Here is a 57,686-nt window from a genome sequence, read left to right as displayed (position 1 = left end):
CTTACGTCTACTTTGGAGCCCACAGAGCTTCAATCTATCCCTCAGACCTGGCATAATCTTTGTCACTCGCACTCGCCTCTGGATCCTCCACACCAGTGCTTCCCAAACTTATGGATGCGAAGGCCCCTTTCGAAAAATTAAAATATTTCACCGCCCCCATAGGAAAAAAAAAAAAATCGTAACACAGGCATATATTATTATAATAGTTATTGTGTTTATATTCAATACAAACATACACAGCGAATATTAAAAAATCAAATGCAAATATTATATTTTCAGCATCTTACATACACATTTGACATGGCTTATCTTATATTTCAAAATATATATAAATATATTTAGCAATGAAAGTTATATGAATAAGCATATATTTACTAATATTCATTAAGCGCCTAAATACGCAGGAAGCAAAATTTCTGAACAAACACAACAATGTGTGATTTTTTCGATTAATATATTAAAATAATAACAAAAAAGAAATAATAAAAATTAAATACGTTTCTTTTAAAATATATAAAAAAATATCTACTTAGTCTTAAAGCATTTTAAATTTGTTTTCATCATTTCACGGCCAACAAGGGGGCCGCCGCGCACAATTTGCGAAGCGCGGCTCTACACCACACCTTCTTCACAGGAACTACCTCTTTTTTGTCACATATCATGCTCCATGACAACCAACATAAGTATATTAGCATAGACTGTGGAATTAAGTTATACGACGAGGTTTATCATGATATTTCGTTCTCCAGACTAATTCAAAGCGGCAGAACAAAGGCATGCAGTTATCTGAATACATCCTTGTCCCAAAGTTGATTAACCACGCTACCGGCCAAGACGTCTATAGACGTTCAAATTATCATGGATGCGAAGTGCATATTAAAATTGTAATACCATTGATATTACATTGAAATATATGATGGATACGAAGCTTATTCGGATGCGTATTTGATACATAATGGCCGGTAAGGTGGTTAAAATTGTTTTAAATGATTTAAGGGAAAAAAAAGGAGAAAATTCCTACTTTTCTGTTTCGATTGATGTGTCCAATAGAGGGGACGAAAAAAAAATCCCTCTGGTAATAATTTACCTCATACTTGAAGAAAGAAGTGATAACAAAATGTGGATTTTTATGAAGCACATTATGAATCCTCGTAAGTCATTTATAACAATATTATTGGTCGCCTACATGAGCTGAATATCATTGCCAATGCATTGAATCTGCATTGAATGACAACAATGCGAACGTAAATTTCGATGGGCATTATTCAGCCTTCAAAAAAAAGTAAAGGATTAGAGATTGAGGGAAGAGAACTCCTTTATTATAAGGCTAACTGCAATTGTCATGTTATCCATACGTTATCTGCAAAACATGGATGGACGTTGTGGAAACATCGGTCAATACGATTTAGGAGAAGCTGGACTTCAGAATTTGCAAGACGTACCACAAAATTCTAATGGATATCTCCTTAAGGGGAATCGTTAATACGGAGTTTGCTCTGCACTTTAGTTACTGTTAATTTACAAAATTTGGGTGTATGAAACAAAGAAAAAAATGTGGAAGAGCTGTGTTAATACAAGCAGATCATAAGGTGACTGTCCGAACGAGACAAGCAAAAACGGTATCTGCACTGTCTCATCAATTGAATTGATGCTCCTAATGGCACATAGTGGAGTCTACCTTGTTAATGTTATGGCAAATTGTCAACAGATTATTGATTTTTTTTAATGTGTGGATAACTTATTAAGTATTTTTGATAACAAAGAATTAAGAAGATATTTCCATTAAATAAAAAATTAAAATAAAATGATGAACCTGGTGGACGAAAGAAAATAAATACAGTCGAACTTTGTTGTAAAGAGTAAAAAAAAAAAGAAGAAAAGAAAAAAAATAAAGCCATAATGAATTTAATTTCACATATTCTTGTACAATTGTTCACCTTTAAAGTGAAAATACTTCACCAATATTCCCAACAAAACATTCTTAACTGCTGAGTAGTTCTTGAGAAACCCAATTCTTGGATTAGACACAAATGAAAGCAGTGACAGCTTTTATGGCCACCTGCATCGGATTACGGGCCATTTTGTAACCTAATCTTATCCTTGGGGACCAACCCCTCCCTATCTCTCTCCAGTGTCTAGCCTGCATTCCTTTTCCCATGCTTTACCCAAACTCTTCGAAGACTATAAAATCAATCAAAAACGAATCCTTCTCGGAAAACATGACTGCTCAAAGGAAGTGTGTCTCGTTCGCGAAAAAAGTCTAAATTATTCGTGAGTTAGAACGTCGGTTTTTAAAAATACTAATTGAAATCGTGTTTGTTATTAATTCGTATTGTTTTTAATTATGAATAAATAAATTTTGTTTAATATTAAGTGTATGGTTTTAAAATTATGGACAAATAAATTACGTTTAATATTAAGTGAATGGTAGTTTATACATGCATATGCATTCAAATAATATCCAGGTATTAATTATGTTATCTTTCCTCTCTATTACTTTTATTATTATTATTATTATTATTATTATTATTATTATTATTATTATTATTATTATTATTTATCGATTAAAAAAATAGGAAGTAGATTTAGCTCATTATCGATATAGTGAGTAATGGTTATAACGAACGAATATTGTCTGTCCATGGTAAATTCAGCTGTATCATGAAAATAATTACAAAATATAACACTAATACAAGTGTTGTATTTACAACCTCTTGTGGATGGAATTTAAAGAAAAAATAAATATCGTTATTTGGACCTGAGACTGGAAAACATGACAGGAAAAAAAAAAAAAAAATTCAAAAGCGCGAGCTTACAAATGTCGATTAAGCTTTGCTTCTAACTTATGTATAAGAAAAATGTTCTCCGGTAGCGATACAAACATATCACACCGCTAAAATAAAGAGCCAAAAAGCTTCAGTTCGGCGATGCAAAATTATATAAGCAAAGTGGATATTCAGTACCCAATATTCCAATATCCACTTTGCTTATATAATTTTGCATCTCCGAACTGAAGTCTATTGGCTCTTTATTTTAGTAATTTCGTTTGCTTACCGACCGAGAGTTCGCTTATAAAAATATATTTCTCTCACATTTGCTCTCTTAAGGTATCTGCCTGATCCCTGAAGAGAACCAACCAGTTAGAAACATATAGACGCTTCAGGGCAGGTCCGAGCCGTGCGGTTATTCAGATTGTGCGCTGCACAAGAGCGCTTGAAGATAGGGGCGCCATTTCACCATGGGAAATAATTTTAAAAAATATAAATTTTCTTATTCTTGAATTATATCGTTTGAAGTGAAACGTTATCATTATTACCACAGATTTTATTTCACAGAGTAAGCATCGACTCAGTGAAAATTTTAGAAATATTCTCGATTGTTTATTATATTTTTAATGGAAATTGTTAGTTTAAGACAGACCGTGAATTCATTCTTACGCTGGGCTTTGCCCAGTACCGTCGACAGGATGTAGCATACAGGCAGCCTGCCTCACGGTGCTGCTTAATAAGGGTGCTCGCTCAGCTGTATTACGGCAACAAGATATTTTACAAAAATACAGCGTTCAGTTAACAAATAAAAAGGCACCATTTCCCATTGACAGTTAAATATCTGCTTATTATATTTTATTAATAAAAAAATTACAGTCATACATACTAAAACTAAACATTTTCGAACCCACTTATTAGACACTTAAGGAAACAACCCATAAAGTATCATACGATGTGAATTTCATAAACTTTTATAGTCTATATATAAATATATATCTATTAAATTATATTATGCATGAATTCTCCTACTCAAATTGCGGGGGTTTCTATCTCCCCGAATTTCACATTTGAGCGATAATTCGCTCCCTGCAATAAACAATACACTATCCCCAACAGCCATTATACTGCAGAAACACTAAAACCAATTAGTTTTATCATGTCACTGGATAAGGTTCACAGACATCATTTGCAGACTAATATATATTTCTCAACAAATAGTGCAATTACAGAAAACTGGGAATATAAACACTAACTAATATAATGACATCTTCCCTCCAACGGAAACTGCTATATACAGCAGGTGCAACATATGGTTTTGCTTGACACTATCCCCACCCCCCGTCATGAACGTGTTAAAACTAAGAAATATATAGTGAATACATTTCAGATATTATGGAAGTCTGTTTAAGAGAATTAGCATTTCAATTCAATTGTCAGCTTGTTTTGTTTGGGTAGCTCGATCTTTTTTTAATACCGCACCAATCATATGCACTTCTTAATAGTGGCTTTTTCTCTATTATACTTTTTCTCTATTATACTACAATCGCGCACATCTTTCACTTCTCATTAGTAATTTGTTAAGGATTGTTCATTATGTATCTCAAGTCTTAAATTACTGGTAATTTTTGCTTGATATAATGGGAAAGAAGATGACTCTGTTTGGGTAGATAACTGATTGCACACAAGGAAACCGCTGTTGAGGACAGAAGAAGAAGAAGTGATGGAGAATAGAAGATTCTTGGTAAGTCATACCCATTTTCAGTTTTTTTTTCCTGAAAACTATAGTTTCCGAAAATCCCCACATATATCTCGCAGCACGATTTTTTAGCTTTAATTTTGAGAAAAAAAGTTCGAGTTATAGTCGAGTAAATACAGTAATTATTTTAGCTTTCAAATTGTTAAGTATGGCTCATTGGTTAAAGACTGGATTTATGAAACGCACAAAAGAGAGCAATACAGCAGATATAGAAATAGGCAATTTAATTATGACTTGTATCAGTGATGATAAATTATTTATATTAAGTAAAAATGATTAGTATCTTTATAAATTTTGTTCTATTAAAAATAAATCATGTTTTTCTTTGTTTAAATGTACATCTAAATTCAAATAAAACACAGTTACAATGAAATATATTTTTATTTATTCATTATTATTATTATTATTATTATTTTGATAAGGGTATTTGGTAATAATGAAAATTAAAGAAGGGTACACGGATATCTGAAGTTTCAGAAACACTGATCTATCCAAAAATATTTAGTCTGAAACATAGATGTACATTACGATGTTCGTTTTCTTAAATTCTGCTTCGAATTTGAATAGACGAAATAGCGTCTATCCAAACACGCACTTACATTTTTTTCGGAGTCATTTCAATTTTGAATATGAAACATATTGAGTGTATTGTGCATTCTGTGTTTAAGTGACTTTGGACAATTTGACTTTGAATTTAATTGTGTACTTATTTATAGATTTTTGATAGACAAATAAAATTTTAAAGATAATAGTTTATAAATTATAAACATATTAATCAGCTGAGAGATCTTAGCCAAAAATCCCGTATATATGCCGGATAGACTATCGGCGAATCAGGCTGACGTAGCTCGAATTAAATTAATAAACATAGGTTATTTATGAGCTATAAAACCCTTTAGATGAGCTTTGTTACTGCAATTGGCCCTTTCTTGATCATTTTTTGGTGTATGTTTGCATCATTTCATTTTGTGCGTTACACTAACAGTGTTACTGCAGTTGCCTTTTGTTTTATAAAATATATTTATGGTTGTTTAGTAAATTTATTGTGAATTTGAATTATTATTCACGTAAAGCAAGTACATGTATTATATTTTTGCTAAGTTTGAAAATCAGTTAAATTGTTTAATTTTAGTTATCTTATTTTGAAAACAAAAGATTTTTATGTTATGTTGGGTAGACGTCTAGAAAATAAATAATTTTCAATAAGATATTTATTTATATATTTGTTCTTGTTCTGATTGGAAGACATTGGGGTTGGGGTCCTTTTACTGATTTCTTTAATAAATAATTTAATATTCTAGAAATTTCTTAATTATTAAACAATTACCAGAATGTAAAAAATATTAAATAAATATCACTGAGAAATCAATCAGTGGCTAATATCTCTACATGTTAATTTTCAAAAAATACCTAAAATGTAAGCATATGAAAAATCAAATTCTGTAATTAAAAAAAAAAAAATAGTCAGTCTTGGGCCATTAACCTTAAAAATAATAGTCGGTTAAGGGGTTAAAAAATAAGTTGAAGGGAAAATTTCAGAAATTATTATTTATTTTGGTGGACAACTTTTAACGCTCTTCTTATTTTAAACTCTAACCAAGTGTGTTAACCCTTAGATGGCGGGAAAAAGCCAAAGAATTATCTGGTGCACAAAACAGGAAAAGACAATTGTAGCGAGTACAACTGGAACATAAACTGGCTGGATCGCTGAATAAATTTTTAACTTCAGGACCACATTAAAAACGATGAACAGGAAGTTCTGACGATGCAAGTACTCCGTGTAGCTCTATTCCAGAAAAAGAGAGGACACAAGGTAACTATAAAGAAACAAATGTTACATGCGAAAATGAAACTGGACTGTCTACAGAAGTTGCAGTAGAAGAAATATTGGATTCCGATTCAGCGAAACACGAAACTTCAAATTTTAATGTTAATGATCCAGGTACTTGGCCGAATCATATAACTACCAAAGTTAGTGATTGTTCAGTTGAGCATTGCCCGCGTCAAGTAGTTAATAAAGAATTTCTCAAAGATGAATCTGGCCGCAAGTTTTCCGATTCATACTATTATCGAACTTTAGCAAATGGAGAAAAACTTTTACGAAGTTATTTAGTTTATTCAGACTCGCGAAATTCCGTTTTATTGTAAAATATTTGGTAGTCAAAATTCCCAACTTACTAATGAATACGGTTGTAACGATTGGCAACATTTGAGTCATATACTAAAAATACACGAGACAAGTTCCGCGCACATTAAAAACTGTTCAAAATACACCGAACTTAAAATGTCGTTGATTAAGAAATGCACTATTGATTGCACACAACAAAGATTATACGAAACTGAGAAAAAAAATATTGGCAATCTGTTATAGAACGGTTAAGCTACATAATACAATATTTATCAAGACAGTGTATAGCTTTTAGAGGTTCTTCACAAAAACTTTTTGAAAATGATAACGGCAAATTTTTAAAGTTAGTAGAAACTGTCGCGCTATATTTGATTCGATAATGGCAGAACACTTGCATCGCATCCAAACATCACAAAAAAGGAACATTGCTCATTATTTAGGTGATAAAATACAAAATGAAATCATCCGTATAATTTCTGAAGCTATAAAACAAAAAATTTTAGAAATGGTTAAAGAAGCGAAACATTATTCATTAATTCTTGACACTACTCCGGATATAAGCCACACAGAACAATTATCTATTGTTATTAGATTTGTTAATCAAAATAAAGATACAAATATAGCAGAAATTCATGAACATTTTTCGGGTTTTCAATCTGTAGAAGATACCACTGGGAAAGGACTATTTCAATTTATAAAAAAATATTTAAAATTATTGAATATTAACATTTCGGATTTACGCGGCCAAGCTTATGATAACGGTTCAAATATGCGAGGCAAACACAATGGATTGCAGAAAAAAATCCTTGAAATAAATTCTGCTCATTCATTAAAACTGGTAGTTAATGATGCAGCTTGCAGCTAAGATATCCTGTGAAACTGTAAATTTTTTTGGGGGTAATACAGGAATTATATAATTATTTTTCAATATCTGTGAAACGTTGGGCTATATTAAAAAAACATATTCGTGTTTTAAATTTGAAACCACTTTCTGCTACTAGGTGGGAAAGTAGAGTAGAATCAATAAAGCCACTTAAAATCAAAAAGAGCCTGGTAAAATAATATCCTTGATTATAATATCAAGGATATTATTTTACCAGGCTCTTTTTGATATTATAGAAGATGAAACTAAAGATATCGATTCTAGAGTTCAGGCAGATAACTTAATTTCAAAGATTTATTTGCTCTCTTCATGTGTGGTACGAAATCTTAAGTCTCGTAAATGTTGCAAGTAAAATAATGCAGAAGTATGTAGAGCCCTACAAATGGTGGGCGAACTAACAATGATTATTATTATTATTATTATTTATACTTATCGAGTGCAGAAGTAGGCAGTCTGCGACTCCAAATACGGTATTACTATACAACTCCCATTTAGTATGTTGAGTAACCCGAAAGAAATTATGGTTGCCAGATTTTTTTAGTTTTTTTTATTTATATTATATATATATATTACCGCAGATAATAAAAACATTCCTAAGTTCTAGTAAATTTACGATTTTTGGTTTTGTGTTGCCCCAAAATGTGGATAGCTGACTAAAACTTCGTTCTTCGATAACTAAGTATTCGTTACACACGTTACATCGATCCATTCCATTAGCTCCGCTACGTACTCCGCTTCATTTCATCCGTCGTCTGTAGCTTCAATTTTTTTTTTTTTAACGGTGTTCTCACTCCCCCCCTCTCTCTCTCTCTGTTACTTTTGTTGATTAGCTTTATTTCACCCCCTCCCTAAATGTTAACACTCTCTAAAATCATAACATAACATAATTCACAGCACACCCCCATCGTGTTACCTCAATCCTTCCCCTTTTTCTTTCAATGACTTCCAGCACGAAAGATTGCAGAACTTTAGTAACGTTACCATTAATAAGTTAAGGATTTTCTATTTTTTTTACCTTGTGTTTTATATTTCCAATGTTAACATTGCATTTTTATTTTATTATAATTTTTTACCTTGCTTTTTTTTGTATTTTTTAAGTATTGTATTATTTAATAATAATTGTTTTTCTGCCCTTTCGTTAACTTATACTATTTCACTCTTCGTCTGCCATGATATTATATTCCTCCCAGTTTTCTAGGAAACGGTTCTTTACGTAAGGATAAATATTTATTAATATGTTCCTTCAATTCTTAAATTATTCTGGTTCTGAGTACTTTCTCATATGTCTGATTACATCAAAACCATAAGAACTGACTTACGCACGTAATACGTGGATGATATATTCCTGAAATTTAACGCACTTTGCTCCACTCGATTAAATGCTTGGCAACATTTATAGCACATTTTCATGTCTATCATTACCTGTATCACAACGATGTTAGTACTTCCGTTAAGTCGAATAGCTTTATTCCGTACTTATTTTCCGTAATCCTATCCTTATTATCCGTAATACCGTAATCCTGCACTATCTTTCTAAATGCTGAATTATATTATCGCATTCTAATTCCGTTAGAAATCAGTTGGTGAATAATTATTATTTTCTTTATTTTTTTTCTAGAACTTCAGTCATCTGCATTACCTCGTTTCTTAGTTTAAAATTTATGCACAGTTTCTGCTTTATATATATATATATATATTTTTTTTAATTTGATTATTATACGACTTACGGCTTACAACCTGTATAAATATTCGTGTGACGCAACGAAGACATACGTCTCATTGTACGAGTGGAAGCATATATCCTATAACATCAATAAAATATTAAAAAGCTATTATCATGTACTGTAAATCTTTCCCTGTCTTTGTTAGAGTTTAAATATAATTTAAAAATTATTATTGTAATACACTTACATTCGAATTTTAAACTTAAAATAATAATATCACCAGAGGCGATATTTAACTGTTTGCCTCAAGGCATGATCTAATCTGGCAACGATTAGATTGTGCCCAGAGGCACGCAGTTAAATATCGCCTCTGATGGATTAAAAGACAAAAATATAAGAAAATCTCGAATTGCTATTTTGTTTTTATTACAAGAGAAACATTAATGGAAATGATCACATAATAATAATATTAATTATATGTTTGCTCTACGGGGATATTGCACAATAAAAGTGTTCATAAGATCTTCTAAATTTAAATTCTAAGTTATGTCCGCCTCTATCGATAGAGTTGCTTGACCACCCAATCTTTCTTGGGTCATTGCTGTTCGCAAATAATTTTTAATCCGATTAAGCTTGGATAACGTCTTTTCGCACTTGCTGTGCTAACAGGAATTGCTAACAATATCCTTTAGGCAGTGGTTACGTTGGGATAAATTTCTACAAGATTTTGGTTACATGTATGATCAAATTTGGTGAGGACCACTTTTCTCTTCTATTATTTTTGAGAATTTTTAATTCTTCAAATAAATCTATTGCATCTACGTCAGATGCTTTGCCACTGCTCAAAGCAAATTCCAAGTCTTTTCAAATGCTTTAATATTTCGTCCGAACTCCAGTTATGTAATATCTTTATAAATAGATCATTGTGTGATCTCAGCTGTTCAAATCTATTTTGTAAGCTATTTATAGCTGTATCAATGAAGACGTTAAAACTAACTTCAAATAGTTTTTCTGGGGTCCCTTGTGGCACATCATGGCTCTCATAAGAAAACATTTTCTTCTTCTTGTTATTCTTACATGCGGAAATTCCGGTAGTACATCAAGTTTTTCTCCAATTTCAACTGCAGTTGTTTTCATGTGTTGAAGTCCCTTTTTCCTATAATCGGGTAACAATTTCAGAGTGGTGTCAAACTGTTGTATGGCATGGCCAATATTAAAATTTATACTTTGCAAAATTTTACTCGCTGGGTTTATTAATGAGAGAATGTCATACCAAATAATTTTGCTGCTAATAAATTTGAATGAAGTGACTTTTTCAACAAGGTCAACATTTCCTGTTGAACCTATCAATTGGGGATTTTCGTACATTTCCACGAGTGCATCACGAATTTCGCAGAATTGAAATCGAATTCGTTTAATTGCTCAATTCGAGCTTCCCATCGAGAATCAGACCCACCTTTTATTGTCATGTTCGTTAAGTGTTTCAAAAGGACAACCTCCCACCTGTTGGTCGATCCAGCAAAAAAGTTGAATAGTTATTGAATTATTCCAAAAAATTATACAGCATGAACTGAAATTTTAGCTGCATCATTAAAAAGAAGACTGAGGGAATGAGCACTACAGGGGGCGTAAAATGCTCGGAGATTTATATTTAAAATGCGAGGTTGTACACCTTCATGTTAGCGGCATTATTGTAATGCGCCGTGCATGTCTTCTGAATTGATATTCAATTGTTCTAATTCTTTTAAAATATTATCAGTCAACCCAAGTTCTGTTTTATCATTAAAAAAAAAAACCATGAATTTTTCACATATTTTCCCTGTTTTGAGCAAACGTATGTTAATAATGGAACATTATTAAGATACTAATGCTTTTCCATTAAACGAATAATCGAACAGTATTTGGCATTTTTAATATCACTTATATTTTGCTTCTTATTTTCTCTGTCGTAATTTGAATTAATTGATTTTGTATTTCAGAACCCAAATAATGAACTTGACAACGTTATAGAATATATTTATCCAGTACTGAACAATAAATTATATATATATATAAATTCTTGAAGTGGATGTCGACAGCTAATAGAGCGACTCCAGCAAAATAGGAAATTAAACAAGACTTATTTGTGTTAGGAATCCACTAAAGGTGTTCTCGCTGGAGAACAAGCAGAGCCATTTTCCGAGTTACTGAATAATATGGGAAAACATTGTAAAAATAAAAGAGTACCTACAGATTTCTGCTCAGGATATAGCCAATTCTTGCAAGTAATTTCCCCATAAGTGTGTATAAATTCACAGCAGAAAATAGGCAAGAATTAAAAAAAAAAATCCTACTATTTTATTGTTGATAGTGATACAAGAGTGTGCAGGGATTTGAAACTGGAAGTGACCACCGTCTAGTGTTGTGCAAAATACAGATTAGCATCAAACTGAAAATAAAAATGACAAATAAATTCTTAAAAGAAGTAACGCCGAAGAAAGAAATTAACCATTAGATATCCAGTAGCGAAATTTGAGGCGTGCATTCTGAGCTATCAATCACGTGATCGAGTTGCTCGCAAGAATAGAAAAAAATCAGAATTTCATGGGATACACGAAGTTAAACAGTCCATGAAAATACAGTTCCTGGCTAGTTCTCATATGTTATTCAGGAATATAGAGGAAAGAAAGCCAGGTGGGTGTTAAAACTAAACAGAAGTAGTGGGTAAAAATTTGGAATGCATATATAAATAAAAAGAACAATGTGTCGTAAAAAATACGGTCTTAGCTTTTTCCTTTCGTTCATTCCTTTCTGGTTTTAATCTTGTCATGTATTTTAACCTTCACTTTTAATTTTACAGTTATCGGTTTCAATTCCCTTGCAATTTATTGTTTTATGATTCTAAACAACTCATCTGTCGTGTATTATTTCAGTTTACGTTCCAAGTCCTAAATTTTCGAGTTGGGAAGATAAGAACAAGAAGTAAAGCTGGTCTACTCCAAGTTATGTCATAATATTTTTAATCATTAAATCACAGGAAAAGGAAGTGCGTTCAACACACACACACACGGGGATGCTCATTGAGAAAATGAACATTATAGGTATTATTTATGGGAAATTCCCATGTTACTCCTCTTAAAAGCTATTATTTTTACGGCTATTTTTGCCTGTTCTCGTTTAAGAGTGTCCCTTATTTTATATACATTGGCTTTTTACTCAAGAATTTTTAGGGTATTATCAGTGTATTTTAAAGGTAAATATATGCAGATTAATAGAGGAAGAAATTTTGCACATACGTTGTTCGGAAGTAAGGATATCTTCTTTCTCTATACTTCTGCTGTTTGCTGTTAAGAAAGGGGAAGGGGGGGGGTTCGGAAACGTGTGGCGAAAAGCGTATGTATTTAAAATAAAGGACACTCCTAAACGAAAACAGGCAAAAACAGCGTTAAAAATAATAAACATTATGTTGTATTGAGTTGAATTAATGTTGTAAAATTTCGGTTAAAAATGTTCCAATTTCTGCATAAATAAGTACATAAAAATCTTTTTTAATGATCTAAAACGATCATAAAAACCGATTTTTATTTATTTATTTATTTTTACTTATTTATTTATTGAATTCCTCTGACTGGCTGGCTTTTGTGAATTCTGAAAGAGGAAGAGAGAAATTGTAAACATGGTTAAGGCATGCGCACAGATACATGCAATGTAGGCGGAGTTATGAATAGCATAATAGATTGGTATTGGTTAATTGTATTGTCCACTTTTGTTTTACGATTTTACAGCAGACAAAGTAATAGATACCTTATTTCTTTTCTGAGGGCGACCATTTTTTTGTGCTGTGTAAATCATGACGTTGTTTTATGTATTCCCGCTTGATAAAGTGTTTTGAGTAACTTGCAGCGCCTGGTAAAATGCAAAAATTATGTAGTTAATTCTGATCTGGAGCATGTAATCAATAAGTTTAAATTCGTGTGATTTTTCAGAAGAAATAACTTTTATTTCGAAGGGCCCGAGTAATTGCCACCATGTAGAATGTCCGAAGGTTTGTCGTTTAGTTACATTCAAGCTCATTATTTTTTATTTTTAATTATTTATTATTTTTTAAGCTATTATTTTTTTTTTAAGTTTTATATTACAGTACAGTAGCATTTTTTCTATCAGTTAATTCATTTATTTACAGAATTAAATTGATGTACCATTAGAATCTGATTATTTTTGTCTTAAACACTAGTTATTGTTGCCTCTTGGGGGAAAATTCGCTAATCTGAACGAGTGTGGTTTTTATTAGTTCGGATTAGCGAGATACCACTGTACTGCCTTCATAATGCATAATGTACACCTTGCTTTTTTATGTATATCAAATCAAACCATCTTCCTGTATCTGTAATTATCTAACTGTTGACATCATTTAAATTTACACTATCACATGATTTTCTCTTTTACACCATCTGACAACCTCTGTTTAGCTTGAACCCATCTTGTTTCTCTTAACCTCTTCCAAAGTATGCTTACATAAATCTTACCTGGAAAATAGGGAATTTCCTATAATTTTCATTGTTTTATGTCCCTTATTATAGATGGGTATTGTGACGGTCTACGCTAGTCATCTGGAAATCAGGTCTGAATTATCCATGGTAATTGTTGCAAAACTAAGCTTCTAAAGTTGAATATTTTTTGTTAAATATAATTTCTCCAACTGCCTTTCCATGTGACTTTCTGCTTGGGCTTTTTGTTACCTCGAGTAACAATACTGTAATTTTTTATTACATTTAAGTATTTTCTAGTAAAACTACTACTACTGTGGTGTAGCTGTTTTAAGTCCCTTGAAGTGAGAAGCACTGTCATCTTAGTACAGTTTTTTTACACTGCAGAGGTCAAAGTTATAACAGCTTATGGCAAGACTTTACTTTTATACTCCTTCCTAGATTTGCATAATACATTTCATTTTGTTATGCCTTATTTTGTGAAGTCACAACAGCTAATGTTTCTGATATTAATGCGGCTGAATGAGCGTAAGTAACCTGGAGCACTAAAATATCCTTTTCATTTACACCTATTGCTGAGGTTAAAATCATAATTTTTAAATTCATCTTGTCCCTTTTTGCCCTTGCAGTATAACCATGGTTACCTCATTCAAAATCCATGGAGTGCAAAGACTCCTCGTGGGAGACTATCTATCCACATATCATCCCTTTCCTTAAAACTATTAACAGACAAAGCACCCGCAACTGACTCTGGCAACCCATTCTACTCATTCACAACTCTCCAAGCAAAAAATCTAGTCCTTACACCTGAATAAGCACACCTTTATTCAACTTCTAGAGATGACTTCTTGAAGTTGAATAAAGGTGGTTCCTCTAGCCAAGTACTGAAATTTTTTCCCTCAATCTATCCTATAAAACCCTTTAAACAATGTTTCTATCATATTCCCTCTTTTTCTCCTATGAGATCATTCCAAGGAGCTGGTATTGATTTGGACCAATATCAGCTTGGATTGCAAATATAAGACTAAAACTGAAACAGAAGTACAAAGGAAAGTTCCAGAAAGCTAGAGACATCTCAGAATTAAATGAAGACAGGCTAAGAACAGCATACTGGAAGCTAAGCTTAAGATTCCAAATGAAAAACAAAATATAAATACAAGAGCAGAACGACTGACTACAGTGCTAAAAAAAAAAACAGAGGAAGTAATTCCTGAAAGAGAGAAAATCAACAAGAAATGGATAACTCAGGAAAACCTTAAAATTGGTACAAGAGAAAAGAGAACTGAAACTTAAAAGAGATAATTCAGAGGCAGCAGATGAGTTATACCGTGAAAAATGCAATAAAATACGCAAAGCAGCAAGATCTGATAAAGCCAAATGGTTGGAGGACCAGTGCAAAGACATTGAACAGTACTATGGAGAACATAAAACTAGTGAGGTCTACAAACTTATAAGAAATGTTAATAGGAAGTAGCGAACAAGATCAGTAGCAATCAAAGATGAAAATGGTAAAGTATTGATGGACAAGACAGAAATTATACACAGATGGACAAGATATTGCAATGATAAAAATCAACTAAATGATACTGCAACAGAAGTAATCAAAGAACTAAAAGGAATCCCTCCACCAGCAGTGATTTTTGAAAATGACATCTTGGAAGGAGAGGTGAATAAGTCTATAAAACATCTCAAGAATAACAAGAGTTCTGGAAATGACAACATAATAGGCGAGATGCTAAAATATGCTGCCATTTGTGTTCCAATCTCTGTAAGTAGCCAGAGTATTAAAGTAATCTGGGATTGTTTTTGCTTTTGGACCTGTACATGTTCAAATTTCAAAGAATTGCAGATTGTTTCCTAAAATATAGGGTAGTAGGCTTGCAGATACATGTTCGGTTTTGCAGTATTTTTCAAATGGTGCTGATTGTATTGTTTGTAATGGAATTTGATAAATGACAACCAATTCTCCTTCTGGTAATTTAATTCAGTGTAGCCTCTGTGCACCTTCTTGAAGTTTCTATCATTTCAGAAATAGTCAAATCTTTTTTTTTTTTTCATTTGGGTTCTAGAAATCTGTGCAAGAAAAAATGCCAGTTTTCTGGATGGCAAGATTCTTCCCTGAATCTTTAAGGCGATCCCTCATTTGTTGTCTTTTCTGTTGTGCCCTTTCCAGTTGATACTTTTTTTGAGACATGCTGTTCCCATATTGCATGGATTTTGCTTTTGTCAGGTCCACGTTGCCACAGCAGCTCTCTAGATGCTGGCGCCAATAGCAGAAAGGCCTGTTACTTGCAACTTTATCATAATGCATATCTTCTATGCAATTGCTAATAATAAATTTAGTTTAATCCTTTATCCAAGTAGAAGCAAACAAAGTTTGCACCTGAAAATATCTTCAGGACTGAGGTAAGGTGGTTACATCCTTTGGCAATTTCTAGCAAAGGTGGACCAAGCTCCCATCTCTCCTTGTCTCAGCATCTCCCATAATGCAAAGCACATCTCCTTTCGGACATGTATACTGCTATGCACTAAGGGAAGGGCCACTACCCAGATCCACTGACGAGACAAGGAGCGATGGGAAACCTGTCTGGGTAGTGGCCCTTTCCTTAATGCATAGCAGTATACATGTCTGCAAGGAGATGTGCTTTGCATTATGGGAGATGCTGAGACATGAAGTGCTGAGAGCTTGGACCACCTTTGCTACAAGTTGCCAAGGATATTACCACCTTACCTCAGTCCTGAAGATATTTTCAGGTGGAAACTTTTGTTTGCTTACACTTAGATAAAGGATTAAACTCAATTTATTATAGTCTAACCAAGTGCAAAATGAACTTCCAATTACTAATAATGGAGCTGTTGATTCCCCCCCCTCCCCCCAAGGTAGAAGAAAACCACATTGCTGGTGAGTGGTATTTGGAGCAAGAAAACAGATGGATCTCTTTCCAAACTTAAAATATATGGAAATTTTCTTGCTGTCTCTGTATGTTTAAAAAAAAAAAATCCTAGAATGTGTGTGTGTGTGTGTGTGTGTGGTGGGGGGAGATGAATGATAATACCTGCTCACCTTGCATGAGCCTCTCCAAACTGTGAATAGCTTTTTACTGTGAAGCAGAGAGAGACTGAACGACCACATCCCAGTGTTGATAAGAGTTCATTCCTTGAATAAAAAGATTGATACCAATTTCCAAAATAAATCTTCAGATTGTGGTGACCAAAGGCATCGTGAAAACCATTAATATTAAGAGTGGTCATTTGGAAATGTAATTTGTTAGCAATATGTGATATTAAAAAAAAAAGAAAATAGTCTTTCCTTTAGCTAATAGAACAAGGATAGCAGATAATGAGAATGTCCTCTTCATTCATGCTATATATGAAGGTAGAATGGTATTTTTAAAGACATCTGGTCTGACTAATTCCCTTGTGGTGTGATTACCCCAAATCTGAAGGGCCTGAATGCATAGGTGTAATAATGGCTCACCTAGTTTATCTATAGCTGTTAGTTTTCTCTAAACTTGGTGATTCCTGGAAAGTTCTTAAGATTGCTGCACCTTTCCAAGCGTGTGGAACATGATCCTTCAAGGGAAGAGATTTGATGTGCTCTGAGGGAAAGTATGGTATTACTATCATTGCAGGACTAGCTACTATATCATTTCCAAATAGTGTTTTGGACACTTACAATTTTTGCTTGTTCTTTTGAACAATCCACTGATGAATTTATCACTTTTAGTAGCTTGCATTTCTTCAGGACTCATTTTGAATTTTGCTTCAAATAGCATAAGTGCTGTTGATCTTGCAGACCTGTTTTTTCCTAATTAAGTTTTTTTGTAAGCTTGTTTCTCTTCTGTTGCACATTTGGATTGTGCTTGTTCTGAAGCTGAAAATCCTTATTCCTTGGGAGAAAATATTGTAAGCTGCAGGATTTCAAAGTAGCTTAATTACATAACACCAATCTGTTCTATGCAGGCAGTTTGTTCTTAGCTTTCCACAAAGAGTTTCATTGTCAAAGGAGTGTCCTATCCATGTGAAGTTGAAGCATTTTATCTGAGCACAATTTGCCCTAAGGTGATTATAAAGTGCCACATCTTAAACATTGTCATTTGACTTGCCAACTATGAAGACAAAATTGGGAACATCCCAAAGAAGTTTAGTGGGGTTGTGGTTGGGACTTTGGGCCACCCAGTTTAGTTCTTCCATCTTTAAAGATCTGGACACAGAAACCAACTGGTCCAAACTAGGAAAACCAAATGCATACAATTATGTTACCACCACTAAATTTCAATTGATAGAGAAGACATTCTTATATTGTTCACCAGTCATCTGCTGGATCCAGACACACCCATTGGATTGCCAGATTGTATACTGCACTATTTCTGATGATGCTGGGAATTGGCAGGTGTATTCCAACACTTGAGCCACAGCACAACCATGAAACCCAAACAACTCTAGCAAATAGTTCTGTCACTGGCATCCATTCCATAGTTCATGCAAAAGTCTTCAGCAATGGTTGTTAAAGCTGACTGACAAGCTGTGACATCATTCTTGAGAGTTCAGGGTGGATTGTTTTGGTGATCCCATCATGTTTCCACTTCATGACCACACTGACAGTAGATTGGGGCACATGCAATATGGCAGAAATCTGACCAAATGACCAAGCTTATAGTGTGGACTCAACTTTTTGTCCACTTCTGATGGTAAAGAATGTCTACCCTTCATAATGTACTTATGCTTATATATCGTTGCTGACATGTATCTGCATCATATGGGTGAAGCAACATAGAGCTGTGGGGATCTCCAGACACTTTTGGCAGCATGGCAACATTCTTAGGAACTTTTTCTTTTCTCATTCTTCTGTAAAGGCACAGATGTGGACAAGCTTATTTTAAGCTTGTCAACATAATTCAGCATATTTATTTTGATGTTAATGATTCTACCTTCTTGGTCTCTTGGAGAATAAAAATTTTGCCTTATTTGTGTTAAACAGGATTCCTACTCTTTTTTGTGTCTTGGTCCTGAAAGAAACCTCAGGACCAAGAAAAGGTGGAAGAGGTTCTATTTGAACTTTTCCACCTCTTCAGTTTGTCTGCAATTTTTCCATTCTTAGTTTGTTTCTTGTAGGAATAGTATGTCCCAATTGTATCATGTGATTTATTCCTGCAGTCAATTCGGTTTGGTGCCTTTTGTTAAACATGTGGACGTTTAAGGATTTATTTTGATATTTTCTTGTCTATCATTGCCTTTCAGTGGATTGTGACTGATTCTTTTATTTGTTATTATTTATTTATTTTTCTTTTTTGTCCTTTTTCTGGGACTCTGAAGATTCCTAGTATGGCAATTATGTAGATCTGGGCCTTTTAGGACCCCATTTGCATTTGGTCTCCATGTTGCAGTCAGTGTCAGTGATTTGACTGAAACATTGTGTTTCCTACATTTGCTTTGAGGTTTAGTTTGTTGCTTTAATTTTCTAATGATTCTGGTGTATTTTCTAGCTGATCCAAACTTATGCAAGAGGAGACTTCTGTGTAAATATTTTTACTCTTCATAAAACCTGGGCCTGTGCCAGTTTTTTCAAGAATGTATGTGATGTAAATAAACGTCCTATACTATCAAATGCTTTTCCAAGTCAAAGTGCCAGTTGATATTCTTTGTGATATGGATGAGATCTCCAAGGAGAAAAAGATTATTATTTAAATTAAGGGGATATCCCTTTTAATTTAAATAATGTTTATATCACCAAAATGAAGCCTACTGGTCTTTATATTTAAGAAAAAGATTATACCTGCTATAACAGAAACATGCAAACTGTTAATGACATTCTGGATACCCAATTTGATACGATCACAAATAATTGTTGTAAATATCTTATGTTCTCTTATGTTATTGTTCCACTGAAGTTTGTTTCCTTAGCTGTATGCTTCAACATATTTTCAGGAACTATTTTTAATAATTCCTTTTGTGATACCTCAGTAACAGGAGTATCCTTGCTAGCATTATGGATTTGTTTCTTCTCTTCCATTTTTCCCAAAGATTTTCAGTAAAGTTTGCTTAGTTTTTTTTCTACTGTTGGCTTTCATGGTGGTGCATCCAGAACTAGAAGATCCTGCTTTTTTGTTGGCGGTGCCATTATATCTAGATCTTCATCTGCTGGGGTTGTAAGTAACTTAATTGCACCACCCATTCATTGAGCAAGAATTTTGTATGGGCAGATGTCTACTTTATTGTTTTCCTTCCACATTTTCCACAGAGTGTTGTAGACTGGTCAAGTGCATTGTTTAGATCTACATTTTATTCCCAAACACTGCACCAAGATATGAGCCACACCTAAAACATTGTCACCTGACTCCGTGATAATTTACGATGACTTGCTCATGGTAAATTATCACGTTTTGATGTTGCAGACAACACTCTCCACTTGGAAAACACCTTTATGTATAGAATCGTCATTGTTCTCTTTTGGTTCCCATTGGAATACTATGATGTATTCCAGTGGGAACCAATCAATTTTTACAATCCCAAGTGTGCTTCCAATCATAATCAGGATTATTTTTCTTCACAACAACAAGCTCTTCTGAAAATCTTACACCACCACTTGGTATTTGTCTCTGCCATAAGACATGAAAACTTTCTTAGGAATGGAGGAAAATAGGGAAAACCTAAGGCATAGTAATCTTCATAGGAATGCTTCCTTTCTGATTTGTCTGTAGAGACATAAGATGTTGATGACCTTAATGCTCGTATTTCTTATTTTGATGTTCATGGTGATAATTCTCCCTTCTTGGTCTTTTGGAGAATAAAATTTTCCCTTTGAAGTTTGGATTAAATAGTATTCCCCACTCATTTTTGTCTGTTGGTCCCAGAACTCCGAAAGATTCTATTTCAATTTATTATCTATGCAGTTTTACTGTACTTGATAGTATTACTTCTAGAAAAATGATTTCTCAATTGTAGCACATGTATTCCTGTAGCCAGTTCTGTTTGGTGATTTTGTTAAACTTATGGACATTTAAGGTTATCCGTTTTGCTAAAGGTTTTCTTCTCATACATTGCTGTTTGGTGGATTATGACTGGTTCTCTTTCTTATTTCATTGTCTTTGGTTTCCTTTCTCAGATTGAGGACTCCTGGTATAGCAATATGACCTGATCTGGGCCTTTCAGGATCCCATGTGCAGTTGGTCTCCATGTTGTGGTCAGTGTCAGCTATTTTGCTGAAAACTCCCCACCCACACACACACATTTACTTTGAAGCTTCCTTTTTTTTACTTTTGCTTTTAGTTTCTACTGATTTTGGTGTATTCACCAGCTGAATCTCTTATCAGCTGTTCTAGGAATGAGTATTTTTGATTGGAGTGTTTATCCATGCATTAACAGAAAATGTCATCCAGAATAAATATCATTTTCTATTCTTTCTTTGTATTCATCTGAGATATTTTAATGTGGTCAAGTTATTACTTTACTTTCTCCTGCCCTGTTCTTTATGTATTGGTATTTTTCTCTGCTATGGTAGTAGCTTGTAGCTGGGAAGCTCCCATTTTCTTTCTGCATTCTTCCCTCTTCTCTTTGGTTTTCTGGTGTTGTATTCTTTGGGGGAGGGGGCAGTGGTTTAAAATCTTCCATTCTGAGCAATGTATTATTGGATAAACATGGGACTTCCTGTGGTCAGGATTTCAACTGGTTGCAGAGGTAATCATTATTTGTTTGTGAGTGCCATATAGTGTCAGTTTCTGCATCTATTCTCAAGGGATAATATATGGTGGTATGCCTTTTAGCTGCTGTGGAGTCATGGCCATAATCTTTGATTGTGACAAAGTTGAGTACTTGATTTCGTTATCTTTAGTTTAATGTATACAACTTGGTCGATATTGTATTTTATCCTCATTCAATTCCTGGATATTTGGTAAACTAATCTGAATATACCTATTACTATGTGAAATTGATTCCATGTAGTTATTTAAGGTAAACCAAACTGAGGCTTCAGTTTCACTATGGTCATGTTTTGTTCATTATGTTTACTTATTCAAAGTTTAGATTAGTACATGCACTTTCTAACTAGCAGATTTACTGCTACAAATGTGAGATAGATAAGGAAAGGTGGTTGGAGGGATATTAGAGTAATTTATTCATGAGCAGTCTTAAAGAAGGCCTGTGATTAGTGGCATGCTGGATGGTTCTGTTCTTGGATAGCTACTGTATAATTTGTTCATTAATAATATAGGAAAAGATCTGAGAGGAACTGTTCAGTTATTTGCTGATGATACAAAGTTGGGTAGAGCAACAGTTAACACAGATGTCGATTTTGTATGATGATTTGAATAGATTGGCAGACTGGACAAAGGAGAATAGATGTCGGTTTAATGTGGCAAAGTGTAAGGCTATGGATTTTGGGGCAAAAAGATTACCAGCTGTATACCACATTGGAACTATACTCCAGGAAATTGACAAAGCCAGAAACTTGAGAGTGTTAGTGTATAGGGAGTTAAGGTAGGGTTCACAAAACAAAAGTGGCTAAACCAGCTCATCAGATCACTTGGTTACTGAAAAATACCTTGACAAGCAGGTTATTGTCCCTCTTTATCTAGCTTCGATAACCTACTACCATCTTGACTACTGCATGCAGATCTGATTTCCAGGGTTTCTTAGTGATGAAGAGGTGGAGAAGATCCCGAGGAGTGACTAAGATGGTAGTAGGTTTATGGAATCAACCGTACAAGAACATGTTGAAGATTTGTGTTTCTGTGGGTTACAGAAACTGGTTAATAGGCATAAAAGAGGTGATATGATTGACATACAAATTACTGAAGGGTTTTACAAGAAAGGAAATTTTCAGAACCAGGCTGCTGAGAGAACTGGGGCCATCCATAGAAACTGAGTAAGAGTACAGTTAACAAGGATGTTAGAATAGAGGTTTTTTGCTTTAGAATAGTGAATGAGCGGAATAGGTTGCCAGTCTGTTGTTGGTGCCATGTCTGTGAATAGGTTCAAAGCAAAGTATGATACTCTGCAAATGTTAGTTCTTGACATGATAATGTTTAAGTCCTCTCGTAATGAGTCGGACTCCTTGGAGGTGCCTGTAATAATAAATGGAGAATACTGTGGACCACAGGACCTGCCTCTCCCCTCCCTTCCAAGTCTTCCCTGGAAGTCAATATCATACAAGAGGCATAAGACTACTGACAGGCACAGGGCAGGTGACATGAAAGTATCTGTGAAACAGATAAAAGCCTGGGTTGGGCTCTGACTGCTGCATGATTGTCAGTGAACTCAGACTGAAATGAAATAAGGTGCCTTTTTATCTAGCCAAAAGGCTGAAGAGCAGGCAGGCTGCTGATTTGTAAAAGGTGTTGTAGGCATCAATGAGTCTTAATTGGGAAATGAATTTTATTGCTTTGCTCATTATAGGCCTAAAGTGTCAGATTTTGTAATGCTGAGTTTCCATATTATGGGTAGATATATAAGGAGGAATGAATGTTTAATTTGCCCACAGGCAATGTACTATAGTATGCGTATTATCTTTCATCTTGAGTGATCCATAAAAAAATGATTCTAACCTAATTTGGTAGCATTTACAGCAGTTAAGCTTTCCTTTTATGTCATTTTCAAAATGAGATAATTAATACCATTAGGATAATCTTGCTGGCGTGGTTGGCAGAGTGATTAGCATATCAACTCTCAGTTCTTCAAATTCTGTGTTGGCCATAGATGTTTGTAAAAGTCTTTAGTTGGGAGATGAATTTCATTGCCTGGTGTGATACTACTGTCCCACTTAATGGAAGTCTGAAGTGACTTGTAAAGTTCCATACATCGGGTTTCCAGAGCAGGATTACTGAACTATTTTAAAAAAATAGAATAAAAAATTTAAAAACATAAAACAGTTAAAAAAAAGTTGAGAAATTCTTAATCCACTGCAGTATAAATGTACTATAATTTTACAGAAAAAAAACTTAGTGGGTTGAGAGTTACATAAAGAAAACTTCTATGTTAAAGATGCAACATACTGTGTATAATGGCAAAAATTTCTCTAGAGTCTTATTTTCTTCTAAAGTAGTGATCATTCAGTCTGTCTTAAAACTTGTCTTTCAAAGCACAGATTTGGAAATATGAAGTATAGAAATTTGGAAATTTCTAAAATGCTTAATAATCTAATTATTAGTTTGTTTCTTATAATTAGGAGCATGCTCACCATAACACTTAGATGTGACTGGTTACTATATTTACATTTAAAGCATTTTACTTGTAAATGCTTTAAATGTAAATGTTGCATCTTTAACCTACTTGTTATGTGTGCCATATTTTTGATGAGACCAATTTTATTTACTTGTATTTGTTTGCAGATCTAATTAAATTCTATTTTAATTTGAAAATTGGTACTAACAGCATTTCATTTTTCAACTTAATAGCAAAGCAATCAATCTGCCTAGTAAACAAGATTTGTTCCCACCACAACAAAAAAAAATGGGGAAAGATAATTAAAAATTCTCTATCTTTTGAGGAATTTAACATAAAGTTTAACATTTGTATTCGCCATTGTGGTGCAGCTTCATATATTATTCCAGAACTTTTCTTTGTAATACCTGGCACTAACAACGATAATTCAGGTGCTACACTCTCAACACTGTATTGGTGTAATTTGATAATACTTAAGGCACTACTAACCAGAGGCCAAAAGCTATCTGCTTGTGGTACAGTCTGCTTTAACAAATGAGAATGTGGCAGCTGGATTGCAGAGGAAAATCTCATCTGAAATTCAGAAGAAATTCTAATAACTAGTCCAAGAGCTAGAGCTAACTTTTGTCATCAGAGTTGCTCTGCTAACTGAATAAGAATTCATTTATTACCACAGAAGTAGAAATTTCACGGACAAATTGGAATTGAACCAGAGACAAGGTTCGGCACAAAAAACATTTGATATCAAAAAGTTTTCTTTAGAGTAACAGCATATCAATTACAGAAAATACACAAAAGGTGAAAATAGTTGCATAAAAGAAACAAAGCAATCACTGAACTAATCTTTTCAATAATGGGATAAAGAAAGGTGAAAAATAAAACAATTGGTTATAATTGCTGGAATGAAAGAAACAAGATTAAATTACAAAGCGTAAACATGATATGGCAGTTATGCTCCAGCAGGAAATGAACAATCCAAATTTTACAAAACAAGTTTATCAAAAGTGTCCAACATATCTGTAAGAGCATGAACTAACTTAAAAAAACAATAATAAAATGTCAGCTTATGAAGAAATTTGCTGGATATAAGCCTCTACCTAACTTTCCAGTGCTTTGTCTCCACCAGCTTGTCACACTTGTAGATCATCCTTCCATCTCGTTCTTTGGTGAGATTGAAGGATAAGCAGTAACTTGGATACCAAGAGAAGCAGTCAGTCTAATATCACCAACACAAGCATATTTCACAATATCGTCTACTCCAGTTAACTCTAATTTGATTATTTTAAATTATTTTTTATTTTTTTATTGGAGCGTGCTTTTCTCTAGATTGCTCTGGGCCACATGCAGCCTGTTATTGCCTTTATCTCGCATCCAAAGGCAAACATAGCAATAATACACAATATGAATTTTAGCTTTTTAAGCATACAGGCAAATCATAGAATCTTTATACAGCCAAAATGCTATTTCTTTTCTTCTTTCTTCTATTAATATTAATTTCTTTTTTTTTTTTTTTTTTAACCTTAACCCTCTGATTAGAATATTGTCTGCTAATTTTAGTTAGACTTGATATAAGTTTGTCATTAGTTTTTTTTTTTTTTTTTTCTTGCAGATTCCTTTGAGCTTATATTTTTCCATACAAGCACAGTGTCATCTGCACAAAATATAATGTTGGAATTTTTTTCCATTGATATTGATGCAAAGTTGGGTCGCACAATAATTAATCAATCAAGCTAATGTAGAGAGCTTGCAAGATGATTTAAATAAGCTGGCAATATGAGCAAAAGATAATGAATGTCAGTTCAATGTCAAAGTATAAATTTATGCATTTTGGGATTAAGATTTACAAGCTGTGTACCACATTCATGGAACTGTACTCAAGAGATTGAGGCTACAGACTTGAGTGTATTGGTGGATAGTTTTCTGTAATTCACAGGTCATATTGCTAAGATGTCCAAGAAAGTTTATAGGATTACTTGGTTATTGAAGAACACGCTAACACATACAGAGATAAAGAAGTTATTATTCCTCTCTATAAGGCAGTGATATGTCCACATCTGGATTATTGTGCTCAGGTCTGGTTGCCTAGATTCCTTGGAGATGAGGAAGGATTCAGAGGCAGGTAACCAAGTTTGTGAGTGGTGTCAGGTTTTTATAGAATTGATGCAGGAGAAAGAGAAAAGCAGTGGGAGAGTGGTGAATGGGAATGCATTGTTTGACTCAATTGAGTACTTCTTCTGTCAATGAGTTCAAGAAAGGTATGATAGATGTTGTGTGGATAGTTTGGGTCTCCTGCAATGAGTCTTGAGACTCCATGGAGATTCTCATATAATAATTAGTTTTTCCAAGATTTTCTTTGGAACAGAAAACAACTTGGGTGATATAGAATCTCAGTGCCAAACCCATTTCCTTGATCTTCTGACTTTACACTGGCTGAGTTCTGATATACAGTAGGTAATCTTATGTACTTGTCTTGGAGAGCTTTCTGTTTTAATTAATTTTTTGACTGGTGTATATAGTCAGGCTTTATTATTTTATTAGTGTGAATATGATTTATTATCGAGAATCTTGCTCTGAAGCCTGCTTTTTGAAACCAGCTAATGGCATGAAAGTTTTCTGTAATTAAAATATTGAACATATCCTGTATGACTTTATGCAGCTGTGATTATTTTTTCCCTGTCAACTGTTCTATTTTCTGATATTTGTGTTCATTTTTCTAACATTCTCATTTCTAGAAACACGTATCAATATCAGGTGAGTAATCCTCTTCGATAGTGTCTTGCAGAAAGTGCTTTTAGCGAAACAAGTGTTTGATTTGTTTTAAGCTATTTTTGGATTAATTATTTTCCCTGAGGGGGGTGAGCTGACCCTAGAGGTAGTGCAATACCAGGGCAACTTATGGCAAAGGTGGAGCAAGCTCCAAGCACTTCGCCGCCTTCCAAAAATCAGTTTAATATCTTGGGCCCCGATGGGACCCATATCAGATATTAAGCTGATAAGAACAGATCTTGTTTGAGTACCATTTCTGTTTATTCTAACTATTCTTAGACATCCTCCATGACCAGGGCAAGTCTCTGTCAAGGCCTATGGAAGACATACTCATTGATAAAACACAATTATTAAAGTTTCAGCCAAAGCTTACACTTCTTTAATTACACTTTATACCTTTTGTTGCTTACCAATTTGTATAATTGATTCCCCCCACTGGTCTGTGCCATCCTTGCCCACTCTGGCTATGCTTCAGCAGAGGGGATTTGTAGACTTTACAGACCTAGGGGTTCTGTTGAAACTATGGTCTGGAAGTGAGAAGACAGATAGGAAAGCTGAGGAAAACCTGGGCTTGAAGTGGGTGGGTGGGTTATTTCCTATTTAAAGACTTGTCATTACAGTGGTGGAGGTTCTTTCTAGCAAAAGGTGCCAGTCCCTTTCCTAGGTTCTGTTCACCATGCCATCCCAGTTGAGATATTGGAGTTAGGGTTAGATTTGAGATGGCTTATTGAGAGGGGTTAGTGTGTTAGTGACTGGTTAAGAGAATGATTCTAAAACAATTATTCTAGTATAAAACATAAACTTCAATTAATCATTCTGGATAAGGTTAGTAGGATACACTTTTCTATTACAGAATATATAAGCTTTTGATCATTTAGTTTTGTTCCTCAGTTACTTCTGGGTAAGGTTAGTAAGATGTATGAATTTTTTTTTTTAAATTAGTTAAGTAAGGTTTCTTTAATTAGTAAGTAAGTAAAGGTTTTTAGTGAGCAAGTAAGGAAGGTTAGTAAGATGTATGAGACATTTTTTTTTCATACATATATTTTTATATATATATTTTATATACATATATATTTTAGTATCATGCATGTATTAATTTATTATTAAATAGTTGATTTGTCTGGTTGATAAAGTAATTAATCAGGGTTCCATTTTTATTATTTTCGCACGTGGGTATATTTTGTGTCGTGTGTTTGGCTGTCAGAGATTGCATCTCAATTTCCCCATCATGTATGTTTACTAATATGGAGGCATGTACCATTTTTTTGGTTAAATTATACTCTCCCATTAGAGTCAAGTTTGTGTGCATGTGGTTTCTAATGGAGCATCTCGCCGAAGCCAGGATGTCTAACAGACCAAGCTGGTGGATTGAGTGTGCTCTAACATTTCTAATTTTCCAGATGTGGTAGGGAAATTCTTTAATTATGAACAGGAGTAGTAAGTTCTTTATTGGCTTTGTGTCTATGTTGAGGTATACTATGTTTTTTTTTTTTTATGGAAGAGGGGTGTTGAATTTGTTTCCCACAATAATTCCACACTCCTTGTGCAACAGGGCAATCGCACAGTACGTGTTCGACTGTCTCTTTCCCAGGGCAAAAGACGCATGTTTCATGTGGGGCTTTCCTTCTTCTGTGTAGTTCGTGCCGCGTTGGGAAGAAGGCATGTCCACGCAAGAGCACTTCTCGATGGTGACATCGTGTTTGTGTATGTTCCCATGTTTTTGTCGCGGGTGTTTCCCCTTTTAGGCTTTGCAATTCGGCTATTATATTATGTAGTATCGTGTTGTGATTAATGTTGTCGGTCCTGGTGTTTTAGGTTCACCCAATTGTGGGACTTTAATTCCAAGCCAGTATTTGACGAACCATTTGGCTTGGTGTTGTTCATGTTGTAGTATTTTTTTTTATTGTTTTCATAGCTGTAGCTAAAATTTTGAATTTGAAGTGTGGGAATTCATATCCTCTCTGTGTTTTTGGGCCATACATTTCGCTTCTGGCTACTTCTTCTGATTTATAGTTCCAGAAATATCGGTATGCCATCGACTGCCATTTATTTATTGTTTTTGTTGCGATTGGTTGTATTTGTGATGTGTATAGTATTGCTGTTACAAATATGGTATTAATGATTCGCGCCTGCAGCGAAAACATGCGGTCTCCAGTTTTGCATTTTTGTTTTTATTTTTTATCATGTTTGCGGTAAGTTTTTTTTTCATTCTTTTGTGAATGAGACGTCCATGATTTTCATTGGTTCTGTGATTATGCTCCATCCCGGGGGGGGGTCTCGTTTGTATTGTTTATGTGTTTTAATGCAATTTTCATTTGGTTTAAGTGTAAACACGATGTTTTGCTGAATTGTTGTGTAAGTTTTATTAGGGCGTGCAATGATTCTCTGTGTTACGGTCGCCGTGATGTCGGCTGCATGGCAAATCGCTTTGCATTCTTGCGATCTGCCAGGCAGAGCCATCCCAGCAATGCTTCTGTTAGTCTGTATAGTTTGTAGTAGTGGTTCCATATATAATGTGAAAAGTGTTGGGCTGAGCGGACAGCCCTGTCTTGTCCCTCTGCATTTTAATAGGGTTCGTAATTGTTCCGTTGATTTGTAGCTGTCTTCATAAACTGTCTGGATGCATTTTATTAGTTTTAGGTGTATTCCGAATTTTTTTAGAGTGTTGAACATGTATTCGTGTTTTACTGAGTCGAATGCTTTTGCAAGGTCGAGGTTCACGAGGTAAAGATTTGTTTTCTTTTTGTTAGCGTAGTTTATGATGTCGCGGATTAAGCTCAGGTTTAAGTGAATACTTCTGTTTGGAACGCCGCTTGTTTGGTTTGATTTTATTATGAGTGGCATTGTGTTTATTAGTCTGTTATCTACCATTTTCATGAAAATTTTATAGTCGCTGTTGATAAGAGTTATTAGTCTCCAACTTGTGACCTCATTTGTGTTGTTGCCTTGTTTTGGTATAAAAGTTGTCACGCCGTTTTTAAATTGAGTGTATATTTCGTCGGTGTCTAGGAAGTTGTTAAATAATTCTCTAAGTGTTGCCTTACTATCCGAAGGATTTGATTGCTTCGGTAACTTCGTTTAAAGTAATGTGTTTTTCTTGGTATGCTTGATGGTGTTTGTGGAACTAGTATATTCCCATGTTGGTCTTTGCTGAGTTTCATTAGTTGCTTGTATAAATATGTCTGTGTAGTATTTGTGAAATACTTGCGCTATGTCTTGGGTAGAATTTATTGTCTGTTCGTTTTCGTCTTTTATGGTTCTGATAACGTTGGTGGCGTGTTTATTGTTTAGCCTCTCGTAGAAGGCTGCGCTATCCGTTTCATGGAGTAGCCAGTTTGCTCTTATTTTCCATTTGTATTTTTTGTTTCTTGTATGTCTAATGCTTTGTCTTCTTGTATTTTCTTGATTGTGTGGTGATTCAATGAACCATTTGGTGTGTAACGTGAGAATTGTGTTAGTTCGCGATATAATTTTCTTTTCTCTTTTTGTTCTGTTGCTTTTCGTTTGGCCGTTCTTTGGAAGAGATCCGCAGTGAGGGCTTTCATTTCAGCCCAACACTTTTGGATTTCTTCCTGTTCTGCTTGTCTTTCGTTCCACAGTTTTTCATATTCCGTTTTTGTGCCTAAGTCCTGGAGGAGGCTGGTATTCATTTTCCAGAAATCTGGACCTGTTTCCATACCTCCGACCGAAGGAATTTTTGCTGCGACCATCTTGTGGTTTGATACATGTTCTATGTATTTGATTCATGTCGATATGTTTTGTTTCCATTTCCTGAAACTAGTGTTGTTGTTGTGTAAATCAGATCAATTGTTGTATGGATGTTTTTACAGTTGTTACTCCAAGATGCCGAAAACATGTTTCCTTTTTTTTTTTTTTGCCACCCAATAGTCAATTATGTTGGTTTCCGTACATGTTTCAACAAGTAGAAACATGTAGGGAAACGACTATTTCAGCTGCTCCTGAGTTCCCTGTGAGGTTGTTCTCTCCGCTTTTATCTCTGTCTACTACTTCGACGCAGTTCCATCCCCCCCCCCCCGATTATGAGGAAGTCGTGACCCGCTAGGTAGGTGTGTAGTCTTGCTAGAAGGTGTGTCGTTCAGCTACTCTGTTTGGTGAAATATATATTAACTATTTTGTATTTTATATTGTCTATTGTCCAGTCAATTTATCGGTGCCTTAAAGGTCCCTCTTGCTTTATCGGTGCCGAAGCCTTGGAGATGGTATGTCTGTTCGATTTTTTTTATTTATTTTATGTTTATGTGTGTTTCCTGCAGAAGTGGGAATTGTATATTTCGTTGTTGCATTATTGTTATTATCATTTCTTATTTTTTGGGGTTTTTAAAACCCTGTGCGTTTAGGGTTGCAACGTTTATCGTTGCCGCCATCCTTGCTGTTGTTTAGTGTTCTTTAGTGGTTTTTTGTTGTTATCATGACATTCGCTGGGTCCCAGGTTGTGCGTATTGCTTGTGGCATGTCTGGGTGTAGATTTACGCCCAAAGTTTGACATGCCTTTTGGTTGCTTTCTTCCATGGTTTTGAAGTCTAATGGTACCTCTTCTGGGCCCCAGTTTAAGACTGGTCGACATAATATTTCATTTTCAATTCCGAAAGTTAAAAAGGGTGGAGAATGTTTTAAATTTGCTTCCGTGAATGCTACGTCAGTCACCGGGATAAAGTCTTTTTCTTGTGTTGTTTGTGGTGGTGGGGAGGAAGGGGACTGTCGTTTTGAGGGGAGGGTGCTGTTTTTTGTTGTCGTGATCGTGTGGTTGGTGTGTCTGTGCGGGTTTGATTGTGTGTGTTGCCTTTTTTTTGATTTGGTTATTTCTTTGGGTGTTGGGATTTTAGTTGGTTTGTTCTTTGTTTGCGGTGTTGCTTGTGCCGCTATTTCTACTTCCCGAGTTTCCTGCGCAGGGGAGTTCTTCGTGTTTTTTTCTTTTTCACCTTCTGGGGTTGCTATTGGTTCTGGCTCGTTGATTTCTGCTATGTTTTCGACTGGTATATTTATTAATTTTCTTCTGGGGCACTAACTACTGAAGTGGTCTCTTCATTACTATATTCGGCACCGGGTGTTCCATGATCATGGAAATGGTCATGTGTCCCGTTTGTATGGACGGAAATTCTCTGTGTACTTTCCTTCTAATTTTTAGAAACACGTATCATTATCAGGTGAGCAATCCTCTTCGATAGATAAGAAACTGCTTGAAGCGAAACGAGTGTTTGATATTTTCTGATATATCCTGTATGACGTTATGCAACAGTGACTATTTATTTTTTCCATGTCAGCTGTTGTATTTTGTGTTCAATTTTCTAACATTCTCATTTCTAGAAACACGTATCGTTATGAGGTGAGCAATCCCCTTCGATAGATAGTATCTTGCAGAAACTGCTTGAAGCGAAACAAGTGTTTGATTTGTTTTAAGCTATTTTTGGATTAATTATTCTCCCCGAGGGGAGTGAGCTGACCCTAGAGGTAGTGCAATACCAGGGCAACTCGTGGCAAAGGTGGAGCAAGCTCCAAGCACTTCGCCGCCTTCCAAAAATCAGTTTAATATCTTGGGCCCCGATGGGACCCGTATCAGATATTAAGCTGATAAGAACAGATACTACACTTTGATCTTAGCCAAAAGGCCGAGAAGCGATAACTACCAACTCCTGACGATTTTTATTTATATACATCTTTTATATGCTATGATTTGATTTTCAACAAGAATGCTTGCAAATAACAAACACAACTCTCAGCCGTATACAATATTACGAACGTACTTTTTACTAGAGCAACTACGATCTCAACCTACTGACTGTGTTCTGCATCTGAACGCAAAATTTTCATACAAAAGTACTCATTGCAGCTAGTGTTTTGACTTTATTCGAAACTGTTTTACTGAACTGGTTAATAGATGGCGCCGTTTGTGGTCGTAAATTCACCTCGATTACGTTGCCCGCTGTCTCTAGCAAAATACACTTTCCTTCATTATTCTTTTAGTAGTGGCTCAAAATGAAAAAAATATCTATTCGTGGTGCGTTATACTTTCCAACATCAAGTCCCGCAAATATTCTGTACTGAATATGCGTTCGTAAAAACAGTGAAGGAAACCTCAAGATGCCAGCTTTCTTCAGGGCAGTGATGTCATCACTGAAACTGCTTGCCTAAAAACATACGATAAAACTCATCGTTTCGACGACCAAACTACATTTTGTTGTAATAAACTAATTAGCAATAATTGCATTAAAAACTTTTATTATAAACTTATTGGGAAATAAATTGAAGTAATATCTCATACAGATCGAAACCAATGAAAATACAGTAGTCCCCCTTGTTCGCGGGGGATGCGTTCCAAGACACCCCGAGGATACCTTGATGAAACTGCGAATTGTACCGAAACCCCCCACCCATATGTGTGTGTTTTCCTATACATATAGTCCTAGAATAGAAGTTTGGTAGACAAACTGAAGGTAACCTTCAATGCTTGCTATAATACTGAGACCATTAAGCAGCAGAGATGAAAAAAGTGGCGATTCCATTGTACAAAGCCCTACATTTTTGTATTCAGATCAACCGCTGGGATTTCAGGGGGGGGGATTGAGAGAATATAGAAGAAAACAAAAAAGTGTATCAGGACTGCATGTTATAAGGATATTGATGGATGTAAACTGCAGGACAAAGAGGGTGAGAAGTGTTTTTTTTTTTTATATATATTTTTTATTTTTCATGGTGGTTGTTAAACTGTGGACTGTATTTGCATGATAGTAAGAGCATAAATTGCAAACGAATTTAAGGAATAGTATGATACTGGTGATGAAAATCGTGAATGTCTTCATATGGGTGGATACCACCCAGCTGATCATCTCATGATCATTCGCCAACTGGATAATTTGACACCCTATTCACACTCAGAATTTGAAATATTGGATGAAGGTTATTAGATCTTCATCCAATGTTTCAAATACTAGCAATTTTTGGAATTCCAGAAACTGTTAGAATATGAAATTAGTTATTTAGATATAACTAAAAACCACATTATATTGTCCTATACCGATGTTTCCTAACTTGTGGTCCGCTGAAAGAAAGGTTCACTGACTCAGCCAGGGAAGCATGTTGTGAAGTTTACTTCTTGCGGTTCACTACTGATTAGTAGATGATGATGATGGTAGTTGCGATTCGTTGTAGTTAGTGGATTGAGTTGGTGCCTTTCTTCGATGAGTCTTTGGACTCCCTGCAGGTGTCAAGTAGTAATAATAATAAAGATGGTAATTAAATGTGGAATACCTCCAAGAGCTCACTTTAGTGAGAACGGGAGCGGCAAACCCGATGTACCTGATGCTGGACCCTGCCTTACTTCATGTAATATACAACTGTATATCATCCGTAGACCGGCCCCTATTCTTCTTTCTTTGCCCCCCCCCCCCCCCCCCCGATGCTATTAGAGCGGTCGAGGGCTAGGGGGTGAATCACTCCTATTATGTCTTTCCATCTCACGCAGTGCGAGTCTGCTTTCGATCCCAAAAGGCAGGTTTCGAGCCTTTAAGTTGGCAGCCCCTCTACCGAACTCTTCCTGCGAATGGTTGGTATCCTATCCAGGGGAAATTTACAATTACTGGCAAAGCTCTGAAGAAGAACAGTAGGGTGGAATTTATCGGAATTGACCCGGCTGATGGATAGGGACTTCTCTTTGAGAAATTAAAAATAGCTACTTGGAATGTTCATGGAATCGCACACAAAATTGATGAGCTAAACGAGAACAAAAAAATAGAAACACTGATATAGAGCAGCAATAAATGTCACAAAAAAGAAGAGATCTCAAAATCTGGAATAATATTATGTCATGATCTTCTCTGGAGTTCAAGAAGACAAATGGGCTTTATCTTGGGTTGCAGTTTGGATTAATAGAAAATGGAAAAACAAAATTTCGGATTATACTTATTATATTTGGCTATCAGGCAATAATCAAAGTTAGAATGAAAATTATGAATCAAACAGTTCAATATTTTCGGAATTTATGCATCAGTAGATGAGGAAGAGACAGAAAAAGTTTATGGGAAAACTTCAGGAATGTATTGATGAAACAAATAAAAATGAAGCAACAATCTTGATGAGACATTTCAATCCTAGAGTGTGAAGTAACCCTGTAACAGGATGCATTGGATCAGAATCGGTAATCAATAACAATGGAATTAAGAGGCTTCTGCATATTTAAGTCTATAAATCAGCAATACTTTCTTGAGGCATAAAAATATACATAAGTACACATGGAAAGCTAAATCAATAATAGATTACATTATTATTAACACTAAACTAAATAATATCAAGGATACAAGGGTTTTTAGAGGAAGCGAAATTGATAGTAATCACATGTTAGTTGAAAGCAGATTTGAATTCATAAAAAGAACCACATACTTCAAAAGAAAAAAAGATAATGAACCAACATCTAATAAACAGTTTAAAATTCACATCATAGAACAGGAAAGATCAGAAACGTATATAAAAGCAGAATAAGAGATAAAATAAAACCAACCACAAACAATATTGAAACTGACTGGAAAAATATAAAGGAAACCATACTAAAAGCAGCAGAAAAACAAGTTACAGGCTGAAGTCAGAAAGCTTTCCAGAAGTATATGCAGAGAAGATTGGATATGTCAAGTCAATGGAGCAGGATATCACTGGACCGAGAACAAAAAAATAGAAACACTGATATAGAGCAGCAATAAATGTCACAAAAAAGAAGAAATCTCAAATTCTGGAATAATATTATGTCATGATCTTCTCTGGAGTTCAAGAAAACAAATGGGCTTCATCTTGGGTTGCAGTTTGGATTAATAGAAAATGGAAAAACAAAATTTCGGATTATACTTGGCTATCAGACCATAATCAAAGTTAGAATGAAAATTATGAATCAAACAGTTCAATATTTTCGGAATTTATGCATCAGTAGATGAGGAAGAGACTAAATCAATAATAGATTACATTATTATTAACACAAAACTAAATAATATCAAGGATACAAGGGTTTTTAGAGGAAGCGAAATTGATAGTAATCACATGTTAGTTGAAAGCAGATTTGAATTCATAAAAAGAACCACATACTTCAAAAGAAAAAAAGATAATGAACCAACATCTAATAAACAGTTTAAAATTCACATCATAGAACAGGAAAGATCAGAAACTTATATAAAAGCAGAATAAGAGAAAATAAAACCAACCACAAACAATATTGAAACTAACTGGAAAAATATAAAGGAAACCACACTAAAAGCAGCAGAAAAACAAGTTACAGGCTGAAGTCAGAAACCTTTCCAGAAGAATACGCAGAGAAGATTGGAGTAAATATGTTAAGTCAATGGAGCAGGATATCACTGGACCACAAAGAATAGGGTTTAAAATTTTCAGGCAACTGCAAACAGCAGAAAATGACCAATTAAGAAATAATCTAATTTCCGAAGATGATTGGATAGAACACTAAAATATTATGATACAAAACCACAAAATTTAAGATACCAATGCAGAGGAAAGTACAGAAGAAACAGCAATGGAACAATTAGAAAAAGAATTAAAAAAACTCAAGAAATAGAAAACGGCAAGGCCTGGATGAAATATGCGTTGAGTTCTTTAAATATGCAGCCAATAGCTTAAAAGAAAATCTACTTAAACTCTTCAATAATAACTGGAAGTATCAAAAGATACCAAAAGCATGGGAAACTGGAGCAGTAATAAATATTCACAAAAAAAGATCCCGACGACAAATGTGGGAATTACAGAGGCATTACTCTCTTAATAAGCATCTAAACTATATGCAAACATTTTAAAGAACAGACAGACTAATTAAGTATAACAAATTTATATTTAGAAGAACAGTGTGGTTTTAGAACAGAGAGGATGCACAGATTGCTCTTTCACAATGCAACAGATCATAGAAAAAAGCAAAGAATTTAGTCTTTTCTTCTATTTATTGAGTAAGAAAAGGCGTATAATAACTTGAACAGAAATCTACTCTGGAAAATATTACAAGACGATAAAATACTTCCTAAATTAATTAATGCAATAAAAAGTATGCAGCAAAACAAAATTTGCAGATGGAACATTATCAAAACCTATAACTATAAATAAAGGAGTAAAACAAGGTTGTGGCTTATCTCCAATCCTATTCAACATTTATTTATATAAACAGAATCCTAAATGAATGGAAAACAACTGTCAAAGATGGAGTTAAACTAACCAATAATATACAGCTAAATACAATACTTTATGCAGATGATCAAGTACTAATCTCAAATTCAGAAGATAAACTCCAAATTGCAACTAACCATCGAAATGAAAAGCAAAAAATAATAATAATATCTGAAACAAAAGCTATTTCAATGTGTGGAAACACCATTCAAAAAGTTAAAATTATGCTTAACAATAAAATAATAGAACAAGTTGCAGAATTCAAATACCTGGAAAATATAATCTCGCAGTAGAATACTGATTCACATTTGGAAGCAAGACTACAAATTCACAATAGAATGAATGGCATAATGAAAAGAAATTTTGGAAAACAAATTACTAAAGAAACTGAAGATTACATAATGACCTCTAACCCATCTCTCAAATTTGGGAGTGAAACCTGGATTCGGAAACAAAGAAACAGACAAAGATTGGAAGCAGCACAGATAAAGTTTCTAAGACAACTCCTGAGACTCACTAGATTAGATAAAAAGAAAACACAGAAATAAGACCATTAGATACAAAGAACATCGTACAAGAAATAGAAGAATATCAACAAAATTGGCTACGCCACATAGAAAGGAGGAATGATAGGATTTCCAAAGTAGCATGTGGATATAAAGCTACAGGAAGAAGAGACCGCTGAAGTTCAAGATTAAGGTGGAAAGAGCAATTTCATCTGCAGGACATAAAAAACCTATACCTGAATTACTTGGACGATGACGATTAAATGTGGAAATATATAACACAATGAGATGAGTCGATATAAGCCGAGTTGACTAGAAGTTTTTTGCTGCCTCGTGCAAATGTTTTAAACCATTCATCCCTTGCTGACTTTCGTAGTTGTTTTTTTTACTTCAAAAATTTAAATAGCTAAAATTGGAATTTTCTATTTCATGTAATTAAAACTTTACCTTTCAAATCCAATTCTCACTTCCACGGGATCAACCATAGAACCTGAGCGACCAAGTGGAAGATTGTGTACTAACCCTAGTGGAAAGCTTGGTCAGGTACAAACGTGAGAGGGGAAACTTTGGACAAGTTTGGAAACCCTAATGTGGCAGCCCCACCACTAATTAAGCTGCCGGTGGCTGGAAGCCAACCCAATTGAATCTTTTCTTATTCCAATGTTTAAAGAAATAACTGGACTCTCACTCTGGAAAACGACTCGGATAGGTTGATGGATATGAGCAGAATGAAAATAAACAAGAATACAGTAGTCACCCGTTATTGGTGGGGGATACATTCCAAGACATCCCGCGGATAGTACCGAACCCTATATATATGTATATATATATACACACACACACTATGTATTTTCCTAGACATACATACACATGATGATAGTTTTTAATTTAGAAATTAGGCACAGTAAGCGGTTAACAACAATAACTAATAATAAAAGTGAACAATTATGACAACATACTGTAATAAAGCTATCTGAATGTGAATGGAATTTTAACAACCTCAGTATGCCTGTGTAGCTTTCTCCGCCTTTGCAACGAGTTGCCCTGGCGCTCTGGGATCAGCCGAATTGTCTGTTACTAAAAAGAAAGAGCCATACGACTTCAGTTCGGCAACGTGAATTGCATAGGCAAAGTGGATCTTAGATCCAACATTATTTCAAAGCCGAATATTTGTAAAAACTATTAAAATTCCGTAAGTTGACCTTTCGTAAGTTAATATCTTCCGACCGGGGTAGGATGACCTCCGATAAGCGGTGAGACTACTGTATCTGGAATGTTGCTACTTAAAATGTCACGAGTATCCATCACAAATATCAAAATCTAGACAAAATCCTAATAGAAAGAAATATAATAAGCACTAATAACAAAAAAGGTTCAGATGGAACGGATACTCACATCTATATCCACAGTGGAGTCCAAAAGGAAGAAAGATCAAACGGAGGAATAATAATTTTTATTCACAAATCAATTTAAAAAAATATCACATGTTACAAATACTGGAACGAGGGAATTCTACAACTAAGATTACAAATAAGCCGCGGCTTCCTGACTATTGTCGGTGTCTATGCCCGAGAGGAAGTAGCAATGCCTTTTATTCAGATGTACAAAAAAATAGTTTTTTCTCAGACACTTGATCAACATTTCCCAAATAGTCAGCTCACATAAAACAGATAATCATTTGGGTTTATTTTATTTATAATGGGAGATTTCAATTTCAATACCAGAGTAGGGAACATTCCACTAGGTACAAATACAGGAACAAATGGTGAAACTACGTGCAATAAAAATAGATACAAACTTACGAATTTTTTCACATAATAAAGAAATTAATACGTTTTTTCAAAGCATAAAGATTGCCATAAATTCACTTGGGAAACAAGAAATCTTAAAAAGCACAATAGACTCTAGAGCTAATAGAAAAACAGCTAATATGCTATTAGATTGCCAGGTGTTTAGAAGAGCAGAAATAGAATCTGATTTTTATCCCCTACAAGGAAAATTAAGAATACCTGTAAGGGTGGTTTAATATTGACCAAATCAGTGCTAAGAGAAATACTCCAGCAATCTTTTACTTCAACTCTTAGATGATAAAAGTATTAACTACCTTTATTTGCAAAGAATAAATAGAGAACTAGAGCAAATAAAAGAATGATATATACAGATTGGAATACAGCAATCCCTCGATTAGTGCGCCTAATGTGTTCTTTAAACTGGCGCATTAATCGAAAACGCACTAATCGAATATAATAACCTATGGGGAAAAAGTAACAAAGAATAACAAAGTAACAAAATGCCCAACTAACGTAGTTTGTTGGGCATTTTGTTTTTTTTTTCATACAACCGACGGTATGGCCCTATTGCCTCTTCTACTCTTCTGAAAATTTTACTGCATCTAAATTTAGAAGGTTGGAATCACTCAATTCTTCAGAATGAGATTTAATTAACTCTTGGAGTTAATTAAATCTCATTGTCATTTTCTCTCCGTTATCATTCAAGGGGAGAAAGAAATGAAGGGCGTACGAATTGGTCGGTAACACGCGAAACCACGTGCTTTATAGATAAAATTTTCCAACTGCTATACAAGCAAAATAGTTACCACTTTAAAAAATACAATGATCATAAAAGAGAAGTTAATTTTCCGACGTGTAATAAAAAAAAAAAAAAAAACTCATCCCAGAAGACATTGATTACCTATTATCGGAATTGTATTCTCCTTTTTGTGACATGCGCAGAAGCTTCGAAGGGTCTCGAATCTGTGGGCGTACTATAGCAGATGACATAAATTTTGGCGGTAAAAATTTGGAACATAGTGTTCATGGAAGTAGTGTAGTATGCCATTAAAAATAACTAAAATGTTTTAAATCGGTAATAAAATTATTTCTTTCTGGTGAGTGATTTTTTAAAATAGTTAGCCATAAAAATGTATAGATAGAAAATTTTTAAAATCTGTAACATTTGTTTTTAAGATGTATATGGGCGCACTAATCGAATTTGGGTATCGAAAACGCTCTAATCGAGGGATTAATGTAATTTAAAAAAAATGAATTAATAAATGCCGCAACAGAATGGCTCTGAACAAAAAAATAAATGTAAGAGGAAAAAGGATTAACTGGGATGAAAACATTGAAGGAATCAAAGACAAGAAGGAAGCATAAACAATGGATAGACATAAAATCACTACAAGCAGAGATTAATTATAAAGAGCAAAAAAAAAAAAAAAAAAAGATTAGAGAAACATGAGTTAACTTCATAGCAAAATTAGATCTCACAGCACAGAGACCAAATACACACAAAATTCTAAGCAATATGAACAAGAAGGAAAAAGTGAAACTTGAAATAATCAAAGAGAAAACTTGGCTGAACTTCTTTCGAAACTTATGGCGAGATAATAATGAATCTCTAACTGATATAATGCTAACTACTTAGTATACGGTGGAAGGAATGGCATTACAAGAAATCCAGTAAAGCAAATCATCAAAAATCCCCTGAGGAAGATGGAATAAAAATAAATATAGAACTTACGTAATATGCAGGGATCCTATTCATCAAACGACTTTTAAAATTATTTAACAATACTTGGCAGCAAGGAAATATCCCAGAAAGTTGGATTAAGACAATTATAATCCCAATATATAAAAATGTGCGAAGTACATCCGAAAAAGAGGAATAAGTTTTCATGCTAATAAATATATAAAAAATAAGAGGAAGAATAAGTTTCCTCAATACTGGTTATAAGTTATATGCACGAATATTAACTTCGAAACGTAAATCATATGTTGAGGAAAAACTTTGTGAAGAACAAAGTGACTTCCGAAAAGGACGATCGTGCCTTGACCCAGCTTTTAAATTAAAAATCTTAATGGAAAAACATTACGAATACAACACAGCATTTGTAGACTACCAGAAAGCCTTTCACAGAGAAACTGTGGACCGTACTCAAGAATCTAAACATTCCAGATTAGCTGAAATAACTACAGGTGTCAGAACAGCAAGTAAGAATCAATGAAAAAGTTACATAAAGGAAATCAGTAAACCCGGTGCGGGAGCCCAAGAATGGCATCCCTCGATGGGGATGCCCGTTCCAATGTCATCCTTATTTAATATCTATGTTACCGCTAGAGTGCAAAAATCAGTTATTCTGCAGATTAACTACGGTGATCCGTTAATGTGCGGAAAATTGTTTCATTTCTCAAATTACCTAGGTAATCTGCACATTACCTACTAGGCACTCGTTAAAGTGAAAATAAGATCTTTGCTGGAACAATAGCAACGTTTCTGTATGTTTAAATTAAGATAATGTTATTTATTTATTTATTGATATCTAAAGAATCAAGTTAATACAATCAACAAATTAGTTGATAGCATCAATCAATTAATATAATACAAGGAATCAAACGGTTTAAAATATTATTACAATTAAGAAAAAAAACATATGATAAAATTATGTTTACTTATCAAAAAACCAAACTAAAAGTGGAGGGAGAGGGGGGAAGGAGTAGGGAAAGGAAATTAGAGAAACGAACTTTTGAACTTTAACGATACAGAAGCCGTTAATGTGCACATTACCTAGGTAAAATGCAGAAAACTCTTGATTCCGCACGTTAACGGAGCAAATCAGTTAATCTGCAGATTAGCTAGGTAATGTGCACATTAACGGTTTCTCGCACTTTAGCGGTAACATCTATATATAGATGAAAATGAGGCCCTATTCTCCGCAGGGAGCGAAGAGGATAAGTAAGTATATAGATATACAGGGTGATTCAGAACTCTTGGGCCAAACTTTAAAGGGTGACAACTAAACAAGCACTTTTCGTCATACAATACATGGTCCAAACTCAAGCGGTGAAGCGCTACGGGATAGCAAATACTGTGTCGAGAAATGAAGAAACACAAGAATGAGAGAGAAGATTTGAAATAGTTGCAGAAATTACAGAACATAAAAAATTTTATTGTTCAAATTACAGAAACTGCTCAAAAGATTAATGCTGGCCTTCGAGGTAGTGATTGGCGAAAACGCCAGGCATTTCTCGTGCAGCGGCAATCGAAATCCTGGCAGTGAGCTCCTCATTGGAATCGATGGATCTATCGTAGATCAGAATTTTTATATGGCCCCATGGGAAAAAAGTTCAGATAAGAGATCAGAAGATCGTAGCGGCCAAGCGATTGGACCAATCCATACTCCTGGAAATGTTGCATCCAAGGCGGGAACGGGAAAGCCTTGGATGCAACATTTCCAGGATTGGGCGCACATCTGTCAAAAAAAATATGGTGGAGACTTCCTTCAAAGATAACATTCGCACAGAAAAAATGGATACACTTCGATACCCACTGAAAGCAAACTAAGCATACCAACTGACCCTAACACATTTGATGTTTTGAACACCCTACCAGAGGAAGACATGGACACTGGCTGTTGATACTTCCCTAAAACAGTGGATAAATATAAATCTGTCAAAGGTAAGCCCTCAACCTCTCGAAAACCAGACAAGTCAATAAAATCCAAACAATAGGAAAATTTTTACAATGGAACTGTCGATAACCTATAGTTATCTATTTATATACTGCTAAAACCTCTGCAGTAATTTTGTTTATATGTAGAGACTGCATCACTTAACATACATTTTATGTATGCATTTTATTTACTACTTTATTTTTCGAATAATCATGTAGTGCTGTAGGACATCTTACCTATTTGTGTACTTTCTAGTAATTCTGTTTATATGTATTTTAAATTCTGTTTCTACTGCATTGATAAATTTAATTTCCATCCCTATATATTGTATAATAATCCCTTTTTGCCTATTTTTGTTCTGCTATAAAGGCATCTATTATAATTTTACATATATATATATAGATACTGCCTTCCTTGGCTTAGTGTTTCATATATTATGTATTAACTTATATTAACTATTTTTGCACTACTGTAATAACCTCTGACTTGTGTGTTGCTGTGCCCTCTGCAGCAGTTCTGTTTGTCTACAGATGCTGCTATGTGAAACTAGATTCTTGTACAGACATATTGCTTGTAATTCTGTAAATGCTAATGTTATAACCTTTTGTATGGCACAGTATGGCCTTTGTAGTTTTTGTGCCAGATAAACTATAAACCAACAACAACCAGCATTCGTCAGTGAATATGACGTGCATCAAAATCCGGCTGCACTGCATTCTGGTGTAGGAACCACTGTGCAAAATCCACTCGAGGCTGGTAATCTGCAGGTGTCAAGACGTGCACTCTGTGCATGGTAGGGGTGAATCGTTCGTCTCGTAGAACTTGCCACACCGTCGATTGGGGCACAAGTATGACATGGGAAATTGCTCGGGTGCTACATTCGGGACGATCTGCGTAGAATTTCCTCTGTAACACGTTGCTTCCTCACACTCCTTGCACGCTCTGTATCCGGCATGCCGCTGACAAATGAGCCCATTTCGCACGGTGCAATCGCTGAAAGGTTTTACGATCAGGCATGCATCTTGTCGGAAAGCGCTCGGTACAGTCTTTGGGCTTCCCTCGCATTCCCGTCCGCAACTCCATAAATGAAATGCATGTCAGCCTTCCCCTGATTTGTGAAAGAATCCACCCTTTTTGCACTCCACAGTACTGCAAAAATCAGTGCTTATATAAGTGTTGACTGGAAAGCGCCCTCTAGCGCTTCACCGCTTGAGTTCGGACCATGCATTGCAAGACGAAAAGTGCTTGTTTAGGTGTGGTCCATCACCCCTTAAAGTTTGGCCCAAGAGTTCTGAATCACCCTGTAGATGCAATAGTAAAGAAAGAAGAAAATATAAAACCGGCATTTAAACTGGATCGTGAAGATGAACTCCAAAGATCAATATGCCCTTAAACATAAGTGCAAACAAATTTCGAATGCAAATATCAACAGACAAACCAAAAAACCGTGGCTTTTAATCCTCGGGAGCTCGCATCGGTAATTTTATATCGTAGGTCACGGTGTATTTGAGAGATTCATTCATCACTAGTATGTGCTAAAATGCAAGACAACATAAAGAAAAAACACTGCAAATATAATACATGATGGTACAAATTAAGGGAATATTGAATCCAACAGTATTTCATAGCCGAATATAGAGACGACAAGATTATCGTGCCGAATATATAGAAACTATAAAAGTTTAGGCGGATGCAGGCATAAGCAACCTTATGGGCAACTTGTAGTAAAGGTGGATACGATCCAGATCACTTTCCTTAGTATTTTCCATAATGTAAAGCACTTCTCCTAGAGGACATGTATGAAAAATAAGCCTTTGGCTCTTTATTTCTCTAATATAATACATGATAGTTTATTTATTTTCAGTTACAATCTAAAAATTATTGAACAAATAATTTTAAAAAAAATTAAATCATACTATACTGACATAGGAGTTCGTTGTATATCTCTCAGATACAATTTACTGCCAAATATCACAAACCTTAACATAACGTGTTAAACCAAACTGACAGCAAAAAAACAGTGCGGAATATCACTCGTAACAGATGAATGCCCAGCTACTCATGAGCTCTAAGTTACGTACTGAATTGTGTAAGAATATGTAAGAATATATTACGTATCTAATAAATGGGTTTTTAAATGTTTAGTTTTAGTATGACTATAATATTTTTATTAATAAAATATAATAATCACATATTTAACTCAATGGGAAATGGCGCTTTTTTATTTGGTAAATTAAACGCTGTATATTTGTAAAATATCTTGTTGCCCGTAATAGGCTGAATGAACGCCCTTATTAAGCAGAGTCGTGAGGCAGGCTGCCTCTGTGCTACGCTCTGTCGACGGTACTGGGTAAGAGCTAGGTTTTACACTCAGAGAAGTGAGTGAATGAGTTTAAGAGCAAGAGAAGGTATGATAGCTGATTCGGGTTATGTGTAGCCTCCCTTCTTGGATGTTTGACATCGTGGAGGTGTCAGATAACAATAAAGATATTTAGATGATTGCAGTGATTCCTGGGAGTTCGTGGGTTTATTACGCTGAAAAAAAAAAAAGGAAATTTAAACTGGTGTTGGAATAAAATGAAGACGGAAAGTTTATGTATCAAGTTTAAAAAAATCAAAGAAAGAATATAGAACATGCAATGAGTTGAAAACCAAATACAAAAACAGCCAACTACACCCACTGTTCCCGGGTTTTCATCCTCCCAAGTACTGACCGGCCCAAACGCTGCATAACTTCGGTGATCGGACGAGAACCGGTGCATTCAGCCTTTTGATTAGGCGAGACTCTGCTGTGGTGTAAATATTTGAAATCAGATTCTGAAATTTTTTCCGAAAACCTGCAGCTTTGATGACTTCATGTTGGTAATGATGACTCACTGAGTCAAAGGCCTTCTCAATGTCGAGACCTACCAGTAGACATGGTTGTTGTGTTGCCTGGTAGTGCTCGTATATACATCGAATTTGAAGGATATTGTCCTCTATTTTTCGGCCTTTTATTCCGCAGGTTTGGGATTTGGATATGATCTGGTTTATGTGTCTGCACTCTTTCAAAAATAATTTTAGTTAAAATTTTTTGGTCTGTATTGAGGAGTGTAATTCCTCTTCATTGTTTGCTGTGTCTTTCTTTTTTGGTATTAAGGTTATGTAGCCGAGGTTGAAATGGTCTGGGATGCTCTCCGAATTGTGTATTTCGGATTGCATTTTCACAAAGTGTCTCAAACAGGGGTAGTACGCTTTATAAAACTCCGTAGTGAGGCCGTCGGGTCCTGGAGATTTGTGTAATAGGGATTTTATGATTTTCTTGCATTCGGTTGGCGTGATTGGTGAGTCATGTCTTCCTTGTCTGTGAGTCTTGGTAGTTGTGTCAAAAAGTTTTGTGTTTCTGTTTCGTCATTTTCTTTTTCAGAGAATGTATTCGTGTACTGTGAGTGGAAGAATCGGAGGAGATTTGCATCTCCCTCGATTTTCTAACCCCTCGTGTTTTATTTTATTAAATGTCGTTTTCTGCTTTTTTTGCTCTTCAAAGAGCCACCCAGCTTTGGTCCTTCCTTCATCTTGTTCCATTGTTTTTATTTCAGCGCGAACCGAGGCCCCTTCAGCTTCTTTTATTTCAATTTGTTTTAGTTTTGCTTTGAGTGCATTAATGGCTATTTTATTTTCTGGGAGTGGTTTCTTTGTGTTGTACTTCTGCATTAGTTCTTTAATTATGTTTAGATTTTCTTTGTTTGTGTTGTATTTTTTTTGTTTCTCTATCTTTATGGCGGCTTTTTTACTTGTATTTTAAATTTGTTCCATGCCTCCGTTACATTTGTATTTTTTTTTATATTGTCTAGTATTTGTTTAATTTCCGATGTAAATTGAGATGTGTTAATAATGCTGTTATTTAGTTTCCATAGCGGGTAGTTTCTATTAGTGTATGTGTTGCTGTCTAAGGTCTCAAGGGACAGTTTGGCCTTGACCAGTTTACAATGTCTGTGGTTCTGATGTATCGTGTTTCTTAATAATTTCTCTGACTGCTGGCTGTTCAGCCCATTGCTATTAATGTTCACTATATTAATTGTTTTTTTTCATAATTTGGGAATCAGCAGATCTTTCCTCTCTGAGTGTTTGCGTTATCTTTTTCTCTTTTTACTTTTACATTAGGTGTAAATTTGATCTTGTTGCTTCTAACTGGGGTGAGTGTTGTGTTTGGGCTTTTTTTTTTATTTTCCCCCAGTTTTTCAGGACTTATATGTCCTTCTTCATCATTCCTGACATATTCTTTTCTTTTTCGCCCCGTCCTCTCTACAGTTTTGTTCTTGAGAGGTTATGCAGGGTGTTTTATCTTCTTGCAGTTCATTTTCATCCTTTCCGGCATTTTTCTTTTCTTCTGTCATGTCCTCTCTACATCTATCTTCTTCAGAGGTTACACTGTGTTCCCTCTTCTTGCAGCTTATTTGATTTTTGTGGTATTTTTTTGTTAATATTTTCGGATGTATCTTCTAAGTTGTTCTATTGAACATCGTCTGCTTTTTCCAGCTGATTTCGTGTACTTGGCTGGTCTACTGCTGTTCGTTTGGCTAACATCGACGCGCATGTCTGCCCAGGACATTCTTTCATCTTATGGCGTATTCGATTACACTTCTCACATTTCGGAGCAGTTCACACTTTTCTTAAGTGGCCAATTTTCCTACATCGAAAGCATGCGGGGGGGGCGTCCTGGAATGATTACTATTCCAGTAATTTTTTGAGCGTTTTTCTTCACTTTTGGTACCTTTATTCAAGGTGATGTTTACTTTTCTTTTGTTGGAAAGGACATGTGCCCATTCTTTGTCCCTGGTGTTAATGGTAACTTGTTCGATGCATTCGATTTTTCCAAATTTTTCGAAGTGCATTGACACAAATCCCAAACAGACATTGACAAGTCTGTTTGGGATTTGGGGGGGAGGGGAACCAGTGTATAATATCAAGCTTACGATTTTTGGATATGGGTAAAATTTTGCATTTATGTTTACATACATCAAATTCTTTAAAATTTACAAACGTTTCTTTCACAGCAAGGGACTTAAAGGAAATAAGGAAAATATAATTATATTTGAGGTGCCAGACATCTGAACCTCTTACCTTGGATTCGAGGCGTTCTATGATGTGTTCCTCCGTGTATGGGGCGTCAGACGGGTCGCACTGTAGGATGCAGGCCTTACTCCAGTCCAGTTCCAAAGGCAGGTTTATTGAAGACATGATGTCTATAAATTTTTGTTCGATCCTTTTCTTTGATGGAATTCTCTTTACGAACGGCCAGACTAGGGCTGGTCGGATTACTTGACAATGTTCCCGAGACAGTAAGCATCTTCACGGAAAACACTTGTCGTGGGCGAGGGCACTGATAATCGCCTTACGACGCTCTTAATCCTTCAACAAAGCACTAAACACTGGAAGAGGAGCACAATGAAACACGTCTGCTCTGGTCAGAGTCCAAGCAGCAACTTGATGCATTCAGCCTTGTATGACAGTTGGCTGTTATAGCAATTAGTCATTTTTCTAAGTTATGTCGTATCGTTCTGAGGAATTTCTTTTCCTTTTTCCTTTCCAGGCTTATAAGCCAAGTGGCCTGTTTCCGACTCATTTCCATGTTTTTAAGTTTCTTCCTTTGCATCGAGTATCTTTTGGGTGGTAATTTACAATTTCTTTAGGTATTCTGCTTCTATTCATTCTCAATGTGCGTTCTTTCCATGTTTCTCTACAGCACCTAACTGTTTCAATTAGGGAGGTTGTAATTCTAAGTTTATTTCTGATTTCTTTGCTTTTAATTTTGTCCATTATTGTGACTCCTTCAGTTCTGCGCAGAAATTTTATTTCGAATGATTTAATTCTTCTTTCGTCTGCTTTTTTCATTGTCCATATTTTACTGCCATAAAGTAAGGCAGGTTTAGCCACTGTATTGGAGATTCTTATTCGTGTGTGTATTTGTACTTATTGGGTTAAATTTTTTTATTTATAATGCCTGTTACTTTTAAAAAGTTTGATAGCTTCGGTTCTATATCAGCTTCATTTTCATATGACATTGTGTATCCTAAATATTTGAATGTATTTACTTGCTTTATTATTTAGTTGCTTATTACTATTTGACTTCTTATTGTATTAGCTCCTTTGAAGGCCATGACTTTTGTTTTGTTTGTTGTTATTTCCATACTATGTGCCCAGTGGCGGATTTAGGCACAGGCGGAGGAGGCGGCTGCCTCGTGCCCCGTAAGCTAGGGGCCCCCGGCCAGCACTGTATATATTTTTTTAGTAAAAATTTGAAAAACTAATATTCCATTTTGTTTCAGTTTTCTTAACAGAAAACGCTGAACGAAATGAAAAAAATTCTGCGAAGGAAGAAGAAGGTGCCAAATATGACGAAACAACCGACAATGCTGAAACTTGAACGAGATGTGCAAGACGCAGAGGAAAATGCCAAAGAAGAAAAAGTACGAGGTGCTGATGCAGATCAACATCAACAACCAGACTCCGATAATTTTCCAAAAGATATCGCTTTATGGCCGTGCAAAATATCGGAGAAAATGATAAATTACTTTATAAATAATAAACCGTGCAATATCGGAGACATAACATCTTTAAAAGTTGAATATAATGACAGAAATCAGACGTACTACAGAAATATTTCAAGTGTTCATTTTTACTGTGAAAAAGCAAATGGCACAAAAAAATATCGAGAATGGCTTATTTTTTCAGAAAGTAGCAAAATGGTTTAGTGCTATGTTTGCAAACTTTTTACACGTTCTATTACTAAATTTAGTACAGGATACAATGATTGGAAAAATCTTAAACGCGCATTGAAAGAACATGAATGCTTTAAAGAACATATTTCCTCAATGTTGATTTAAAAAAAAAGATTGTCGATAACTGGACTTATTGATTCTTATTTGATTAATCAGATTAATATTGAACAAAAATATTGACGAGATGTTTTATAAAGAATTGTAGCCAGAGTAAAGTTGTTAGCAAGTTTGGGTTTAGGATTTCGGGGGCACAGAGAAGATGAAAGTGTTGGTGGTGTTAACAAAAGAGGAAATTTTATTATTTGTATAGATTATTTATCACAGCTTGAGTTTATTAAAAATCATTTAACAAGATATGATAATATCGGAAGCTGGAAAGTTAATTACTTATCTCATACGATATGTGATGAATTTATGAAGACTGAAGTAAACGGGAAATTAATTTTGGAAGTTAGAGAAGCTCTGTATTATTCGTTGATCGTCGATTCCACACCCGATGTGAGCCATATAGACCAGTTAACTTTTATATTGAGATATGTAAATAGTAAAGGAGATGTGCTGTGAACGGTGTTTTGGTTTTCTGCAATTAAATAACCATTACCCAAAAAATTTAGAGGAACTCGTTTTTAACAATTTAAATGCTCTATCTTTAGATATAAAAAAATTGTCGTGGCCAAACATGCGGCAAATATGGCTGGCAAATAAGCAAGAATTAACATGTTGAACGAATCGGCAATTTTCATTCCATGTTCCACTCACACACTTAACATTATTGGAAACTGCTGCAGAAGCTTGTTCAAAAGCTGTTTATTTCGATTTCGTACAGAACGTAAATACTTTTTTTTCTAAATTTACGCAACGATGGAATTTACTTACAGACAGTTTTGCCGATACAAATTCCAAACATATTAAAAGAATCAGCGACACAAGATGGTCATCACGAGCTGATGCCGTATCTGCTTTGCGATTAAATTATAAACATATTAAAACTGTTCTTATTAAAATAGGCGAAAATGAACTTGAAACACCTGAAAATAGATTGCAAGCCAAAACATTGTCAAAATATTTCGATAAATACGAAATTGCAGTGTTAACAATATTATGCGATAGATTATTGCAAAGAATAAATAACACAAGTCTTTCGCTTCAAGAAGTTCAAACACATTTGTTGCAATGTGTAAAACTTTTAAAATCTTTGCATAATTTTATAATAAATGTACGAAATGATTTTGAAACCATAGAACGACAAGCAAATCTATTAACTGATGAAACAAATTATGAAATAAACCGGATACAGAAACCAAAAAGACATTTTGATGAATTAAATACAGCTTCGAATAACAAGAACGAGACAATTCTAACAGGTCGCAAATTGTTCATCGTAGAAAATCATATGATTTGTGATAGATTGAGTACCGAAATTTCCACCAAAATTAATATGTATTCTAATGTGTTAAGTCATTTTCAATCATTTTTTGATCACGATATGAGTAAAGACGACATAAACGATTGCATTTCTAAATTGGGAAATATATATACGAATGATTATTATAATTACGGCTATTATAGCCTGTTTTTGTTTAGGAGTGTCCCTTATTTTAAATACATTGGCTATTATTAGTCAAAAAAGGGTATATATATCTTAGGGCATTATGGGTGAGTATAGAAGGCAATTATAGCAGAATAAAAGAGTGGAAAAATTTTGTACATACCTTGTTTTCATACTAGGATGTCTCCCAATTTCATGATCTTGCTGAAGGTTGTTTATAACGACGGGGAGGAGGAAGGGAGTGTGGGATCTTATTATTAAAATGTATTTTGTGTGACGGAGGGGGAAGTAGGGGGTGGTATTGAGTACAGAGCCAATGGTGGTGGGTTTTATGGTTACAAGCCACAATATAAATTAGGTAGAGTTTCTGGGAAAATTCCAATGCTACTCCTCTTAAACACTATTATTATAATTATGGCTATTATAGCCTGTTTTTGTTTATTTGTCCCTTATTTAAAAGGCTATAATAGCCGTAATTATAATAATAGTGTTTAAGAGGAGTAGCATGGGAATTTTCCCAGAAGCTATACCTAATTCGTAAGAATGATATTGAAATTAGCTATTTCATTGACGAAGTACATCATTTCTTAAAATACATAAAAGAAGAAAATATCGCTGGGAATAGGTTGTAAGACATCAGGGTCGCATTTATACTTTCGGAGGCCCTCGGCGCAACATCATTACGAGGCCCCAAAAGAACCTGTTTCAGTTAATCAAATTCATACGCATTTTTTTAGGTTATTGAAAATAAAAGTCCACATTTCATAATAATTCATATTAATAAAATTAAAATAACACATTTGTATGCATGTATTTGCATTTTTAATAAAAGTATAAAAATAAATAAAAAAAATTAACTAAATTTTTTTTTTCTGGCTTTGGTTTTAGGAAATATATCTATAATAATGTCATGATAATTAATCGAGTCCATTACATCTGATTCAATTGCGTAATAATGACAGGTCACTTGTTTTATTTTGATACAAGTTGCTTCTTAAATTTTTTATTCGTTTCAACACTGAAAATGAGCGTTCAGCACTTGCGTTTGAAATAGGCATCGTCAAAAATATTTTTAAAATTGTTTCTACCCTCGGAAAAGTAGACAAACCCATCGGTTATAAATATTTTTAATTGAAGAATTTTCTTCCTCTATGATTATTGTAAATTGCTTAACTTCATCAATACATTTTTCTGAGTCGATGTCAGTCCCATAAGTTTGTAAAAGTTTGTTAATACTAGTCTTTTACTTGTCTTGAGGTATATCTTTCTTGAAGAAATGTCAAACATATCTAATATGTCTAAATAGCTTTTTTTTGCCTCTTTCATTGGTTTCCAAAATTAGCTTATCGCAAATGACATTAAAAGTATTAACAATGACATTTTCTTTCCAATGTAATATAATATCATCGTTAGATGCAAAACTTCGTCACACATTTTTTTTTCGTTTTTTCACTCTTTCCTTCTCATCGTTAAATTTTGTCTCATCTGTTAATAAATTCGCTTCTTCATTTAAAACAGCAAAACTATTCTTATATCTAAAATAAAACCAACGAAAGACTGTAACAAATTATTAGCTAACAACAAATCCATATCAGGATCTTGTACACATTTATTAGTAGCATTTATTCGTTGTAAAATTTTGTCCCACACAACTGTTAAAAAAATTGCCGTTTTTGAATTGTCAAAATGTTCAGCCGATGATGAGCTCTCTAATTTCGAAATAGGTTTTTCATGAGGAGAAATGGATACTTCAAGTAATGCCTCATTAACTTCTTTATACCGCCAGCTCTTGCGGACCACCTCGTTTCACTCAGTCTTTTAACTGTTAAAGATTTTTTTCTAAATGTTTAAGGAGTATACCCCTACTTCTTGTTGAAGATGAAAAGTAATTATATACATTTTGAATAAAACGAAAATATTGCATTGCTTCCGGACAAGATTCCGTGGCATAGTCTGCTTTTCCCTTTCAGTCGTTTCCGACTGTAGGCATTTTTGTAGGCATTGCCCACAAAGTATTCCTAGTGAGAATTTTTTACAGGGTACTTCACCATTGCTCCTCCACCCCGCAATTTCATCCGGGCTTGGGACCGAGCCTGGGCCGAGGTGGATGGAATAAAATAATCAACCCTGAAATGACCAGAGGTCATCCTTTGCAATGAGTCTAGTAATATACTGTCTTTTATTCTTCAATCAGTGCAACAGAACAAGACAAGTTCATTAAGCGAAACTCTATGAAGTAGGACTAAGATCTGAGTTTCATACCGAAAAACTATCGGCAAATCCAATGTAAGTAACCACTTGGTAGTACAACACCAAGGCAACTCGAAGCAAAGGTGGAGCAAGTCCCCTCTGTCCTTGATATTTTTTCATAATGTTCAAAGGATTTATATCCCCTTCATTATTTTTAAGACAACTTCATGTTCTTTCATTTTACTGAAAAGAAGAATTTTTTTCGAGAATTTTCAAATGTTTGTTCAAATGTAATTTTTAAAATGTGGCCCCATAGAGAGTGATGCCTCAGCAGGCACCTAATGCACCTTATGGTCAGTGGTATACAGTTTGGTATAATTCAAAATCACTTAAAAGTCAGTTAATTTACAGTAATCATGCATGTCTGGTCTACTGTAGATTACTCTATGTTCAGTTTCAAGTTTTTCTATGTTGATCATGGAATATGCTCCAGTGGCCAATTTTATTTCTTCTGTAGGCAATTTATTCTTAAAATCAGCTAATTTATCCTTGTTAAATAATTTAGCAGCTACTAAATGTTTAGTGAAAGAATACCTTGCATTTCTGAGGTCATAATTGTCAATAACCCCATTAACGTTCTAAAATAAAAACCATAACAAATGTTATGTCTTTTATTGTAATGTCCAAATATTGAAAGAGACGGGAGTAAACGATAAGCACTATACTACTGGCGCGAACTGCATATAACGCATATAACAACAGTGGAACTGTTTTTATTGATAACGACGATCCAATGAGAAAGAGTCAAACTCAGACGTAAGCGAAGTTTCGCAAACGTTGAGTGTACACTATCGGATTAAAAGTGCTGGAATACTCGAGAAATGCACAGTTTCCCTTTTTGTTCATTTCATAGCATTTAATGTGCGTACTTCTGGCAAGTTTCATGAGAAATGAACTGCAGACTTTGCATTATGAACTGTTTTTTCTTTTTCTCCTTTTTTTTTCTCTCAGACTAATCATTCCTTTGTAAAGTGTCTCTCAGTTTCTATTATCAGCTACAGATATGCGAGGAAATACGTCAAAGCGTGAAATTTTGATACATCACTTGACATGATCTATACATAAGCTAAAATGAAGATACGTTTCCCACAACAAAGTTCCATTGCCAATAAGATTCTGGCGCCATCTATTTGCGGACAGATAAATATTGTCAACTAATTCGCATATGGCAGTGGTTCTCAACCTGTGGTCCGCAGGCAGACTTAAATTTATTAAATAAATATATTTTTTTAAATTATCCAAACAAAACAAATTAAAATTGAATAAGTAAAAATGATTGAAAAATAGCGTGAGAAAGTTCAAAGGTGGAAGCAATAAAACTACAGTATATTGTTTTTCACTCCCCACCCCCTTTTATTATTCATCATTCTGCCACTAAATTTGTAGCTTCAGAATGATGAATAATAAAAGAGGGGTAAAGCGGAAGCAACATAGTTTTATTGCTTCTGCCTTCCCTTGCTGTTTTGTCAGATTTGAAGTGAACATGTGTTATCCACATTTCAACCAGTTGCTTGTTGTTTATTGTTGAAGGTTTTCCTCCTTCAACCAAGGCTCAGTATATCTTCAGAAGTGCTAAGTGATACTTGAACAAAGCATGCCGTGAGTTAACCCCAGTATTTATATATTTTTCGGAAATGTTTTTTTTTTTTTAATAATGGAAAAGTGGCTTAGAACTAGGATTTTGAAAGAAGAGCAAATGGAACAGGTAATGCTAACCCTAATTGTAATACACGTGCTGTAACGGCCAGTAAATCTGATACTATTAAAGTAGAAGAAACAAGCAGTTCAAAGAAAAATACAGTAAGAAATATAACAGTTCATATTTGGAATTCGGGGTTACTTGGTGTGGAGATGAAAGTGAACAGAAACTTCAGTGTGTTTTGTGTCATGAAGTGTTGTCGAACGAGTGCATGAAACCTGCGAAACTCCGACATTTTGAAACTAAACATTGTGATGTGAAAAATAAGCCAATTCAATTTTTTCAGCGACGCTTAGGGACAGTATATCACTGGAAAGATATTTCAGCCATGGGTTCCATTAATAGCAAAGCACTGGAAGCATCCTATCTCTTAAGTTTGCACATTGCAAAAACAGGGAAACCTCATTGTATCAGGGAAAATTTACTACTTCCAGCTATAAAAGATGTGGTAAAAACTATGTTTGGCAACAAGTTACTAAAATATGTTGATTTGATTCCTCTTTCAAAGGACACTATCGATCGCAGAATTAATGATATTGAAGGTGACATAGAATCTCAGTTAATCGAAAGAGTTAAGAAGAGCCCTTATTATGCGTTACAAATAGACGAGACTACAGATTTACAAATGACGTGCAGTTAATATGATACGTAAGATATGCGCTTGATAACATTCATGATGATCTTCTGTTTTGTAGAACTTTGTCATCCCGAACAACTGGAGAAGAAATATTTCACACTCTCAATAATTACATAATACACAAAGGGATCCAGTGGGAATAATGTATAGGCTTCTGTTTGGATGGAGCTCACGCTCTTACAGGCAGGCATAGTAGGGTTGTTTCTAAGGTCAAAGAAGCAGCTCCGGATATGAATTGGGTGCATTGTTTCATACATAGGGAAGCGTTAGCCTCCAAAGGAATGCCACCAGAATTTAAAACTGTGCTATACAACGCTGTCAAGCTAGTTAATTTTAATTAAAGCTCGACCCGTTAAATAACAGATTATTTTCAGTATTCTGCGATGAAATGGGCAGTGAATATATGCAACTTTTGCTTCATTTTGAAAATCGCTGGTTTTCCAGGGTCAAAGTACCAACAAGGTTATTTCAATTAAGGCACGAAATTTTATTATTTGTAAATGAATGTAATTCTGATTTTGCATCACTCCTTGTTCACGAAGCATGGTTATCAACACTATCCTATCTTTCAGACATTTTTTTGAAATTAAGTGAACTAAATCTCTCCCTGCAGGGAAATTTTTTAAACTGTTCTTCATGCCTACAACAAAATAAAGGAATTCGGAAAAAAATGGTTTTATGGATTAATTATGTAAAAGACAGATAATTTGCACCTTTTCCAACATTGGAATCTTTTTTATGGAAAATATTTTTGTTTATTCTGAGTCTGGAAAGGATTTGTGATCACCTCAAAACTCGGAAACAGAATTTTGAAACATTTTCCGAATAACGTTTATAAGAAATTTCTGTAGGTTCGAGATCTATTTCAGGCTTATTGTCACGAGAACGACCTTTCGCTCTCGAAAAAAGGACAGTTAATTGAGCTTTCACGTGACACTGGGCTTAGAATGTAATTCCGTGATCTTGGTTGGGCTTGATTCTGGATCTCGCCTTCAGTGAGAAATGAGTTTCCCGTATTATCTGAAGAAGCACTGAAAATCGTCATGCAGTTTTCTACAACCTATCTTTGTGAGAAAGGATTTTCATCGCTCCTTCAAATGAAAACAAAATACAGAAATCGTCTTAGTGTGTGCGTGTGCCGATCTTCGACTGAAGTTGACCAATATTGAGCCAGATATCCAGCAACTCTGCAAGGGCCGAGAACCTCAACCATCTCATTAAAAAGTAAGTAGTAACATAATATAATCTTATTTATTTGTTTAATAAAAATTAAAACTTTGTTCAATGATGATACACTTTTAATCGTATACTTCCAATTTAATTAATAATGTTGCCATACTTTCTAAACATGCTTTTAGATTTATTATGTTATAAATGGCACAGTTTTTCCGAAATGTTGGTAATTCCTACATAGGTTTTTTTAAAAAAAATTACAAAAAGTCAAAACGACATATAGGGAAATAAATTAAAAACACTGTTTAATTTTGAACTAAACTTTAATTACAACATTCTAAAATGTTATTTTTCTTGCTTTTCTGTTCGCAAAATCGTTGCTGACATTGTCTAAGTCTATTTCATTACTCAGTTGCTGCTTTATAGACAGAAAGGCAAGATTTCATAAACGCCAAAAAGGTGCTGCCACTGGTGAACCCCCCCCCCCCCAAGTACCCATCTGTAATTTAGTGGTTCGCAGAATTGTTTTAGACATTTTACTGGTCCTTGGGCTTAGAAAGGTTGAGAAACGCTGGCATACGGTAAACTGTTAAAGCGATTTTACACTTACGTAGGCTAAACAAGTACTGAAATTGGAAAATGTTTTTAAAATATAGTTATGTATGTTTAAGACTAAAATGAGTGTACACAAAAGCAGCAAAAATGGTCTATATTAAGTTAACTATCCAAATCATTCTCACATCCTCTTTGTATACAGAAGCGGAAGTGCTTTTTGTTCCCCGAAATATGAATGTTTTTAACTAAATAAACAGGCATGAATTCGTCGCCTTGATTAGTTTGGTGTAATCTAAGCAACTGACTAAAGTTTTGTTGTAAAGTAAAAAACGTATTCATTCACAGTCAGTC

At 34.7% G+C, this 57,686-nt stretch overlaps 2 long non-coding RNA genes and 2 other non-coding genes across 4 annotated transcripts; 1 reads left to right on the top strand and 3 right to left on the bottom strand.

Moving 5' to 3' along the window:
* The first annotated feature begins 12,995 nt into the window (after positions 1-12,995).
* LOC150092246 (uncharacterized) lies at positions 12,996-26,474 on the top strand. The gene is made up of 2 exons (XR_016550597.1): positions 12,996-13,223; positions 25,433-26,474. It is a non-coding gene; the product is annotated as an uncharacterized LOC150092246 (long non-coding RNA).
* On the bottom strand, positions 22,715-47,940 carry LOC150092243 (uncharacterized). Its single transcript, XR_016550596.1, has 2 exons — positions 47,815-47,940; positions 22,715-23,487 (listed from the first exon to the last, which is right to left on the bottom strand). It is a non-coding gene; the product is annotated as an uncharacterized LOC150092243 (long non-coding RNA).
* LOC150092245 (U2 spliceosomal RNA) lies at positions 26,674-26,862 on the bottom strand. Its single transcript, XR_016550599.1, has one exon. It is a non-coding gene; the product is annotated as a U2 spliceosomal RNA (small nuclear RNA).
* Positions 32,037-32,228, bottom strand: LOC150092244 (U2 spliceosomal RNA). The gene has a single exon (XR_016550598.1). It is a non-coding gene; the product is annotated as a U2 spliceosomal RNA (small nuclear RNA).
* Positions 47,941-57,686: the final 9,746 nt, after the last annotated feature.

This window comes from Typopeltis vanoorti, unplaced genomic scaffold (genome assembly GCF_054136105.1).
Source record: "Typopeltis vanoorti isolate ZY-2024b unplaced genomic scaffold, IOZ_Tvanoo_1.0 HiC_scaffold_104, whole genome shotgun sequence".
Taxonomy (NCBI): Eukaryota; Metazoa; Arthropoda; class Arachnida; order Uropygi; family Thelyphonidae; genus Typopeltis; species Typopeltis vanoorti.
This window is presented reverse-complemented; position numbering and strand designations above follow the sequence as displayed.